General features: G+C 36.5%; 1 protein-coding gene across 1 annotated transcript; it reads right to left on the bottom strand.

Moving 5' to 3' along the window:
• Positions 1-14,993: 14,993 nt before the first annotated feature.
• Positions 14,994-46,257, bottom strand: LOC126945923 (UPF0764 protein C16orf89-like). Its single transcript, XM_050775884.1, has 4 exons — positions 46,204-46,257; positions 32,322-32,425; positions 30,987-31,095; positions 14,994-15,059 (listed from the first exon to the last, which is right to left on the bottom strand). The coding sequence occupies exons 1-4, from the start codon at positions 46,255-46,257 to the stop codon at positions 14,994-14,996; spliced, it is 333 nt and encodes a 110-aa protein (XP_050631841.1).
• Between the last annotated feature and the right edge of the window lie 25,832 nt (positions 46,258-72,089).

Here is a 72,089-nt window from a genome sequence, read left to right as displayed (position 1 = left end):
AACTAGCCGGGCGTGGTGGCGGGCGCCTGTAGTCTCAGCTACTTGGGAGGCTGAGGCGGGAGAATGGCGTGAACCCGGGAGGCGGAGCTTGCAGTGAGCCGAGATCACGCCACTGCACTCCAGCCTGGGAGACACAGCGAGACTCCGTCTCAAAAAAAAAAAAAAAAAAAAAAAAAAAAAAAAAAAAAACAAATATATTTCGAATATACCACTACATTAACAGCAATACAATGAGATACCTAGGAAAACATGAGAAGACATGAATAAGTAAAATACTCATGTTCTAGCATGAAAAGGCTAAATGTTATATACATGCCAATTCTCCTTAAATTAAACCATATATTCAATCTCTAAATCCCACTCAAAAACACACCAGGTTTTCTTACAGACTGAAAAGCCTATCTAATCTTTCACGTGGAAGAGTGGGGTGGACTATTCATGGCATTACTCGCATGTATTCTCAGTTATATCTGCTCCCTTTTCAGCTTTCTCAGTATAGATTAGAAAATCTGTCCTAGTCCATTTGTACTGCTATAACAAATACCCGAGACTGGGTAATTCATAAGCAACAAATTTATTTTTCACAATTCTGGAGAGTGAAAGTCCAAGATTAAGGCAAGGGTAGGACTTATGAGTGGTGAGGGCCCCATCTTTGCTTCTGAGATGGCCCCTGATTGCTGCATCATTCAAAGGAGACAAATGCTGTGTCCTCAGATGGCAGAAAGGATGAAAGAGCAAAAGGACCTAATCAGTTCCCCCCAGACATTTTATAGGGTTACTAATTGCATTCATGAAGACAAAGCCCTTGTGACTTAATTACGTGTGTGTGTGTGTGTGTGTGTGTGTGTGTGTGTGTTTGCATGGCTTATTTATTTTAAAAAAAACTCTTATTTTAAGTTTAGGGGAACAAGTGCAGGGTGTGCAGGTTTGTTACACAGGTAAACCTGTTTTATGGGGTTTGTTGTACAGATTATTTCATCACCCTGGTATTAAGCCTAGTATCCATTAGTTATTTCCCCTGATCCTCTCCCTCTCAAAAGATCCCACTTTTAAATACTACCACACAGGGGATTTAAGTTTCAACATCAATTTTGGAGGAGACACAAACATTCAAACCATAACACATACCTCTTCCTCGACTCTTTTGCCGCAAGATTTAAATATGAGATCCTGTTTTGCCCAGTGATACATGAAAATCTGCCAGGGTCTTCTCATAAGGCCTTCGATTTCCTAAAAAGACACTGCGTAGGCGCCGCCCATTCCCCCTACAATGCGTTCAAAGTGAACATGTTACTTGGAGGTGTGGCAGACAATTTCCACTATTGAGGCAAAGACCAAGTGAATTAAACGGGCACCAGTCCTGACATAAGGAAATGGGATGCTTTCCCAACTGAAATTCGGACTTATTAGAAAGCTATAGTATTTACACAATGAGATACTCATTCACAAATAGGGAAAAGAGATAAATGGTAGGAAATGGTGCATACAGAAATAGATTTACATATATACTTGGAACTTTGTATGTTATTATATCCTTCAAATCAATAGTAAAAGCAAGGGTCATTTGATAATGGGTTTTTGACAATTGGCTATCCAAATTTGAGAAGCAGATATTAGTTGAGTCACTATTCCATATTGTATAGGAAGATAAATTCTGAATGAATTAAAGACAAATATGAAAAAAACCTGTGGAACTTGTGAACCCCCAAAATCTGAGACAGGTCTCAGTCAATTTAGGAAGTTTATTTTGCCAAATTTAAGGATGCACTCCCATAACACAGCCTCCGGAGGTCCTGATGACACGGCCCAAGGTGGTCGGAGCACAGCTTGGTTTTATATATTTTAGGGAGACATGAGACATCAATCGAAATAGGTAAGCTGAACATTGGTTTGGTCCAGAAAAGCAGGACAACTCAAGCGGGGAGGGCCTTCCAGGTTACAGGTAGATAAGAGACAAATGGTTGCATTCTTTTGAGTTTCTGATTAGCTCCTCCAAAGAAGGCAATCAGATATGCATTTATCTTAGTGAGCAGAAGGATGACTTTGGATACAATGGGAGGCAGGCTTGCCCTAAGCAGTTCCCAGCCTGACTTTTCCCTTTAGCTTGGTGATTTGGAGATCCAAAGATTTATTTTCACTTCACAAACTCTTAGATGAAAATATAGGATATATCTTCATCTTCATTGCCTCACAGTACAGAAGAATTTTTTAAACAAGACACTAAGAACACAAATCATAAAAAGAAAAATTAATAAATTATGCTGCATTAAAATATGAGACTTGTTCATACTAAAAATGTCATAGCAAAATAACAAACCACAGATCAAGAGATTATGTTTGCAAATGATTAAAACAACTATTAGAAAAGTAACAGAAAAATTAAGAATAGCCATTAAAAATGAAAACATTTTCAAAGTCTTACTATTCAGAAAAATACCATTGAAACAGTACTAGGATATAATTTAACACCCATCAAGTTGGCAAAAATTAAAGCATCACACAACAACAATTGATGATGGAAATGTGATGAAATGAAAGCTCACATTTTAATAAGGCTGTATATTGATACAATAACTGTAGAGAACAGTTTGCTGAAACCTAGTTATACTTACAGAAGCATGTGCCCTCCTTTCAGCAGTTATATTCTTGGATATATGTCACAGAGAAAGTCTTGAGTTTACATGTAAGACATATTTAAGGATTTCATTCCACATCTACTATAATATCTAAAAATAGGGAGCAATCTAAAATGTCTGTCAATAGAGAAATGGAAAATTAACTGTGATATAGGTATGTATGACAATAAAAATGAATGAACTAGGTTTACTTGAATCAACATCAATAATTCTTAAAACAATAATGTTTAGTGAACCAGAGGTTACAAAATTATCTACAAAGACTAATGTAGTTTTTATTAATATTAGCCTTAAGTTTTTATTAGGCTGTATTAGTCTGTTCTTGCACTACTATAAAGAAATTCCTGAGACTGGGTAATTTATTTAAAAAAAGAAGTTTAATTGGCTCAAAGTTCCACAGGCTGTACAGGAAGCATGGCTGGGGAAGCCTCAGAAAACTTACAGTTATGACAGAAGGCAAAGGGAACGCAGGCATGTCCTACATGGAGAAAGCAGGGGGAAAAGGGAGCGGGGAGGGGCCACACACTTTTAAATAGCCAGACTTGGGATCAGGAGAACAGCACCAAAGGGGAAATCTAATCCCATGATCTAATCACTTCCACTAGGCCCCACTTCCAAATTTGACATGACATTTGGCTGGGGACACAGACCCAAACCATATCATAGACTTACTAGTCTTTATTTCCAGCTCATGTAAGTTTTGAATCACACACAACAATACCATACATTGTATATAAACACAAATAAATATGTAGTAAAATTACAAAAAGTGACATTGGAACAATATACAAATGGGGAAAAGAAAAACTATTTGGGTTAGTGCTTCAATTTCTTTTAAATATTGGCTACAAATCAGGCAACATTTTAATATCTTTTAAATCTGGATGGGTGTCATATTTGTTTTTTATTTTTGTATGCATCTGAAATATTCATGAATGAAAAAAAGACAAAATGAAAATGGATGAGATTTGTATAGTATATAATGACTAAAATGCAGATCCACTGGTAAGTAATCAAATTCATGTCATCGGAGTTTAATTTAGATTACTACTGGCATATTAATGTTTGTGTATACATGACACTAAAACGCTGAGTCAATTCAGTATACAAGGTTGGTCAAGGTAGGAGGACAAAAACCTTAAAACAACGTATTGGCTTGGAGAATTGACTGCTTGTTAAGTTGACCTGTTTATTTAGTCAAAATTATTAAATGACTATTTTCAAATAGGATATTATGGATTATAAGTTATAAATAACATTTCATAAGTAACCACATTAGAATAGCTTTGGAATAATCTTTCATTTTAAATAAGGGGTTTATCAGTGGTCATTTTTATGAGATAAAATAGTAAATAAATGAGCAGATTTCGGCTGGGCACGATTGCTCACGCCTGTAATCCCAGCACTTTGGGAGGCCAATGTTGGCAGATTATTTGAGGTCAGGAGTTCAAGACCAGCCTGGCCAACATGGTGAAACCCTGTCTCTACAAAAAATACAAAAATTAGCCAGGCGTGGTGGCATGTGCCTGTATAATCCCAGCTACTTGTGGAGCTGAGGCAGGAGAACCACTTGAACCCAGGAGGCGGAGGTTGCAGTGAGACGAGATCACACACTGCACTCCAGCCTGGATGACAGGGTGAGACTCCATCTCAAAAATAAACAAATAAATAAATAAGCAAGCACATTTCTCACCACCTAAAATACTGCTTTGTAAAATGGTTAGCGTAGTAAATGAGCCTTCATTGAAAAGAAGAGAAATGCTGGCAAATGCAGTCAGATCTTATGAAATGACCAAGTACCCTTGCAACTCCTAACAAAATTTAGGATCCTAAAAGTTAACTAATCCCAGTAAACTTCAGCCAGTGAAACATCATGGTAATGCAGGAGTAATTAGGAGGTGAATACTATGTTTTCATTTGCATTGATATTAATTGTGGTATGATAGACTGAAAAAAATTAGGAAAGGGTCTTTTTTCCAATGAGTCACATTCCCGGAGGCCAACCAGAGGTGTTTCAGACTGAGGAATTCTTACTATTCTCAAGTCAGAGGGGATACTTATAAGTCACTATTGCTTTTTAGAGATTTTCTACTTCTATTAATTCATTCTATTTATTCTATCTATTCTATCATTCTCTCTATTTAATTCTATCATTCATTTATTCATTCATTAAATAAAAAACATTTATTGGAGGACAGTACTTGCTAAAAAGTCAGACACAATCTCTTATGGATTAGTTATTTTTTGCTGCCTAACAAATAGTACCAAACTTTAGTGGCTTAAAACACCAATATGTTTTCAGTACTTCTTATAGTTTCTCGGGGTCAGGAATCTCAGGAGCACTTGACTGTACAGTTGTGGCTCCATGTTTCTCAACCAGGGGTCAGAGTTGAAGTCATCCGAAGGCTTCGCCCTGTGTGGGGGATATACTTTAAAGGTGGTTTACTCGCATGGCTGGCAAGATCACGCTGCCTGAGAGCAGGAGTCAATTCCTCTCCATGGAGGACTCTACATAAGGCTCCTCCTTGGTCTTCTAACATGGCAATTGGCTTTTCCCAGAATGAATGATAAGAGACTAATGTGGAAGCTGCAATGCTCTTTATGACAGTCTTGGAAGTCAAGATTGCCACTTCTGCCATATTCTACTGGTTATACCAGACCAACCCCAATTCACTATGGGTGAGGACAACATAGAAGCATGAATATAATAGGTAAGGATAATCATGGGGCTATCTTAAAGATTGGTTTTTATAACTTTCTTCCAAATAGCTCACATCATGTTTTTTGTTTTTTGTTTTTTTTTTTTTTTTTGAGACGGAGTCTCACTCTGTCACCCGGGCTGGAGTGCAGTGGCACGATCTCGGCTCACTGCAAGCTCCGCTTCCCAGGTTCACACCATTCTCCTGCCTCTGCCTTCCGAGTAGCTGGGACTACAGGCACCCGCCACCACGCCCGGCTAATTTTTTGTATTTTTTAGTAGAGACGGGGTTTCACTGTGTTAGCCAGGATGGTCTCGATCTCCTGACCTCGTGATCTGCCCGTCTCGGCCTCCCAAAGTGCTGGGATTACAGGCATGAGCCATTGTGCCCGGCCACATCATGTTAATTCTAATACAGTATGATAAGTGCTATGACATATTTTTTTAAATCCTTAGATTTGTTTATCTGGAGAGCAAACTGAACATTTCCAAATAGCCTTCTTCAAAGACAGAAGATGCAACAGAGAGATAAAGCCTAAAATCACTCTGACTTCATAATTTTGTTTTAGTATAAAGCCAACGAATCTTAAAAGTTGTTGTTCACAGATGTTTCTCTCATTTTGGCAAGAAAGAAGTTAAATTTTTAATATCAATCTTAGAAAAACGTCATTTGAGTTTGACGCTGAAAAAGTCAAACAGAATGCTTCAGGCAGGCCTATATATCAAAAGTGGCAGAGAGAAACACGAATGCTGCTTTTGGAAACAGACTGTACACTTCACTTGATTTTCAGCTTTGCTTACTGAAAATAATATTCCGATTTAAAATAGCTTTTATATTTGCTTTTTAGAAGATTAAGCTTATGGCTGTTTAGAAAATAATTATTATCCCCAAATGCTGTCATATGCAAATATCATGTTTAGAGCTCTAAGTATACCCATTTCTCACAGAGGTCTCTTCTAATTGGATAAAACTACTCCAATGGATAAAAAGAAGAAAAGGGGCCATAATGTCACCTGTTTTTTCCCCTTGAAGTTAATAAAAGGGCTTGTGGTGCTGAGAATTGCAGATCTCAAGGACATTACCTAATTAGGTGAAGAAAGTTCAAATGGAAAAACAACGAAGTTATCAAGTGGAAAAGAGCTTGACTATATTTCGAACTCAGAAAGGTAGGCTATGAAATTTAGAAGCCAAAATGGCACGGCTTTGCTACAGATACAGAAAAGACTCTTAATACTTTCATGGTCCTTTATAACAAATGAAATGTTGATATCAGATCCAAGTTAGCCCTACCTAACCTCTTGCTATTCAGTTTTTGTATCTGCTGTGAGCAACTGCTGGAGTCCCAAGAGAGCTATCAAGAGGGTTCCTACCTCTGACTTCCAGTATACAACCATTTATTCTTCTACACAATGCAGAATGGTATTCTGAGATTACAACATTTGCTTTCAAAGCTTTGCCATTTGGTTATAGCCATTGGCCTAATATGCTGTTTAAATGAACCTGCTAATTTGGTATGGGAACTGTATTCCTGTTTGTTTCTTTCGTTCCCATTTGGATTGAGTTCTTATCTTGTGACCTGAATCTGTCACTTTGCGCATATGCTAATGTACAATTAAGTTTGGTTCTCCTGACATTTAACTTTATTTTACTAAAGTAACTCGCATCACTGTTTGAACAATTCCTGTTAACATTACATACTAGGTTTTGTTTTGTTGTGTGTTGTTTTGTTTTCCAAGACGGCAGATTCGAGGCATTGCCAGCATACCTCTAATGTGCTATTGCTGGCATACCTCTTCTAGTCGGAGGGACAAAATCGTGAGTAGAGATTCACACTGTGAACTTTTTAAGTGATGCAGAAACTGAACAGAGAAGTTGAAGGAATCCACAGACCCTTTGAAGGAAGCAGCCAGCTGCCACCTATGCTATGAGTCAGATAAAGGGCTGTGAGTCCCCAGAGTGTAAGAGGAGGAGAGTTTACCTTGAGGATACACACTCAGCAGGGAGCCTGAAAGTCCAGGCCACAGAGGAAAGCCTTAGCCTTACTCAGCACAGGAAGTGAGTTGGGAAGGGTCATAGAATATAAAACTAGAAGTAGCAATGGGAAGATGCTTGTGAGCCCTCCCAATCTCCAGCATGGATTGAGGGAAGACATTACTTATTGTTCCTCATAGGGGACGATGTGGTCAGCCAAACTGTTCAGGCAGTGGTTGCAGGTTGAAGGAAGACCCCAACTGGGTTTCACAATATAACCTCTGGTGAGAACAAACCCCCTTGGTCAGGGGCAGGGGCAGGGCAAGTGAAAAGTGGGCTGCAGCCAGGAGTGTGAGTGCAGGAGTCAGGCACTCAGGTTTGCAGGCAGATGCAGAAGGGGCACAGCCTGAAAGCGGTGGTTGCTATCTCTGCAGGGAAAGCGTATAACCTGGGGCAGCTGTGAGTTCTGAGTGCAGGCTGTCTGCAACTTAGCGCCCTGCTGCCAGTGGAACACTGTAGGTGGGAGTGGGTCTGCCTTGCAAATTGAGTGAGATCTGTGTGGGGCTTACTGGTGCCTGCTACTCCCCACTCTTCTATGCAGCAGAGGCAGCAATACTCCGCTGTAGAACATCAAGCCAGCGGCCTGAGAACTTCCCCTATGCCCCAACGCTCACAGGGGCTGCTGCTTGCCCTACCCATGGAACATCAGAATGCAAACCCACCTGATCTAGCCCCCACCTGGCTTTGCCCTGTCACCTGTCCTGCTAGCTTAACACAAAGGACAGAAACTTTGAGGAGTTACATGACCCTGTCCATTGCCTGAGATACCAGGAGAAACCAGAGTACCCTCCCCGGGCCACATAAGGCAAGCAAAAACCCCACTGCTGTTGCCGCAGCTGGTGCTCTACTGCAAGCGCTACGTCCCGACTGCGTCCACCAACACGGTTCATTACAGCATCTCCTGGAAGAATAGCACTGTATCCAGCAAAGAGAAAATAGCTGTGACCTCAGCTGTCACAACTGCCTGCACCATTCTGGCTAACCAGGAGGCCCTGAGTCTATCCGCATGACCAGTTCATTACTACTATAACTTGTGTTCGAGAAAGCCAACACACTATGGCTATCAATAACCGAGGAGTCTCACAGAATCTACGTCACTCCACTGCTACCCCCATTAGAGCTGGTGCTGCTACCCACTGCTGCGGAGGCTTCAGGACAGGTCACATCACTGCATCCCTTGATCACATTTGCTAGCACCAACCTGGAGTGTGGCAAGTTCACTGGATAGCTAGACCCAGAGGAACAACAATACTCACAGTAGTCTGGCTCCCAGGGATTCTTACTCCTAGAAAAGGAGGAGTGTACCCCAACAAGGGAACACCACCTAGGAAAAAGGATCTGGATGGCAGACCTTGAGCACCAGCTCTTCCTGCTGGTGGGAAGTTTCTTTTAGCAGAGACACAGTTGCAGCGCTGGGCTCAGCAGGGAATGTCTGCAGCCCAAATCCAACAGTTGACAACCCTGATATATGTGAAGGGTCTTGGAGGAGGGGCTGCCTTTTCTTTCTCATTCACCACCACAGGCACAGTTGGGACTTCGCCCACAGGATCTTGGTGTGGGTGCAACTATAAACAGCACTTCTGGAACATGTCAGGGTGACTGCATCCTCACAGGAGGAGCACCACCCCAGGTTCAGACTTTCACAAGAGACAGTCACAATTCCTGTCTACTTGGAATATCAACTTTCCTGCAGATAAAAGGAGGTGCCTGTTTGATCTAAATAGCCAGAGCACAGGGACAGGAGTGTGTCTGATAGGTGGATTGTTTTCCTGATGACCCAGCAGGGGAGCTGAGGTGGCTCCAACCCTTTACCCGATAAGACCTCAGTGCAACTCAGTGAGAGCTCCTCAAGCAACCTCTGTCAAGGCTGGGGCCTCTGCCCAGCATTGGGTATTGCATTTACTGACTTGCTTTAACCAGAACTGGTTTCTTTCCAGGGACATCCCCCATACTGACCTGAAGCCTGAGCCACCAAACCAGTAAATAAAATACTGGGGGAAAGTTAATTAAAAATTGCATGCCATGTGGGAATGAGATAAGCTTCAAGAGGCCTCTACCATTCTAACCCCATAGGAGACAGTGAATTTGCTCATACACCAAGCACATTGCTACTACAACCAACATACAGGAAATCTATCATACAAACACTCTCTATAACCAAGGACCTCTTACAGAATCTTCACTCCTGAAAGCACCAAAACCCAAATTAGGCTATAATTAACTATAAGCATTAAAAGTCACATCCATAAGGGGAAAAAAGAAATTTAAAAAGCACAGTAAAATCAAACAAAAATTCAAGAATAATTAGAAGAAATATTGTACCCAAATGAGAAACATCCAGAAAAGTATCTCTGGTAATATGACAAAATGGGGTTCTATAACAGCCCCCAAAAGAGCACAGTAGTTTGCCAGCAGTTAATTCAAATCAAGATAAAAATCTTTGAAATACCAGAAAGAATTCAGAACATTGATCATTAAGCTACTCAAGGAGATACCAGAGAAAGGTAAAAACCCTCATAAGGAAATTAATAAAAGCAGTTTATGAATGAAAAATTTGCTAGAGAGATAGATATAAAAAAAAGACCAATCAGAACTTCTGGATATTAAAAAATCACACACATTTAGAGAATTGCAAAATGCAGTGGAAAGTTTCAACAATAGACTAGAACAAGTAGAAGAAATACTTTCAGAGCTCAAAGACAGGCCTTTTTAATTAACCCATTCAGGCAACAATAAAGAAAAACAAGTCAAAATAAATGACCAAAGTCTCCAAGAAATATAAAATTATGTAAAATGGCCAACCAAGAATCATTGGTGTTACTGAGAAGAAAAATGAAAAGTCTAGAAAACTAATTTGAGGGTGTAATTGAGGATTTATTTCTAGATTTTCTATTCTGGTCCATTGGCCTATGTGTCTATTTTATACCAATACCATTCTGTTTTGTTTTCTATGGCTTTGTAATATACTTTCCAGTCAGGTATTGTGATGCCTCCAGTTTTGTTCTTTTTCCTCAGGACTGCTTTGGCTATTAAGGCTCTTTTTTGGTTCAATACAATTTTTGAGATTTGTTTTTTCTATTTCTGTGAAAAATGCCATTGGAAATTTTATACGAGTGACATTTGTTCTGTGCGGGAAATGTGCAAGGGGAGAAGAAAAGACACACACACAATACCTTTAAGGGTAAACAACCTTTATCCCATGTAAATGGCAATGCAGATATAATAAGAAAATGATATAAAAATAAGCAAATGATAGAATAAGCAGACTGATATAATAACAAAATTGTAATGGGATGGGGAGAAGGGAAAAGATATTTACACTCACTAGACTATGGAGGATTCACCATGGGCTCCAGAGTCAGACACCGCACAACATTGAATATGTAGATTACTTTTGGATAGTATGGTCATTTTAATAACATTAATTATTCTCACTCATGAGCATGGGATGCTTTTCTATTGGTTCGTGCCCTCTTTAATTTCATCCACCAATGTTTTATAGTTTTCCTGGTAGAGATCTTTCACTGCCTTGGTTAAATTTATTCACAAGTATTTTTTAGCTATTGTAAATGGTACTTCCTTTTTTATTCCTTTTACAAGTATTTCATCATTTTGGTACATAGGAAGTCTAATGAATTTTGTTTGTTTATTTTTGTATCCCGCAACTTCACAGAACTTCTCTCTCAACTCTAATAAATTTTGGTTAAGTCTTTTGGTATTTCTAAATATAAGATTATGTCATCTGCAAAGAGGGACAATTTGACTTCCTCTTTTAAAATTTAGAAGGCTTTTTATTTCTTCCTGTTGTGTAATTGTGCTGGCCAGGAATTCCATTGCTATGTGGAATAGGAATGGTGAAAGTTAACATCTTTGTCTTATCCGTGTTCTTAGAGGAAAGACTTTAAACTTTTCCCCATTCTGTATGATGTTTGTTTGGGTGGGTTTGTCATGTACAGTGTTTATTATTTTTGAGGTATGGTCCTTTTATCCCTAGATTGTTGAGAGTTTTTATCATGAAGAAGTGTTGAACATCATAAAATGATTTTTCTGCATCTGTTGATGTGATTATGCAGCTTTTGTCCTTTATTCAGTTGAAGGACATCTGAATATGATGTCTTATGTTTATTCATTTGTATTTTTTAAACCATCATTACATCCCTGATATAGATCCCACTTGATCATGATGTATTATCTTTTTGATGTGCTGTTGAATCTGGTTTGCTAGTATCTTTCGAGGGTACTTGCATCTATGTTCATCAGAGTTATTGGTCTGTAGTTTTGTGAGATTTGTGACGTATGCTTGTTTGGTTTTGGCATCAGGGTATTGATGGTCTTGTAGAATTATTTATGTAAAATTCCCTTCTCTACCATATTTTTGAATAGTTTTAGGAGGATTTGTATTCATTTTTCTGTATGCGTTTGATAGAATTTGGCTGTGAATCCAAGTCCTGGGGTTTTCTTTGTCATGAGATTTGTTGTTACTGATTCAATCTTGCTACTTGTTATTGGTTTGTTTTGCTTTTTTGTTTCTTCCTGACTCAACCTTGGTAGGTTGTATGTTTCCAAGAATTCATCCATTTCCTGTAGGTTTTCCAGTTTGCTCGCAAATAGTTGTTCACAAGTCTCTGATGATCTCTTGTATTTCTGTGATATCAGTTCTTTTTTTTTTTTTTTTTTTCTGAGATGGAGTTTCACTCTTGTTGCCCAGACTGGAGTGCAATGGCAGGATCTCAGCTCACTGCAACCTCTGCCTCACAGGTTCAAGTGATTGTCCTGCCTCAGTCTCCCAAGTAGCTGGGATTACAGGCGTGTGCCACCACACCAGGCTAATTTTGTATTTTCAGCAGATACGGGGTTTCACCATGTTGGGCAGGCTGGTCTCAAACTCCTGACCTCAAGTGATCCACCTACCTCGGCCTCCCAAACTGCTAGAATTACAGGCATGAGCCACCGAACTCAGCCTGTGATATCAGTTCTAATGTCTCCTTATTAATTTCTAATTTTGTTTAATTGGGACTTCTCTATTCTTTATGGGTTTTTTTATCTTTTCAAAAAAACCCGCTTTTCATTTTTGTTAATCCTTTGTATTTTAAGTTTATATTTAATTTAGTTATGCTCTTAAGTCTATATTTAATTTAGTTCTGCTTTGATTTTTTTTTTCCTTTTTTGAGACAGAGTCTCACTGTGTTGCCCAGGCTGGAGTGCCATGGCACCATATCTACTCACGGCAACCTCCACCTCCCAGGTTCAAGCAATTCTTATGCCTCAGTCTCCAAAGTAACGTGGATTATAGTCATGTGCCACCATGACTAGCTAATTTTTTTTTTCTTTTTTTTGTATTTTTAGTAGAGACAGGATTTCGCAAAGTTTGCCAGGCTCATCACGAACTCCTGCCCTCAAGTGATCCACCCACCTAGGCCTCCCAAATTGCTGGGATTATAGGCTTGAGCCAGCACCTTTGGCCTGCTTTGATCTTTATTATTTCTTTTCTTTTGCCAGTTTTAGGTTTAGTTCATTCTTGCTTTTCTCAGTCCTTGAGGTACATTGTGAATTATTGATTTGAAATCTCTCTGCTTTTTGATGGTGGTAATTATTAGTATAAACTTCCCTCTTAGTATTGATCTTGCTGAGTCCTATAGGCTTTGGTATGCTGTGTTTCCATTTTAATTTTTTTCAATAATTTTTTTGATTTGCATATGAATTTGTTCAATGACTTTGTGGCATGTTGTTTAATTTCCATGTAATCGTATAGTTTCCAAAGTTCCTCTTGGTATTGATTTCTAGTTTATTCCATTGTAGTCTGTAAACATACTTGATATGATTTTGATTTTTTAAAACATATTTAGAACATATTTGTGAACTAATATGATCTATCCTGGAGAATATTACATGTGCTTATGAGAAGAATGCCTATTCTGCAGTTGTTGGATAAAATGCTATGTAAATGTCTGTTAGGTTTATTTGTTCTAAAATCCAGTTTAAATCCACTGTTTCTGTGTTGATTTTCTATACACATGATCTTTCTATGCTGAGAGTAGTGTGAAAGGAAAATAAATCTTGGGCCCCCAAAATCACTAAGTTAAAAAGAAAAGTCAAGCTGGGAACTGCTTAGGGCAAACCTGCCTCCTATTCTATTCAAAGTCACCCCTCTGCTCACTGAGATAAATACATATCTGATTGCCTTCTTTGGAAAGGCTAATTAGAAACTCAAAATCATGCAACCATTGCTACCTATGACCTGGAAGCCCCCTGCCTGATTTGAGTTGCTCCACCTTTCCAGAATGAACCAATGTTCATCTTACACATATTGCTTGATGTCTCCTGCCTTTTTAAAATGTATAAAACCAAGCTGTGTCCCGAACACCTCAGGCACATGTCATCATGACCTCCTGAGGCAGTGTGGGTCACAGGCGCACGTCCTTAACCTTGGGAAAACAAACTTTATAAATGGACTGGGACCTGTCTCAGATATTTGAAGTTCACAGTAGGTTGTTAAAATCTCACATTCTTATTGTATTGCAGTTTATCTCTCTTTATATCGAGTAATATTTGTGTTATTTAGCTTTGTGCTCCAGTGTTGCGTGCACACATATTTAGAATTATTATATCCTCTCATAAGATTGATCCCTATATTATTATATGAGATTCTTTATCTTTTCTTTTACCATTTTTAACTCAAAGTCTCTTTTATCTAATAAGTGTAGTTACTCCCGCTTGCTTTTGGTTTCCATTTGCCTGGAATATCTTTTTCAGATCCCTTTCAATCTTAGGTGCCTTTACAGGTAAATTGTGTTTCTTGTAGACAGCACAGAGTTGGATCATGTTATATTTTAATCCACTTAACTAGTGTATCTGTTTTAACCAGAGGGTTTAATCCATTTACATTAAAGGATATTATTCATATGCAAAGTTTTGTCCCTATCATAGTGTGAATTGTGTTCTAATTGTTTGGTATATTCTATTTTTCCTTTCTTTTTCTGTTATTATTTATCATTGCACTTTAGTGGTTTCTTGTAGTGGTACCACTTAAGACCTTTCTCTTTCTCATTTGCGTGTTGGTTTTTCTTGTGAGTTTGATACTTGTTTGTGTTTTCATCATGGTAAATGCATCCTTTTGCTTCCAGGTTTAGAGCTCCCTTGAGTGTTCTTTGTAGGGCCAGTGTAGTGATGAGGAATTTCTGCAGCTTTTGCTTATCTGGCTGTGAAAAGTAAAGTAGAGGTTCTTCTTCAAAGGCTTTCCTCTCCATCTAATTAGGAATAAATAGTAACTTCTCTTAGAAGCAAAATGTATTCAAAGACCTGTGCTAACCTTAAATATCTGCCAGAGGTAATAAAGAAATCAATGTACTTTATGTTTTTGGCTCCCACAGTTTAGCCTAAATATTTGCCCTGACATGCTTATACTGGTCCAAGCAAGCATTAGGTCATAGTCTGTGCCTCTTCCTTATTTGAAGGTGTTTTTACCTTTCTCAGCACTCCACAAGTTACTTCCTCTTTCTTTTGTTCTCCTCTGCCTTTGCCGCTTTTAAAAAGTTCTAAGTTGCTAGCCAGTGGGGACAAATACAGAATGTGAGGTCCTGTTCCAGCCAACGGAAACCGGACACAGCAGTAGGGTGCACATGTCAGGTTATAAACGACCATCTCCTTTGTTCGGTGTACTCTCTTGGCAAAACTGCTGGCGAATGTACCCTTTCTGCAAAAAGTAAAAATGGCCTTGCTGAAGAAATTAAATTTATGTTCAAGAGCTATTTCTTCTTTCTCTTTTTTTTTCTGTTGTTGTTTTTGAGACAGTCTCATTCTGTTGCCCAGGCTGGAGTACGACGGTGTGATCTTGGTTCACTGCAACCTCCGCCTCCTGGGTTCAAGCGATTCTCCTGCCTCAGCATCCTGAGTAGCTGGGATTACAGGCATGCACCACCATGCCCAGCTAATTTTTGTATTTTTAGTAGAGACGGGGTTTCACCATGTTGGTCAGGCTGGTCTTGAACTTAGTGCTGAAAGTAAAACACTGAGAGCCAAAGATACTCTGTCCAGAAAAATTATCCTTCATAAATGAAGGGAAAATAAAGCATTTTCCATGTTTGAAATGCTTGTTCCCTGGTGCCGTCAAGTGCTATTTCTTTATGGCCCCAGGGAACAAGCATTTCAAACATGGAAAATACTTTATTTTCCCTTCATTTATGAAGGATAATTTTTCTGGACAGAGTATCTTTGGCTCTCAGCGTTTTACTTTCAGCACTTTTAAAATATCATCCCATTCTCCTCTTGGCCTGTAATGTTTCTGCAGAGAAATCTGCTTTAGTCTGATGGGAATTTCTTCATAGCTAAAAAGATATATACATATTACTGTTTTTAGTGTAATCTCTTTGTCTTTGACTGTTGGCAGATTGACTATTATGTACTGTGAAGAAAACCTTTTTGCATTTTATCTGTTTGTGGATCTCAGAGCTTCTTTTATCTAGATGTATAAATCTCTTGCCAGACTTGAGAAGTTTTCACCTATTCCTTTTCTAAAAATTGGTTTTCTAACCATATTGTTTGCTCATTGCCTTCTGGGATCTTGATAATTTGAATATTTGGTCACTTTTGGGTGTCCCATATGTCACAAAAACTTTACTCATTCTTTTAAAATTATTTTTTCTTTATTTTTTTCTGACTGGCTTATTGCAAAAGACCTATCTTCAATTTCTAAGGTTCCTTCTTCTGTTTGATTTGATCTATTGTTGAAGCTTTCAAACATACTTTGCATTTCATTCAATGAATTCTGTGGCTCCAGAATTTCTGTTTTGCCCTTTTTGATAATCTGTATCTCCTTGGTAAATTTTTTTAAAAATTATTTATTTATTTATTTTATTATACTTTAAGTTCTAGGGTACATGTGCACAACGTGCAGGTTTGTTACATATGTATACATGTGCCATGTTGGTGTGCTGCACCCATTAACTCATTATTTACATTAGGTATATCTCCTAATGCTATCCCTCCCCCCTCCCATCCCACAACAGGCCCCGGAGTGTGATGTTCCCCTTCCTGTTAGAATGGCAATCGTTAAAAAGTCAGGAAACAATAGGTGCTGGAGAGGATGTGGAGAAATAGGAACACTTTTACACTGTTGGTGGGACTGTAAACTAGTTCAACTATTGTGGAAGACAGTGTGGCAATTCCTCAAGGACCTAGAAGTGGAAATACCATTTGACCCAGCCATCCCATTACTGGGTATATACCCAAAGGATTATAAATCATGCTGCTGTAAAGACACATGCACATGTATGTTTATTACAACATTATTCACAATAGCAAAGACTTGGAACCAACCCAAATGTCCATCAATGGTAAATTTCTTATTCATATCCTGAATTGTTTCTCTGATCCCTTTGTACCAATTTTTAGAACTAACCTGTATTTCACTGAGCTTATTTAGAACGAATAATATGAATTCTGTTTTGAGGATTTCATGAATTTATTTTTTATCAGGATCTGTTACTAGAGAATTATTGTGTTTCTTTGGAGGTGCCACATTTCTTTCCTTTTTCATGTTTCCTGTGTTCTTCTGTTGATATCTGCACAACTGGTGTCACAGTTTCCTAGGAGGGCAGAATCCCAGGGGCCAGTGTCACCCTGGGACTATCTCCCAGAGCAAATGTTCTGTATTGTTTATGATTGTCTCTGATTGGGACACTAATATAGGCTCCATGCAGGATTAAAATACTGGGCAGAAATAACAAGTAAAATGTTATTGAGATGATTAGAATTAAAGCACTCTAAGGTGTTTCTATTGCTTGAGAAAAGAATTTGTGATTATTTTAGAATCTTATACTTTATTAGAAGCTGTATTTAATAGAAAAAAAAATAGAAGATGGTTTTTTATTCTCTTAGAGTTTCTCAGATGGAGTGTCTGAGTCTGGATTCTCTTAGAGTACAGAGGAAGGCCATTGAGGACCATACTATGGATGTGCAAATTCACCAGTAACACAGAGTTTGTTTTACTTCCTTCACTGTCAAATGTAGAGTGTGGTAGTCTGTCTCATGCTTACAAGATGACTGTTCTGCCTGATATTCTGGGTAGGAAGAAGAGTCAAGAGTAAAAGTTAAAAGGCAAACACCAGCCAGATAACTTCCCCACCCCGCCACCCTTTTTTTAAAATCAGGAAGACAGTTGCTTTAGGAAAGCCCCACACAGTAGACTGTAGCTTAAAACTTGCTAACCCAAACTGGGTGGCATTACCACTCCTACTTGTCTGAGATCCTGAGTAAACTAGACTTTTTAGTTGGACACAGAATAGAATTAATTTAGCCACTAGAAATGTCTATCATATGTATACATTTTAAGATGGCAAGATTAGCTATAATAGAAAATAAATTTATATATCCTTCAAATCGGCAAAAATAAAACAACGATTTAAAAAATGATCAGTTCATAAAAAGCTAAAAAGGAGAGAACAAATGAAACACATATTAATCAAAGTAAACAGAAAGAATAACTTTTGGTAGCAAAAATAAATCAAAATATATCCATAATCAAATGTAATGTTAATTGATTCGATTTAAAAGTTAAAAGACAGAAATTATCAGATTGAATTTAAAAATTAAATCCTAAAACATAAAGATACATAAAGATAGAAAATAGATACATGGAAAATATGTATTAAATGAGTACTAAATTAAAATAAAGTAGCTCTATTAATATTAGACAAAATAAACCACAGGACAAAAATGTTATTATTGATAATTAGTGTCTCTATACAATGATAAGGGCACAAATTACAATATTATAAATGTTATAATAATTCAAAATTTGTTTGAACTTAAAAAGGCCTCACAATACATAAAGAACAGATTGTATATGTAAATACAAATATTGGCAAATCTACAAAGACAGTGGTAGATGTCAACACATCCCTCTTAATTATTGAGCAGTCAAAGAGAGAAAGACAAAATTAGTACACATTTAGCAGAATTTAAAATAAAAAACATTTAAAAACTTGATTTAATGTATTAACAGCACTCTTTACTTGACAATTGGAGAGAACACACCTTTCTGCTAAGCATGTGAGATATTTCCAATAACTGATAATGTGATAGGTCATGAAGCAAATTTCAATAAATATTAAATGTCATAAAACATAAGCTATCTTCTAACCAGCATTACTTTTACTAAAAATCAATCACTAAAAAATAACTTAAAAATGAAAACTTCAAACTATGAACTAAAACACTTGCTTCTAAATAACTCAAACACTTATAAAATACTTAGATAAAAGATAATTAAAATGGATACAAAACTTGTGCAATGCCTCTAACATTGTACTTCATGGGAAAAAGTAATATTGAATGTGTATATTAGAAAATAATAATGAAAACACATGTGCTAAATCTCAAGTTGATTTAAAAGTTTGAAAAGAATTATAAAGATCTGAGCTAAAATTAACAAAATATCAAAATATGAAACAACGAAGAGAATCAACAAAGCTGGAAGTGTATCCTTTGGAAAGATAAAATTGACATACTTTGGCAATACTGAATATGAAGTTAAAAAAAAAAAAAAGAGGAGGCTTGTAAGGTGGCTCACACCTGTAATCCCAGCACTTTGGGAGGCTGAGGTGGAAGGATCACTTCAGCACACAGCAGCTGGGATCACTGTTTTGCTCTTTAGCCTACCAGTTGCTAATTTCTGCTGGTTCTTTGAATGCTTTACCTGCTTTTATGAGGTTTCAGAGTGAGTCAACTATATCTTTTATGAGAAACACCGATTGGGAGTTGCCTATTCTGTGGTTCTCCTCTCTAGAAAAATTTCCTCTTTAGTATCCATTCATTTTGACAGTCCCAAGTTCTGAATTATATCTCCCTTAGTTCAGTAAGACTGCCACTTGTTTTCGGCAAACTAGGAAGCATTTCCTAGTTTGAAAACTGCAAAGGGTAAGCTGAGTAACAATGGAACTGTTTTTGTGCATTTCCCTTCTTTCTGGGACCATATTCCTTAAGAGCCTTTACTCTTCTTTTTCTGGTTCAGGACAATTCAATTGTAAAGACATTAGATGAGCCAAGTAAGGCAGGGCGCCATGCCTAAAGTCTGGGAGAAGCTATGGTGGTGCAGGTAAGATTGTCAGAGCCTGAGTAACATCAGGTGAGCACCACCATAAAAAGTAGGTATCAAAAACTAAATGGGATAATGGGAATGTCTGTAAAATAGGGATGCTTAGTGCAGACAGTCAGAGCCCAAGCAAAGTGAGGACAGCATCCATAGTGCATTTTCAGGGTGGTGTAGTAGAATATCTTTGAGACAAGAGATCAGGATCTTATTTTTGCTTTGTTGCTTCACCTGTGACCTTGGCAACATCATGTCATTTCTTGGCTATTTTGTGGTAACATTGGTATCTACTGGTAACATTGGTATCTATCTCTGAGGCTTGATATGATTTTCAAATGAAATTGAAGTAGTGTAAGGATAATGTAAAATAAGTAAAAGGACTTGGAGAATGGTAAAGCAGTATATAAATATAAGTTGTTATAAACTTATAATAAGGATTTATTCAGATCAGAAAACTTCTTGCATAATACATCACTAATCAGTATTGTATTTTTTTTTGAAAGGCTGTACGTAACTTCACAGTGGATAGATCACAGGTTTTGGAGTTTGTATCCCAGCTCTACTAGCTAAATGATGCTGAACAAGTCAATATCTTTCTGATATTTAGTTTCTAGATTCAAAATAATTTCAAGGCTTCATTATGAGAAACAGACTGTATCATATATACACTCTGGAATAAAGAGAAATTATTATTATTAACCTGATGAAGATAACGTCAATTTCTAAAATCCTTAGTGCCACTGGGAAATGTAGGTACTAACCCAATGTTATTGAAGTTCTTAACTTTCTAATTAATATTTTAATATTGCCTTATGCAATTTATTTTCTGATGTTTGTGAATGAGCACTTTTTTAGCATTTAAGAAACTAAAATATTATGTTATCTCATGTATTTTAAAGATGAAGAATTTGCAGGAGGTCATTCTAAAAAGAATGTCTAGTAACTAATTAATACCAATATAAATTAAGTAAAGAACATGAGCAAAGCCAAACTAATAGCAAGTAAATAATGTTTTTATATCTGTTTGTTTAAAAAATGCCATTTGTGGAAACTGACAAGAAACCAAACCCAATCTGCTTAGGTATCTCACCATTTTGGTGCCTCATCATTTTGGTAAGTATGAGTCTATTCATCTGAAATGTGAAAGGCTGACACTTTTAGTCAATAGCTTGAAATGCTAAGGTTGTGTTAATCTGGGAACAAATCATTTTCTATTTAAATAAATCAATTTTGTCCGGGAGTAAAGTATAATCTCTAATGATCTGGTAAGTCATTTAGAAATAATTTGAATTGCTATGGAACCAAATGTTCTGTTGCCGAAAAAGATTAGCCAATAGTTTTTTTTTCAAAAAGGTTTAATATAAAATATGTGCAGGTAAGTGAACATTTACTGTCCTGGGTCATAATAATTATGCTAATTATGTGATTTTAAATAATTACAAACAACCATGGCAAGGAAAATGGTAAAGATGACTTTACCATTTACCATGATGACAGTACGCTTGACTGACCTCCAACAATGTTTCTTCTGTTCACAGAAATTGTAACTATTATTGACAAGAAGCTCTTGAATTATTAGACTATTAGAAAGAGAAACAAGAAACAGTTCTTATAAAAGATGCATATTTAGTCTGCATACTTAATCTGATGGGATCATAGGCTCATTCTTACTCTGATGAGCTTTTAAACAAATACTTTACCCATCACTAAATTTATTTGGCTTCTCTGATTTTCTGTTATAATTGCCTGCAACTCTCGTAAAGTACTATGCATAAGTACCAAGAAAACACAGCCATTTTTCTTAGGGTATAACAACATTCTCCGAACACATGAATGCACACATTACTTATACAGCTAGGTTACCCGGCCCCATTGGATAGGGGCAGAGACAACAAGTGAACTGACTTAATCAGGACAGGGTTGAAAACACATGATTTTTTAGTATATTTCATGGCAATATTTGAGACATACTAATACTAAACTAAAACTTCGATGTTTATCTGAAATTAAAGTTTAACCATTCTGTTTTCTTTTTGTTTATTTTTATTGCTACTGCTGTGGTTTTTGTTTCATTTAATTTTGTTTATTGGTTAAATCTACCAACTTTAATTCAGAAACTCTAGTTATATTTCATTTTTGGCTGTGCTAATGATTAACATTATAATCTTGGGTGAATCATTTTCCCAGATTTTCACGTTCTTCTGGTAATAAAATGAATTCCAGTTTCTATTTTCACATTTCTACTTTGAAGATTCTCCTCATATTTAATGAACTACAGGTAAATCAGAGATGACTGCTGAACAATCTACTAATTATCTCAACAAATGTTATAATTTGGTAACTGAGATTATAATTAACCAGAGTGACTTTAGTAATTTAAAAGAAGATAATCATAGCAGATTAATAGTCAATATTCTCTCTTTGTAATATACTTTAAAATGGCCAAGTATCTCCCAAATATTTATAAAATATTTTAATTATATGTTCCTTTTTCATATTTCAACCTTTTTGCTTTGAATATTATATTATGAAACTAAATCACTCTGTCTTACCCTGTTGTTACCATTTGGAGACTCTGGTGTCACTCTTCATTATTTCTAAAAGATTTTATCTTGACACAACATCACTGTCTCTAGGACCATTTTAGCCATAGTTATTGATACTCGGATTATTCACATGGACGATGCTTCAAGTACCCTAAAATTTCACTTTTAAAATGTCCTCTTCTCAAATGATTTGGGCTTCCACCAAGTCTTATCCACACTCCCATGGGTATATCCTAGTCCTTGTCATAACCAAAGATGTAACTACCTTATAACTTCAATTTCCAGAATCCCATTCTGACTATCGTATCCTATAATTTCAGTGTACTTCTTCTAGTACCACAATTCCAATTATCTTCTCCCCACCAAGGCCCATTTCTCCTGGTAACTTTTTACTATACTTTGCCCTGTTGCATCCTCATTTCCCCCTAGATTGAATTCCATAGTCTGTCAGTGGAATAGTCTTTACATCTGCTTACTAGTATCTGGTTTTCCTTCACTTCTGGAAACCTAGGAGGATTACCATTCTACACCTCATGAAGTTAGTCAAGGACCTTAATGATACTAGGCAATTGTAATACGTTTCTGCAGTTCACCCCTTTCCCCACTGTCAGAGAAATCTATTTTGTGCATTCTCCTCCTATTTCAAATGTCCAACACTTCCTTCCCCATCTTCACTCTTAGCTAATGGCATTGATTGGAATAGGAGGAGGAAAGAAGAGAGAGAGTAAAGCAGAATTTCACAAACAAACCTTAAATTATAACATATCTTATATATCTTTTGGCAAATATGCATGCATGTTCTACCTTTCTTCTATTAATATTGATATATTGTCTGTGCTCCATTCTAGGATCATCTGTTCCACTTTTGTGTAAGACCCTAACCTAGAAAAAAACACCACTTTCTCAATTCTTCCCTCTTTCTAGAATCTTTATAATTTTTCTCTCTGTTGGATTTTTCACATCAATACAGAGACATACTACAGTTTCTCTTATCTTAAAACACTTCTGAATCTACACTTACTTGAAGCTCCAGCCCTGTTTCTCTGTTCCTTGTAATCTCAAAGTTCTTCAAATGAATTCCTTGCACTCAAGGTTTCCAATTCCGCATCTCTCGTACTTTCTTGGGCCCACTCCAATGAGACTTTCAACTCTAATGTTCCATCAGAAATGTACTAGACAATGTCACAAATAGCTTCCATGTATTTAAATTATTTTCTTACCCCCTATTTTGTTTATTTCTACCAGCAGTGTTTGACACAGTTAACCATCCTTTCTTGTATGGTCTCTTCACTTTGTTTCCATGGAACTATGCCCTCCTGGCATTCATTTTTATGGCACTTGCCGTTTCTAATCAGTCTCCTTAGTGAATTCCTTCTCATTTCACTAAACTTCCAGAGATTGGAGTACTGCAGGGCTCATTCTTTGAATGCTTTTTTTGATAGATTTTATTATTCTGTCCAGTATTGATGTTTTAAATGTAGCAATAGGTTGATTATTCCCAAATACATATCTCCATCTTGTAACTCTCCTTAAGTCAAAATTTATATAAACTCTTGTATAATTAATGACATCTGAAATATAAACCGCACCACACAATGCTCCTTATCTTCCCTCAAGTCAGTTCATTACACAGGCTTCTCCATTTCACAACCATCTGATACAGTTTGGATCTGTGTCCCTGCCAAGTCTCATATCAAATTGTAATCACCAGTTTTGGAGGTGGGGTCTGCTTGAAGGTGATTCTATTGTGAGGGTGGTTTCTCATGAATGGCTTAACACCATGCCTCTTGGTACTGTCCTTGTTATCGTGAGTTCTTGTGAGATCTAGTCATTTAAAAGCATGTAGGACCTCCCTCTGACCTCCTGTTCCCGCTCCTGCCATGTGATATGGCTGTTCCCCCTTTGCCTTCTTCCATGATTGGAAGCTTTCTGAGGCCTTTCCAAAAGCAGAAGCCCCTAGGCTTCCCATACAGCCTGCATAACAATGAGCCAGATAAACCTCTTTCCTTTATAAATTACCCAGTCTCAAATATTTCCTTGTAGAAATATGGGAAAAGACAAACACGTCATCTTTAAAATTTCTCAGGTCAAAATGTGGAGCTGTCTTTAACTCTCTCACACCCAAAATGAAATACAATGGAATACTCTTTGGCCTTAAAAATGAAGGGAATCTAAATTTGGTTAGATAGGAAGAATACATTCATGGGATCTATTATATGATATGGTGACTATGATAATAATAATGTATACTTGAAAATTGTCAAGAAAATAGATCTTAAATATTCTCTCCACAAAAATATAAGTGTGAGGTGATGAATAAGTTAATTAGTTTGATTTAACTATTTCACAATGTGTATGTATATACTTTAAAATATCACATTGTACATATTAAATATATATATATGTTTGTTTTATCTTAATAAAGATGAGGAAATTAAGTAAAATAAAAACAAAATAAAACAAAATCACGCACACAAGCAGATGCACAATGGATCAATCTGCCAAACTAAATAGAGTAAATTTTAAGCAGCCAACAGCCCCTATGTGTCCGGGAATGGGTCAGTGCTTTCCTCTCCGAATCCGTGTGCAATATCCAGTGGTAGAGAATCCTAAAAGAAAGCTCAGGAGAACACCTGAAGGCCCCAAGGGAGCACTGAGAGGCTTCTGCATTCAGAATGACCAAAATCCACTCTGAAGATTACACACTCACAGGGACACTCAAGGCCCTGGGAGAAGAAGGACACGAAATGTAACTTCGTTAAGAGATGAGCCTACCTTAATGAGACCTGGATTAGAAGATTCTGGCTTCTAGCTTGCCTTGGTTTCTGAATAACCACATGCACTTTTCTGCACATTTCTAATATTTTAATATCTTCCATTAGAATCTTCTTGCTGCTTGCCCCAGAATCCAATCCTCAGAATGCCTTGCTTCTTTATTCTCTCCCTTTCTTTCTCTCTCTCTCTCCCTCCTCCCTGATATCTATTCCTACCCAACATATCAATTAGCATGTAAGACAGGGTGACTGAGCAAGAATACCACCATAGGAAGAGTCAGTAGGCCTGGACTTCATTTCTAACTCAGCCACTATCATGTCGTGTGACTTAGGCCAGTGGTTCTCAATTAAGGAATTTTCTCCCCGGGTCGTTTGGCATATCTGGAGACTTTTTTTGTAGTTATGACTCGGGCTGGGGAGTTGCTACTGGAATCTAATGAGTAGAGGCCAGAGATGCTGCTCAACATTCTACAATGTGCAGGGCACCTCACTCACATGGCAAGAAATTATGCAGATCAAACTGTCAATAGTGCCAAGGCTGAAAAATACATCTATAAGAAAATCATTTCTCTGGATTTTAGTTTTCTCATCTGTGAAAGATTTTAATCATGTCTCAGGGACTCTCTTACTAATAAGCTCAATGATATAATGAATTGCACTCATGAAATAGTATCAAAGAATTCCGTGCAGTTCAAAATGATTTAGAAACAGCATTTATTTTCAAATATATTTCAGAAGAACCTCATATAAACAAGGTAAATGACTTGCTTGAGAAAATCTGGAATGGGAATAGAATGCTGGTCTGTGGAGTCTCCAGTCAACTGGACTGTCAACCTCATCACACTGCTTCCAACAGACAATGTGACATTGTAAGAAATGCCTGACTGAAAATATTTGCTGAAGTTTTGGTCACAAACTACAAGAAATTCTGTTTTCATTCTTTTATCTGTATAGAATGGGTGCAGTTTCTCTTCTCGTTTTGGGTTACTTTCAAAGACTTCAGGCACTTGAGTTCATCAAACAATCGATTTGATTTTTTCTATGTTGCTAACTCGAGTGTTTCTGTGTAAATCCTAAGACACAATACAATTGAGTAATTGATTGCATAGGTCTACCTTTTGAATTTTACAAATCAGTATCAAAACTTTCATGTCACATGGCGATCTTGTCAGGTAAATAAGATTATCATATTTTATTAATCTAATACTGACTTGATTCATTTCTTATCAGGGAATTAACCACATATACAGGGTCCTATATATTGTAGCCATTTGGAAAGTACTTTAAGAAGGATAAATTCAAATATACTGGCTCCTAGCACCATACTATCAGAAGTCCAGTGACCACACAATTTACAATGCTTAGCTGTTTCTACCATTTATGTGTGTTTCTGCTGTGAGAGACAGATGAAAAAGATTTAGAAGCATGTCGTAACTAAGTAACCAACTTTCTCTGACAGTTTCACAGGAAGCACAACTTACCAATTATCTCTATATTGGAGCTAAATTACCCTTATCAAAGGTTAAAGCAACCTTGAGAAGAATCAAGACTGATCATGAGCTAGCTGTGCCAGACATTTGGTTTCAATTTGAAAGTCACTTGTTTTTTGACAGAAAGTGTCACTGGAACAGGTAGTTAAGACATCACTATATCTCTTCTGCATTTTTAGTGAAGGTTAATTTGACGGGTTGTGAAAAGCAAAGAGAAAATCAAGTCTTTCAGTTTAAACACCTTTAATGAGTGAGAAAAGCCAATTTTGTATCAAGTAAGCACCTATGGTAGCCAAAGAAATGAGAGCCAAATGGCAGCCAAGGATATGGCAGTCAAAGGACAGCCAAGGATATGGATCTGAAAAGGGTGATTTTAAGTCAGGTTTTGATATCTCATCTTGAAAGCAGGACAGTCTACCGAGTGAATAGATTATTGGACTAAAAAGAAGATATTGCTCTAAACCACAACTGTCCCTTGGAAAGACTCATTTTTGCTTAAGGAGAATGACAGAAAAACAAATATTGAGTTTATGATCAAAGATTTCTCCAAGTGAAATTAAGCAATTAATTAACTTCTAAATTCTGATAATATATTTTGCAAAAGTAGCATTGACTTAGGCTAAAAAAGTAATATTGTTTAAATACTTTCAAGGCTAGCAAAATAGGAGAAGCAATATTGTCCACCAATATTAGAAATACTTCCATTAAAAGGCAAGGTATAAAAATGAAATATATAAAATATATATCCAGAAAGCCACAGAATATAATAGATGTTTATCTTACTAATATCTCAAAGTTATTTTCTATAATTAAACAGTTAATAAATGTTTATTTCATACTCAGGGATCAGGACTTCTAAAGCATTATTTTATCCCAAGGCTACAACAACAACAACAACAACATTTATGCATATTTGTGACAGTGAAAACCGTAGAGATGATCGTGAAAAACTTTAAGAACAATTTTTCTTATAATGATGAGGGAAATTTGATGAAGCTCATAAACCATGTGGATCCATCATTTACTTAAATTAAGTATCGTTATTCAACATAAAACAAGCAAACACGTTATAGACATCAAATACATTTCAGTTTCAGCATCAAGATCATCTCATCTGAGAAACACAGTTCTATTTATCAGTGGAAAAATAGTTAAATATTCTTCATATGTTATATACTTTGGATGGGAGTAATAATGTCACAAGACTCCAGATTCTTACTACATATGGATCTAGTCCACCTAGAAATAATCATTTGTCATCAATTAAATTACTAAATACCTTTTTAATTCAGTAAATATACTGAAAGGCTCTGGAACGGAAACACGTGTATGGCTTGATTTTTGTTAGGAAGACATCAGGGATCCTTATATGGTCTGAGATTCCCATAGTTCTCTATGTTTACGCTGTTCTGTGGAAAGCTAAACTTAAGTAATTTTCCTCCTTGACTTCTCTGCATCATTTGAAACTGTGGATCACCTTTTTACCTGGCTCCTAGCCATTGAAGTCTCCATTCTCCTTCTCTGGCCATTCTTCTGCTACTTTCTGTTCCTCCTCTTATACCTAAATGTTGCTACCTTCCCTAAGATAGGACAGACTATTGGCTCTTTTCTCTATATTGTCTTCTTCAGGAATTACATATTCTCATATCATATCCTTAATTACCACTACTAGTAGTGATATATCCCTTGTACCACCTCACACAGATAATGCATCTATACTAGCTCTTCTGTCCAATGTGGTCAGCACTACCTTATCAGATCAACATATCTCTATTAAATGGCTCACTTGAGAAAAGTAAGCAAAAGAAGAGAATACTGGTCCCCGAGTCACTATTCAACTTGACGGTCAACTTTATCATACTACTTCTCAGAGGAGATGTGACACTGTAGTAAAATGCCTGGCTGGTACACTTTGTTTAGGTTTTGATCATGAACTAGAAAGAAAAATCTGTTTTTATTCTTTTATCTGTATATACTAGGAGAAGCTTTCCTCCACAAATTTAGTTTTACTTCCTAAACCTCATGCACTTGAGCTCATCAAACAATTCACTTGACATGTTTTCCATGTTTCTAACTAAAGTGTTTCTCTATGGATCCCAAGACACAGTAAATATCCCTTGTTCTTCAGATAACTTTTTAAGCCAATTTGACCACTAGTCTGTAATACACACTTGGCCAATTTTGTTGCCCACATCTAACAGGGAAAAGTAATCATAACAAAATCAATTTTATTTTATTGACTACTTAGCTTGCAATAACCCTGTGATGTATTATTATCATGAAAATATAGATAAGCCAATCCTCAGAACTATCCTGGAACTTGTTGAAAATTGCATCAAGTGGCAGTCATGATTCAACGAATTCAGCTGTGAATACAAAACCTAGTCTCTTGTCACAATGCTCTAGAAGGCTACAATTCCTGCTTTCTGTATATTTTGATTATCTGCTCAATTGAAATCTCTATCAGTAACATGCTTAGTTGGACTTTCTCACTTAGGTGTTTTAAATTAAATGGAATTGAGTTAGAATTTCTAGGTCTTATTACCTATTCCTAAAACTTCAGTCAAAATACTATAATTTTACAAGCCATAATTTTCTCCTCTGTAAGTTGGTACAATGATATCTATCTCACTGCAAAGGACTATTAATTAAATCAGACAGTTACTGTATAGAACTTAGCATAGTAGCTGAAGGTACTCCATGAAAGGCAACCCCTACAATTATTGTTCTCTACCTTTGCCCTCCAGCATTCTCAGCTCCTCCCTTATCATAACAGTATATTTTATTACTTCTTTATTTACGCTATTAAATATCCCTGAAGTCAGAGACTGTATTACATTTATTTTTTATTTTGTTGTGACAGGTCTTGTTCTGTTTCCCAGACTGGAGCACAGTGGCATGATTATCATTCACTGTAGCCTTGACCTCACTGGTTTGAGTCATCCTCCCACCTCAGCCACACAAGTAGCTAGGTCTACAGGTGTGTACCACCATGCCTGATGCATTAAAAAAAAAAAATCATAGAGACAGTGTCTCACTACGTTGCCCAGGCTGGTCTCGAACTGCTGGGCCCAAGTGATCCTCCCGCATCGGTCTCCCAAAGTGCTGGGATTACAGGCATGGGTCATTACACCTGGCCTCGGAACCACATTATTACCCCATCTTCCCAAGCATCCAACCCTGCTTGGTACTCAATACATTTAGGTAGTTTTTCCTCCAACTGCCATAGAACACCTTGACTAGAAATGAAGTTTCTACCTGCATTTATTCAGGATTTCGGGCTGTTCCCACCCCTTCAGGTGTTTGTTAGCTTCCTGGTCTTTTAGCTAATGAAATTTTTAATGTTGTTAAACACCAACTGCTCCAATCCATCCCTCCTGGCAGGAATTTCCTGACCAGTCATATTCCTTGAAATCCAGTGCAGACAGATAAGCCTCACTAGGAGGCAAGACATCTTCTAGGTGAGGAAACCCAGGTAGCTATGAAATAAGAGACGCCTGTAGAAATGGCAGAGGTCCTGCACTTTTGGGTGCAGCTTCTTGAGCTGAATTTGTAAAGCTTGAATGGGATCAAACTAAAATTTCGTCTTGGATAAAGAAGATCAAGGCATATGTTTTGTGAAGCAAAATAAACTACCTTGACTTTTCAGAAATAGCAGAGGTTTTGTGAAGCATATAAGATACTTTTTAAGGTCACTTCTAGGGAATATAAATATAAATGCTAATGAGTGAATATGTAGCCCAGAGGAATTCTTATGACATTTGATACATAAAATGATCCAGAAGGATATTATTTTTAAAATGGAATCATTCAGTAAATGAAAATATTATTTTCATTCTAAAGGTGAGGTGGAGTTTTAACCTATCAGTCATATGCTAATCAAGATTTTGTGATATTGCTTTATACTGGTTTAAAGAAGAACACTGCGTCAAAAATTGTACATTTTCAAAGATTATCTCATGTAATAAGTTTTGAGGTCTTATTTGAGAGACATTCTGACTATGTAGAAATCAATATGTACACGCATGTATTGTCCTGAAGAATTTTATAAAAAATAAACTTCTTTCTTGTTCATATACAGTATTAGATGTGAGGCCCTAATGAACTGTATTAAAAGAGGGAATAGTAAAAAGTGACTGCCTGAGAAGAATTATTTCTAAATTTTTTGTTTTTTGTCCTACTCTCCACTATACAACTGAAGATATTTCTGAGTTTCTTAAGGGTGGTGATAGCTGTTGCGGATAGACTCTAAGATAATCCCCACAGACCCCACCTCCTGGCATTCATCTTTGTGTGATTACCTCCCTTTGAGTATAGGTAACAGCATTTGTGGCTTTCTTCTAACAAACAGTATGTAGCCAAAAGTGATAGGATGTCATTTTCATACTTATGCTACATAAGATTGTAATTTCCATCTTGCTAGCAGAGTCTATCCCTTGATAGCTTTAATGATGTCAGCTGCCATGTTGTGAGCGGCCCCATGGAGATTCCCTCATGAAAAAGAACTGAAGCTTATATCCAGCCAACAGCTTGGATGCAACTGAGGTTCCAGTCCAAAGATCAAAAGGAACTGAATCTTGTCAGAAATCCCACAAGTGAGCTCGGAAGTGAATTCTTTCCTTATTGAACCTAAGATGAGAACACAGCCCTCACCAACATCTTAAAGGTAGCTTAAGGCCGGGTGCGGTGGCTCATACCTGTAATCCCAGCACTTTGGGAGACCGAGGTGGGTGTATCTCCCGAGGTTACAAGTTCGAGACCAGCCTGACCAACATGGAGAAACCCCGTCTCCACTAAAAATACAAAATTAACTGGGTGTGGTGGCGCGTGCCTACAATCCCAGCTACTTGTGAGGCTGAGGTACTATAACCGCTTGAACCCTGTAGGCAGTGGTTGCGCTGAGCCGAGATAGGGCCATTGCACTCCAACCTGGGCAACAAGAGCAAAACTCCGTCTTAAATAAATAAATAAATAAATAAGTAGTATAATGAGAAATCCTGAAGCAGAGGAACAACCTAAGCTGTGGCCGGGTTTCTGACCCTCACAATCGGAGATAATTAGTCATTTTGAGCTTCTATGTTTGTAATAATGTTACATAGCAAAAAGTAAATAATACCATAAAAATAATAGTAATGGCTATATTTGTCTTTCAATGAGTATCCGTTGTGCATCAGGAACTCTCCTAAGTGATAATATGGCTAGATAAATTGACAGCTATATAGCTAGATCATAGATGCATAATAGTTGATAGGTAGATAAATAGATAGATACTTGCTAAATTGTCATAATAACTATGAGTTAAGGCCTATTATTGTCCCCATAGATGAAAAATGTAAAATAGAAATTTAACTTTTTTATCTGAAGTAGCATAACTGCTTAGATATAAAGTCCTTACTGAGTACCACTTTTCTATGCTATAGTAGTTGATATCTAGCATTAAAAGAATAAGTTGAAATAATTAAAGAACATGGTAGAAAAGAATGAACAAATAAACAAATTGGAACAAAGCCAAGAATTCTATAAATTAGGTAAAATTATAACTATCAATTTTCCTGTACAGAATATAATATTTCTTCATATAGGTATTAGGCTTTATTATTATAATCCTATTTCAGAGTAATATGCTTTGTGTTTCAAAAATTGTGAGTATGAGAATAATTGAAATATAATTAGTAAATCAGTGATTTTAAATACTGTTTATTTGGTATGATATTATCTATTGACATTTTGCAGTTGCACCTTTATTCCAACACCTTCACTTCCCATTTCAAGTCTGTACACCTCTAGTCTAACTTACTACAATATTGTGTATAAAGAAGCAATTTTCTCTGACCAAACACGTGACATATTACCGAGAAAAAAGATGAGAGCTTGACTATAGGCCAGTCGAAAATCTAAAGACTGAAACATAAAGAGAAAAAAAGAATAGAAAATATACAGATTATCATAAAAGACAGAGAAATTGGAGAGAAAATTTTTTAAATGGAAAAGTCTCTACTAAAAAATCCAAAAAAAAAACAAAAAACAAAACAACTAGCCGGGCGAGGTGGCGGGCGCCTGTAGTCCCAGCTACTCCGGAGGCTGAGGCAGGAGAATGGCATGAACCCAGGAGGCGGAGCTTGCAGTGAGCTGAGATCCAGCCACTGCACTCCAGCCTGGGCGACAGAGCGAGACTCCGTCTCAAAAAAAAAAAAAAAAAAAAAAAAAAAAAAGTATAAATACAATGGAAAAGAAGCAATATTTACAGAGATTTTAGCAGATAATTTTCCAAGCCTAGTGGATTGCATCAAACTATAGTTTCAAGAAGCATTCTGCATCCAAGCAAGATAAATAACAGACATCACAACTGCACGCATCTTAATAGTACTACTAAACACCAAAAACATGGAGAACATCCTAAAAAGGCTATAGCCTTTACTAGACACATTACTATGAAAGGAGAAACAATAAAATCAATAGCTAATTATTCATCAAAAATGAAAAATGGAATTATATTCTTATACTGCCAAAAGAAATAACCACCAACTTAGAATTATATATCTAGTAAATATGTCCTTCAAAAAATCAATTAAATACATATGCATACTAAAAAACTAAGAAATTTGCTGCCAGCAGACCCACATAAAAGAATAAAGGGAGCTATTCAAGGAGAAAGAAAATTATCTCAGTAGGAAATAAGAAAACAAAGAAGGGCCTGAAAAACAATGAGAAATGCATATAAATTTGACCATTAAAAACAAGAATAATAAATACTCTTGGGGTATGAAATAGACTTAAAAATATGAAAGTATGAGCACACATATTGCAAAAGGGTAAACATGCAAAAAAAATCAGAGCAACATTGTAATAACAAAAAATGCAAAATAACCCAATCTCTAACAATAAGAGAATGAATAACTAAATTATGCTACAGTCACCATATATAAGAGAAAAATGAATAAACTATAGCTATACACATCAGTTTAATAAATAAATCCTAAAGCATAAAGTTTGTTGAGGAAAGCTACAGATGACTATATGCTGTGTAACATCATTTTCATAATGATAAGAAACTGAACAATATATTATTTAAGTATGTTTATAAAAAATTGTATGAAAAGCAAACAGCAATGGAGAAATAAACATAAATGTGGGAAATAGTTGCCACTATGAGGAGGCAGGGGCACAGGTTAGATGAAAGAAATACAAAGATTGGAAATGCTCTAATTCTTCAGTTGCGTGGTAAGTGTACAAGTATTCGTTTTATAATTAGGCTTTCTACTGTGTGTAACTGTTACTTATATTCTTTGATATATACCAATTATCTTTTAGATGATGGAGATAAATATTTTCTAAAGACAACAAGCAAATTTTGGGAAGCATTTCAAATCTCAGATTTGTAAACATGATGCTTCCCATTTCAAATGGCAATGCTTTGAAAAAACAACACAATTTGAATCATTAGTTGGAATTCTTTGCATAGCTTGTGTTCTCTCAAGATAAAAACAAGTGACAGTTTCATTCAAAGACAACAAATAAATATAACAAAATGAAAATGTTTATTGTTTGCAGAATCTTATTATTTTGTGGAAATTTCTAAATTTCTATGTTAAGGATGAGTTTGCATTAAGAATGCTTTATCTCACAGCTTCTATAGTTATAAAAAAAATGGTCCAAAGAAAGGCTAGGTTTAACTAAAAACATTGCACCTTACTCACTATAGGTTTTTTTTAATGTATACAATTTTGATTCACAGACATTGGATCCTCAATATTTTTTAGAAAGAACTGGAAACACAAATTTTGAGAGTAAAAAGCAAGAGATGAAATGGCTTGAAAAGTGCATAAAAATTAAGATAAAATGAAATGAAAATTAAGTGATAATAAACAATAAATAAAAATAAACAAACATAAATATCAAAATTTTAAATTAAAATAAACATAAGAAAGAAGAAAAATTAAAACAAAAATAATAATACTGAAAGTTTCTACAGGAAAAGAAGTTTCATCCCTTAAGAACCTTACAGGAAGGGCCAGGTGTGGTAGCTTATACCTGTAATACTAGTACTTTGAGAGGCCAAGGCAGGAGAATTGCTTGAGCCCAGGAGTTCAACACCAGCCTGGGCAACATAGCGAGACGCTGTCTCTATAAAAAAATTAGCTGGGTATAGTGGCATGCACCTGTACTCCCAGCTATGAGCGATGCTGAGACAGGAAGTTTGCTTGAGCCCAGGAACTGGAGGTTACAGTGAACTTTGATGGCACCATGGCACTACAATCTGGACAACAGAGTGAAACTCTGTCTTAAATACAAAGAACCTTATGGGAAGTAAATTGGATTTTTTTTTTTTAATTTTACTTTAAGTTCTGGAATACATGTGCAGAACGTGCAGGTTTGCTGCATAGGTATGTATGGTGGTTTGTTGCACCTATCAACCCATCATCTAGGTTTTAAGCCCTGCATGCATTAGATATTTGTCCTAATGCTCTCCTTCCCCTTGCTCCCCACACCCGGACAGGCCCCAGTGTGTGATGTCCCCCTCCCTGAGTCCATGTGTTCTCATTATTCAATTCCCACTTATTAGTGAGAGCATGCATGGATTTTTAAATAAATAAGCTTACGGTTTTTTCTGATCCAAGCATTGCACTAGTGCCATGGATCTACTTGCTTTTAATGTGAACCAACTTGTTATAAAGATACAGGCATCTATATTTCTCTGCATAAAAATGTGATTAATCTATTTCATCTTTTGATATTAAGGGAGATTTTAAAAATTAATATCATTATACTCTTTTGAACCTGGAGAAAGGAGATTTCTTTGTGAATCTAGGTTAATAATTGTGCTAGATAACGTCAGCATTTTGGCATACAAGACCTGATATTAATCATATTCTGCTATAAATTCCAGCTCATAATGCCAACATTGCTCAGAGGAAACTATAGTGAAATACTTAGTAAATAATCTGGGAGCCAAGATGTTGGACAGGTCTCCACAAATGCAGTGCAAACCATTTTATCTCTTTTACTGGAGTTTGGCTTTGCATCTTCATCTTGTCTTTTATGATCTGTCTTCTGTTTCTGCATCATCTCAGTATTGTACTTTTGGCTTTGCTCTACATTCTATAAATTCATATTTAAAATTCTGGTCAAGCATCAAATGTTTTCTCTCCATGAGTTTCAGATACTTCATTTGAAATAAAATAGAGGCTAACATTTCCAAATAAGTGTGTTTATTCTTCTGGGTCTCAAAGATGCTACTGTTTTGACTAAAAGTGTGTATTAGTCTGTTTTCATGCTGCTGATAAAGACAAACCCAAGACTGGGAAGAAAAAGAGGTTTAATTGGACCTATAGTTCCACCTGGCTCAGAATCATGGCGGGAAGTAAAAAGCACTTCTTACATGGAGGCAGCAAGAGCAAATAAGGAAGAAGCAAAAGCGGAAACCCCTGGTAAACCCATCAGATCTCATAAGACTTATTCACTATCACGAGAATAGCATGGGAAAGACCAGCCCCCATGATTCCATTACCTCCCCCTGGGTCCCTTCTCACAACATGTGGAATTCTGGGAGATACAATCCAAGTTGAGATTTTGATGGGGTTACAGCCAAACCATATCAAACTGTCAACATATGGATATTGAAACCCAGGTCTTTCTACAAGAATGGCAATTGGAATTTACAGGCAGGGGATGCTTTGAAATGGGAAGGTGGGCTACAGGCAGTGGTGAAGAGGGGGTTGGCATTAGCTGAAGAGGGTGGTAGAACACCTGCAGAAGATTTTTCACTGGTATTATTCAAATGACCATTTGATGCTGACTGTACTATAATTTTCAAGAGAGATATTCTAACTTATTATTTATTTAAGGGATCAATAAAAGCTGAATTGAAAAGCCCTTTCTGAGAACATGATGTGTCATCTGTACTAGAACCTCCAGATGGTTCTGGGTGATTGATATTAGCAGCATTCTGAAATAGATCTACTTTTCTGAAAAGTACCAACTCCGATGTCTGCCTGTCTAGCCCATTGTGTCTAGGCTAGCCTCTTTGAAGCTCTTTGAAAACATAATTTTTTAAGATACATTAAATATTCTTGGTATTCAGATTGACTACCTGGTGCAGAATTTTTTCCAAGGGAGTTCTTGTTGTTTTTTGAATGCTATCTTTCTGCATTCAAACAAGCAAGTCAGGTTTTATAGTCCTTCAATTCTAGTAAGTGAATCACCCTGTGTCTATACGGCCCCATGAGAACACCATCGGCAACCCTCGACTTTCGAGTTGTATATGCAAGATTAAATGGAGGCTGTTCCTTTTCCCCTTGGGCACTGGATCTGGAATGGCTTGAGGTGCTTTCCAAATTGGCACTCCACATATGGTTTTCTAATTGTTTTCTATTCATTGCAGGATTCCTCTTCTGTCTAGGCCGTTCTTACTTGTGTTACCTGATAAGACTCATTTGTTCTACACACTATCTTTTTATCTTGTATCAAGTGTACAAGTATCAGCTTTAGAAAGCTTGTTGTGTATGGTCACCTCTGTCTTGATAGTTATTCATATTTGACAAATGAAAGGTAAAGTTGTGTGTATCAGTAGATGAACTGTTTGGGGGAGATTCTAATAAGCCCTTGGAGTCCCTGGAATGAAAGAGAAGCTTGAGGAAGTACTGATTTCTCATGGTTCTGCTAAGAGTCAATTGCCTAGATGACTGCCTGGTAAGCCCCGTGGGCAGCACAGTGACATTTCCTGCTCTGGCTCTATGCTGTCTGCCTGCTCCACTGCCACCTCTCCTTCCTGGTGTACCACTTCCCCTACTTGTCTGTCTCCAGAGGCTGTCAAATGGTTATATCTGTAGAGATTAAATTTGAAACAGTAAAATGTGTTAGAAAACAATGACTCTTCTTAGCAATAATTGTCTGTTATTACTATTGTTTGTAAAACTGTAATTTGAAAATATTTTATACCACCAGAGCAAAGAAGATGAGTATCTGATGGAGACAATATGAAAAGGTAAAGTTGATTGTAATCATCTAATCACTTTTTAACCTTTTAAGTTTCTCATCAGGAGAACTGTTAACCCAAACTGGAAAATACTAAATTATTCTTTGATCTCAGTGAATAGAACTCATTTCCCAATAAATTCAACATCAAGTAAAGGTACCTGGTGGGGGGATCAACAGGATCCACAAGCTTTCAGAAAGTGGAGAAGGGTTCCACCCGATGTGATTAGTATCATGTCCTCCTTACATTTACCGTGACATCCCAGTGGGTTGTTGAACCATTTTGCAGGATGGAGCCTTGCCTATCCACAGAGGCTCTCATTTCATAGCTAAATACAGTATTTGAATTAATAATAGATAAAAACAAATATTTTAGAGATGCCTATTCCTCAACTTTCTAACTATCACCAATAAGTGGAAACAATCTTCACATCCTTAGCTTGCCACTGAAGTCCATGATTCTGCTTCTTTGCACAATCCCTCCAGAGGAGCCGCAGCAAATCACAAGCTTATCCGGGTTCTTAAGGGTAACCTTATTCACACTGAAAGAAATCTTACAGTAAGCATGTTAAACATGTACAAGTTAGGCACAAAATGTACAGAGATAACTGGGAATCATTTCCAATCAATTTCACCTCTAAAGTATTAAGGCACATTTCTCCTTCTTTGCCTGCCTTCACATTCCCTTTTCATATTCTTTTCAGATTTCCCTACCTTAACTGATGGTATTATCTTCCACCTAGACACACAACTAGAAAACCTAGTGATACGGTTTGGATTTGAGTCCCCACTCAAATTTCATGTCAAATTGTAATCCCCAGTGTTGGAGGAAGGGCCTGCTGAGAGGTGACTGGTTCATGGGGGCAGATTTTCCCCTTGCTGTTCTCATGATAGTGAGTGAGTTCTCACGAGATATGTTTGTTTAAAAGTGTCTAGCACCTCCCCCTTTGATCTCTTCCTCCTTCTCTAGCCATGTAAGACATGCCAGCTTCCTTGCCTTCTGCATTAATTTTATGTTTCCTGAGGCATCCCCAGCTGTGTTTCCTGTGTAGCCTGTGGAACCGTGAGTCAATTAAACCTCTATTCTTTATAAATTACCCAGTCACAGGTAGTTCTTTATAGCAGTACAAGAATGGACTAATACAGAAAATTGGTACTGGGAAGTGGGGCATTGCTATAAAGATACCTGAAAGTGTGGAAACAACTGATATGGTTTGGCTCTGCGTTTCCATGAAAATATCATGTTGAATTGTAATCCCTTGTGTTGGGGGGAGGGATCTGATGGGATGTGATTGAGTCATGGGAGCAGATTTCTCCCTTGCTGTTCTCATGATGAGTGAGAGTTCTCATGAGGTCTAGTTGTTTGAAAGTGTGTAGCACTTCCCCCTTTACTCTCTCTTCCTCCTGCTCCAGTGATATAGGACATGTCAACCTCCCCGTGCCTTCCACCATGATTGTAAGTTTCCTGAGGCCTCTGCCAACCATGCTTTTTGTACAGCCTGCAGAACCCTGAGCCAATTAAACCTCTTTTCTTTATAAATTACCCAGTCTTGGGTAGTTTTTTATAGCAGTGTGAGAATAGACTAATACAGTGACTTTGGAACTGGGTAACAGGCAGAGGTTAGAACAGTTTGGAGGACTCAAAAGAAGACAGAAAGATGAGGGAAAGTTTGTTACTTCCTAGACACTTGTTAAATAGTTGTGATCAAAATGCTGATAGCAATATGTACAATGAACTCCAGGCTGAGATGGACTCAGATGGAGATGAAGAACTTATTGGGAACTGGAGCAAAGGTCACTTTTGTCACACGTTAGCAAAGAGATTGGAGGCATTGTGACCCTGCCCTAGAGATCAGTGGAACATGAAACTTGAGAGTCATGATTTAGGGTATCTGGTAGAATACATTTCTAAGTAGCAAAAAGTTCAAGATATGGCACGGCTGCTACAGCAGCCGAAGCTTATATGCATGAGCAAAGAAATGACATGGAACAAGAACTAACATTGAAAAAAGAAGGAGAGTGTAAAAGTTTGGAAAATTTGCAGCCTGGACATGTAAGTAGAAAAGAAAAAAAACAATTTTCTGGGGAGGAATTCAAGCTGGCTACAGAAATTTGCATAAATAAAGAGGAGCCAAATGTTAATAGCCAAGGCAATGAGGAAAATGCCTCAAAGGAATTTCAGAGACCTTCACTGGCAGCCCCTCTCATCATAGGCCTGGAGGCATAGAAGGGAAGAATAGTTTGCAGGCTGGGCCCAGAGCCCTGCTGCCACATGTAACCTTAGGTCACTGCTCCCTGCATCCTAGTCATTCCATCTCCAGCCATGGCTAAAAGGGTCCCAGATATGTCTCAGGCCACTGCTCCAGAGGGTGCAAGCCATAAGCCTTAAAGGCTTCAAAGTGGTGTTAAGCTTGCAAATGCTCAGAGGAAAAGAATTGAAGCTTGGGAGCTTCTGTCTAGATTTCAGAGGATGTATGGAACCACCTGGATGTCCAGTCAGAAGTCTGCTGCAGGGGCAAAGTCCTCATGGAGAACCTCTAGTAGGACAGTGCAGATGGGAAATATGGGATTGGAACCCCCACACAGAGCTCCCACTCAAGCACTGCCTAGTGGAGCTGTGAGAAGAGGACCCCCATCCTCCAGACCACAAAATGGTAGGTCCACCAACAATCTTCACTGTGCTCCTGGAAGAGCCACAAGTACTCAATGCCAGCCCATGAAAGCAGCCGAGGGGGCTGTACCCTGCAAAGTCACAGGGCAGAGCTACCCAAGTCTTTGGGAGACCCCCTCTTGCATCAGTGTGGCCTGGATGTGAGACACGGAATCAAAGGGGAGTATTTTGAAGCATTAAAATGTAATGATTGCCCTGGTATTTCTTGGACTTGTGTGGGGCCTGTAGCCTTTTTCTTTTGGCCAATTTCTCCCTTTTGGAATGGGAATGTTTATCCAATGTCCATACCTCTTTGTTTTGGCTGTTTTCTCCCTCTTGGAATGGGTGTATTTACCCTATGCCTATACCCCCATTGTATCTTAGAATTAACTAACTTGCTTTAGATTTAGAGGCTCATAGGCAGACACAACTTGCCTTGTTTCAGATGAGACTTTGGTCTTTGGAATCCTGAATTAATGCTGAAATGAGTTAAGACTTGAAGGACTATTGACAAAGGATTGTATTTTGTAATGTGAGAAGGACATGAGATTTGGGAGGGGCTAAGGGCAGAATAATATAGTTTGGATTTGTGTTCCTGCTCAAGTGTTATGTCAAATTGTAATCCCCAGTGTTAACAGAAGGGCCTGGTGGGAGGTGATTGGATCATGGGGATGGATTTCCCCCTTGCTATTCTCATGATAGTAAGTTCTCATGAGATCTGGTTGTTTAAAAGTGTGTAGGACCTTCCCCTTCACTCTCTTCCTTCTTCTCTGGTCATGTAAGACACACCTGCTTCCCCTTCCCCATATGCCATGATTGTAAGTTTCCTGTGGCCTCCCCAGCCATGTACAGCCTATGAAACTATGAGTCAATTAAACTTTTTGTTTATAAATTACCCAGTCTCGGGTAGTTCTTTATAGCAATGCAAGAACAAACTAATATACCTGATCATCCTTATCCCCTGAAACATGCTTCTCATTAATTTTCCTTGAAAACATCTAGTCAGCCACAAAATTTTCTACTCATCCAATAAATAGTTAATGTGCACCTATTACATTCTTGTGTTCTTGATGCTTAGGTAAGCTGCAATGAACAAAACAGAAACAAACAAATATAAATCTCTGCTTTCATGATTACTAGATTCCTGTCAAGTTTCTGAAATGTCCAACATCACTAATCTTTAGAGAAATGCAAATCAAAACCACAGTAAGATATCATCTCACACCAGTCAGAATAGTTATTACTAAGAAGTCAAAAAAATAACAGATGCTGCCAAGGTTGTAGAGAAAAGGAAATACTTATACACTGCTGGGGGGAGTATAAATTAGTTCAGCCATTGTGGATAGCAGTATGGAAACTTCTCAAATAACTTAAAACAGTATTACCATTTGACCCAGCAATGCCATTATTGGGTTGGATACAAAGGAATATAAATTGTTTTACCCATAAATACACATGCACATGTATGTTCACTGCAGTATTATTCAAAATAGCAAAGACATGGAATAAACATGAATGCCTATCAATGGTAGACTGCATAAAGAAAATGTGGTACATATACACCACGGAATACTATTCAGCCATAACAAAGAACAAGATCATGTCCTTTACAGCAACATGGATGGATCTGGAGGCCATTATCCTAAGCAAGCTAATGCAGGAACAGAAAAACAAATATCACTTTTTCTGATTTATAAGTAGGAGCTAAACAACAAGAACACAAGGGCAAAAAAAAGGGGGAACAACAGACACTGGGGCTTAACCGAGGGTGGAAAGTGGGAGGAAGGAAAATATCAGAAAAAAAATACCTATCTGGTATTATATTTAGTACCTGGGTGACCAAATAACCTATATACAAAACCCCCATGACCCACGGTTTACCTATATAACAAACCTGCACATGTACCCCTGAACCTAAAATAAAAGTTAAAGAAAAGTTTCTGCATAACATCTCAAATTTACCCTGTCCTCTCCCATGTCATGGCCATTGTCCTAAAATAGGTTGAGAATATCTTAGCCTATGCTATGCACTCTCCTCCTAACTTGATTGCTTGCCTTCAGTCTTTTACTCTGATAAATCATCTTCTAAATTGCCAACAATGATTCCAGTCAACTTTGCTTTAATCCAAGTGATGATCCCAATTACTTAAAAAATAAAATAAAAATTGTTTGGTGTGGCATATAAAACTCTTCTTATTTATTTCCTAACTTATCATAAAGCCTGTGCCATATATCTAAAAGCTACATTGATTTATTTGCTCTTCTCTGAATATGCCCCCAAGCATTTTCCTGTTTCAGTCTTTCATTTGATATTTCTTCTGATCCCCAGTATTCTTGCTCCTTATCTTCGCTTGCACTGATGCTTCATTTATGAGATTATCATTTTGTTTAAAACAGTGCTCTAGACACCCACTCCAGGACTCTCATTTCATTATCCTGTTTTACTTTTCTTCAGACCATATATTATTACCTGAAATTGTATTACATATATTGATTCGTTTAATGTAAATCTCCTCCACTAGAATATGAGCTTAATAGGAATTTGGATTCTGTCAGTCTTTGTATTGTTTTATCTCCAGTGGCTTGAACAGTAGTTCCTGGCATACATAGTAACCACTCAGTACATATTTGTTGAGCAAATGAATATATCAATCGTGTCTACTGTTAAATCCTATGTGTAATGGATCCAGCCTGCTAAATTTGTACTCAATATTAGAACGCTAGCTCAAATATCACTGCATATATAAGACATACCTCTAGTCAAAATTAATATTTCCCTTCATTATAATCCCAGAACATTTTATACAACCTGTATGAAAATATTCACACACTCGTCATCACTCCACTACAGTCTAGTGGAGGAGACAAACATATGTGTTTGTCTACACCATAGCAACTACATTCTGTTCAAATTTGTCTGATCCTTCCTTTTAGTCCCTAGTATCTCCCTCTAGAAGTAGCAAATACATAGCAGAAGGCATTCTCTGAATGTTTGTCAAAAGAATGAATAATCATAATAAGCTCTATAGTTTCCAACCATACTGACCTTTATTTGATCTCTAAAATGTGTTTCTCATTTTTGCCTTGAAGCCTTTGCATATGCAGGTCCCACTCTGACAATATTCTCCTTTCCCAATCTGCTTCTTATGCCTCCACGCAAATTTTTCTTCCTATCAAGCCTCTACTCATCTTACTAGGGTCAGCTTTACTACCCTTAACAAAGCCTCTACTAATCAGGGACACAGCAAATTAGGATAAAAAAGGGCTTAACTGTGAGACTATTTACAAAGATGTGGGCACATTTTAGAGAAACTACAAGAGACACTGAAGTATTTTAGGGCTATTAACACCCCTAGGCCAGGAGATAAGAAGGAGGGAGAGAATCCTGTAGAAAGTATGGAATAGACATATGTAGTGGCTGATGGTCAAGGGACAAAAACAGCCTAAGGCAGCCATGCAGGGGGAAGAAAACAGAGGGAATAAATATATCTTTATTTTTTCCTTTCTTCCTTTCTTCCTCTCATCTGCTAGAGTACCTCCATTTGCCAAACCCTTCCAAAAGTCATAAAAGAATGAATATTTTATATGCCATCTTCCTAAAACATAGAGATCTTCAGTGATAACCCAGAATAAGTCAATTTTCCACATTAAACACTCTTAATCTGTATTTATTATTTATTTGGAGAACTAAAGCTGTAACTGCTTCCCTTAGTTACAATCCCCTTCCTTGGATATTAAATTTTTAAGTTGAGATATTACGACTTATCTATGTTTCATAATAAACTTGCCAATGTTGTAGTTCACAAGTACACATTTCTGAAAATATTCACATTACTTTCAGTGTACATATCCCATTAGTCACTGAGTCTTCCACAGCAATGCATACTAACAATGTTAATGACTTGGACAAGCAGTATTTCCACTATTTGAAAACACAGATTTGCATGGATTATGCTCATGCTTCTGGTCCATGCTTATGTGTATCTATATGCATTGATTATCATGAACCCAATTCTTCAAGTGAGTTCATAACGTTTTTAGTTATTTTATTCAGAGTTTTACAGCCTTATGAAATAATTTCTTCCACATACTCAGACTTATTTTCCCAAATTGTTTCCAATAATCTACAGCAAAACTTCAATCTGTTTCCCTGAGAATACAATAAAATGAAATGTAAATCCAGAAAGGCGTTTGAAAATGCGCTCATTTTAAATCAGCATATGCAGTGTGATTAATTTAGTATTTGTCTTTTATAAAAATTATTTCAAGGAAAATTCTGTATCTACCTTTCTTCCTTCCTGAAATCCCCTTTTACTTAATGTGGTGGTCCTTGCTACTTCTAAAGCAGTTTTGTAACTTGTTTTCTGCCTGACTCAATAGATAATAAGAAAAGTTGTCTAATCTCAATATCTCTGGGAAACCTGAGATAGTAACCATTCTGTCACCTGATTGATAACCTCAACAATGCTGGTCTTTTAACTGTTGTGTGTGTGTGTGTGTGTGTGTGTGTGTGTTTTGAATAGTCTTGTTTTCTACTTAGAACAAAGAATGCTAAATATAAATAAATCTCAAGGCACTGATTAGTGTTCTAAAAATGTGTCCCTGCTAAGTAAAATGCCATTAAAACTGAAATTTTCACAATCAGGCCATAATGGTACATGTGTTAATGGGCTTGCTTGCTCATTATCAGATGGCCCAGAATAAGAACATTTTAGTCAACTGCTGGCACTCTTTGGGCTGTCCACTAAAGCCCTGCATGCCTGGGGCCAATTAGGGTGTTTAGTGGATCAGTGTAGTAACAATGTATTCTATCATTGTTTCCAGCAGCCAAGATTGCACCTGGAAAAAGGACAATATTCTAAATAGTGACTCAATTTGGTGAGTATCACCTTTGAATACAATTTAACCTGTTTTGGCCTTTTGCTTTACAGGACTTTAATATCATCATATTTTTCTATACTGTAATTAATTTTTAAAGTTTTCATCCATTTTTAAAAAAATAGCTTTTAATAAATGTTTTCATGCTCTCTCTTATTATTGAGGCTTTTGAGATTATATCTTTACCAGGCTAGCATCAAATTAACAAAGAAAAATGTATCCAAATAATTTTGGAGGGTAGCCATATGTTTTAAATTAATGTTGAGCCAATGTTTTCATCCACTGAACTGACACTTTATGTTGGTGATGTTTTAGACACAGTTAGTTAGATTCAATGTATATGAATGCTATATGAGCATCCTCAAAGGATGAAGATCTCTATGACTTTATCAGAGCTTATAGTTATATTTGGATTAGAGTGTTCAGTATAGAAGGAAGTCTATACAGTTTCAGTTGATCACTCCACCTCTTCAACCTGCATCTCAAGCCCACATTGCCATAATGAAATATTCATCTTGATATGCACTAGCCTGTTTGCATAGATCCATGAGTAATGAATCTTATTAATACTGACTCCCCCACAAGTGCTACTTTTGTGGGGACATCAAAAAGAATCACAAATCATAAGATCAATCGAACTTTTATGTCATATCCAATTCTGCCAGTATCAGAAGGACATGGCCATAATTACCCAGAGATGAACTGGATTTATGGAAAATTGTGCCTCAATATGTCTCTAAAGAATGTAATTTTGTTCCAACTCAGTTTTTAACTTTAATAAAATTCTCTTTTGGGGAAATCTCAAACATAATTTCACTACTAGCAATTTCCATACACTAAACAAATTAAAAGTAAATTGCTTAGAAATCACTGGAAAGATAAAGGATAGAACAGTGACAAGAATGAATTAATCAAATTTGACTTCCCTAATTTATGACCGGTTAAAATGACAATTGTTAGAAGCCTCCGGTTTCAAACCGAACAAGATATCATAAGATAAATTTGAAGTAACATCCATGGAAAAGCTCATCGAGGCTAAGCCTCATATAAAATGTAAAATTCAATATTTTATAAATGAAAGGAATAGAAATATATTCATATGTGCATGTCATTATTGACTTCTATTATTATTCCCACTTTATTGCCAGAGTTACTATTTATATTGTAGGAGGGCAGCATGCTATAGCGGAAAGAGCCCAGCTATTCAATTCTGAAATTCAGACCTGGCTTTGAATCTTAACTCCTGATATAGCTTGGATATTTGTCTCTGCCAAAAAATCTCATGTTGAATTGTATTTCCCAATTTTGCAGGTGGGACCTAGTAGAAGGTATTTGGCTCCTGAGAGCTTATCCCTCATGGCTTGGTGCTGTCCTCCCAATAGCAAGTGAGTCCTTGTGAGATCTGGTTGTTTAAGAGTATGTAGCACCTCCCCTCACCTTGCTCTCATTCTGGCCCTGTGATGTGCTGCTTCCGCCTTCACGTTCTCCCATGATTGACAGCTTCCTGAGGCCTCCCCAGAAGACAGGAGGATGCTGGTATCATGATTCCTATACAACCTGCAGAACTATAAGCCAATTAAATGTCTTTTTAAAATAAATTACCCAGCCTCAGGTATTTCTTTATAACAATGCCAGAATGGCCTAATACATAAAATTGGTACCTAAGAGTGGAACATTGTTATAAAGATTCCTGAGAATGTGGAAACCACTTTAAAATTGGTACCTAGGAGTGGAACATTGTTATAAAGATTCCTGAGAATGTGGAAACCACTTCGAAACTGGGTAACAGGCAGAGGTTGGAAGAGTATGGAGGGCACAGAATAAGATAGGAAGATGAGAAAAAGTTTGGAACTTCCTGGAAACTAGTTGAATGGTTGTCACCAAAATGCTGATAGTGATATGGACAGTGAAATCTAGGCTGAAGAGGTCTCAGATGGAAATGAGGAGTTTATTTTGAACTGGAGCAAAGAGTATGCGTGTTGCACCTTAGCAAAGAGATTTGCTGCATTGTGCCCCTGCCCTGGGGATCTGTGGAAGTTTGAACTTCAGAATGCTGATTTAGGGTATCTAACAGAATACATTTCTAAGCAGCAAAGCATTCAAGATTTGACCTCGCTGCTTCTAACAACCTACGCTCAGATTCAGTACCAAATAAATGACTCAAAGTTGGAATTGAAATTTAAAAGGAAAGCATTAGATAAAAGTCTGGAAAATTTGCAGCCTACCTATGTGGTAAAGAAATGAAAAGCTTTCTCTGGAGAGAGGAATTCAAGCAGGCTGTAGAACAACCACTTGCCAGATATATTTGCATAACTAACAAGGAGCCAAGTGCTAATATCCAAGACAATGGGAAAAAGGCTTTGAAGGCATTTCAAAGACCTTCCTGGCAGCCCTTCCCATCATAAGCCCAGAGGCCTAGGAGTTAAGAATAGTTTTATTGGTGAGGGCCCACTGCCCCCCTGCACAGCCTCAGGACAGGGCTTCTCACATTCTGACCATCCCAGCTCCAGCCATGGCTCAAAGAAGCCCAATCAAGAGTTCAGACTGCCATTCTGTAGAATACAAGCCATAAGCCTTCACAGTTTCCACATGGCGTTAAACCTGCAGGGTTTCAGAGTGCAAGAATGAAGGCAGCTTGGCAGCCTTTGCCTAGATTCTCATACATCTCATACAGAGGTTGTATGAGAAAACCTGAGTGCCTAGGCAGAAGCCTGCTGCAGGGGCAGGGCCCTCACAGAGGACCTCTACCAGAGTAGTGACAAGGGGAAATGAGGGTTTAGAGCCCCCACACAGAGTGCTCAATGGGGAACTGCCTAGTGGAACTATGAGAAGGCGGCCACCATTCTCCAGACCCCAGAAAGGTAGAACCACTGGAAGCTTGCACCCTGCACCTGGAAAAGCTATAGGCACTCAACTACAACCGATGAGAGCAGCCAAGGGGGATGAGCCCTGAAAAGCCACAGAGGCAGAGCTGCCCAAAGGCTTGGAAGCCCACTCTTCACAGCAGTGTGCCCTGGATGTTGGACAGAGAGTCAAAGGAGATTATTTGGGAGCTTTAAGGTTTAATGACTGCCCTGCTTGGTTTCAAACTTGTGTGGGCTCTGTAGCCTTTTTTTTTTTTTTTTTACCAATTTCTCCCTTTTGGAATGAGAATGTTTATCCAATGCCTGTACCTCCATTTTATCTTGAAAGTAAATACCTTGTTTTTATTTTTCAGGCTTATACACAGAAGGGACTTGCCTCATGTCAGATGAAACTTTGGACTTTGTATTTTTGACGTAATGCTGGAATGAGTTACGATATTGAGGGACTATTGGGAAGGCATGATTGTATTTTGCAATGTGAGAAGGACATGAGATTTTTGGGGAGCCAGAGGTGGAATAATATAGTTTGGATATTTGTCCCTACCCAAATCTCATGTTGGATTGTAACCTCTAATGTTGGAGGTGGGACCTTGTAGGAGGTGTTTTGGTCATGGGAGTGCGTCCCTCATAGCTTGGTTCTGTCATCATGATACAGAGGCAGTTTTCATGAGATCTGGTTCTTTAAGAATATGTGGTACCACCCCACTCCCCCTGCTCCCATTCTGGTCATGTAACCTGCTGGCTTCCCCTTCACCTTCTCTCATGATTAAAAGCTTCCTGAGGCCTCCTCAGATGGCAGGATGATGCTAGCAACATGTTTTCTGTTCAGTCTATAGAACCATGAGTCAATTAAACCTCTTTTCTTTACAAATTACCCAGTCTCAGGTATTTCTTTATAGCAATGGAGGAAGGAACTAATACAACCACATATTATAAAATTAATTAACTTCCCTTAAGCAGAAATTCCTCATGTGTAAGATAGGAATATTAACCTTACCTCACAGATAGCATTTATACATTCTGTTGTTCAATACACAGAACACAGAAACTTAATTACGTTTACAGGCTAGCATAAAGCAACTCTAGCCTCAGCTCAGTAACTAAAATTTTAAAAAAGATATTGGAAATGTCATACATGTAACATGCAGATTATATATTTTTAGTCCTTTGGTATTTATATATAGTTGCCAATAAGAGTATTTTATTACTTTATAAAAGAGATCCTCTGCCTTTCAGGAGTCTATGGACAATGATTTATCAGGAGCAGCCATTCTCAAAGTGTGGGAGTCTTTAACATCCTTTCAGGGGGTCCATGAGGTCAAAACTACGTTCTTGATAATAATAAAGCACTATTTGTCCTCTCTGTTGTACGAAGCAATGGTGATGTAAAGTTAATGTTGGACAAACTGCTGAGTCTGAGCACGAATCAAAGCAGTTACACACACAAAAAATCAGTTTCACTTATGAATATTCTTGAAGAAAGGAAATTATTAATTAATCTTGACCATGAGGACCGAACTTTTTAATATTCTGTGTACCACATGATGAGTACTCATAAAGCACTTCTCCTGCATATGGAAGTAGGATAGTTCATACTTAAGTACCTGCAGGAGAAGCAGGATGGTCATATTAGGAAAAAGCACTTGTGTGATTGTTTTAGTTGTAAACTGAATTTGCCATTTTTGTCGTGGCACAGAAAATTTACGTGATAATCACAACTGTCAAGCAAACTATATCTTTGTCAGATTTGGTAGTTTGGCAAGTAGTTTCTGGAAAGTGACCAAAATGAGCCTATAACTTCAAGGACAATAATGACCAATGATAAAATTCAAAGTCTTTAGCAAAAAGCAGTATTTTAAAAACCTTGTATCTACCACAGTAAGCTTGAAAGCTTTCCAAAACTTAAACTCTCTTCTGATATTAGTAATATTAAATAATTATGCAGGTATTATCAAGGTATTTGCCCAATGTTAGCAAAAACATAGATCCATAGAATGTACACAGAAGCTTTACTGATTATCACCAAAAACTGCCAACAACTCAAATGTCCATCAACTGGCAGTGGTCTAAATAAATTTTGATACATCAATACAATGGAATCCTCATAAATGAAGAGAAACTTGTAGTAGGCATAAAAAACATGCTTCCTAAATATGACCACGTTTGAATTCCGAGAATGTGTGAGTATATTACTTGCCATCATAATGGGAACTTGGACATAGGAATAAGGTTATGGACCATGAGATTGGGAAGTTATCCAGGATTGTTCAGGTGGGCCAATCTAACCTTATAAATTTGTAAAGGTAGAGAGTGTTTCCTGGTTATATTCAGAGAGAACAATATAATCTAAGAATGTTCAGAAACGTATGATGTTGCCGGCGTTGAAGATAGATGAACAGGGCAACAGTTCAAAGAATGGAGGTAGTTTCTAGAAGCTGGAAAAGTCATGGAAACAGATTGTCCCCTGGAACATCTAGAAAGAAGTATAACCTTGGTGACAGCTAACCAAGTGAGACCTGTGTCAGACTTTTCCTACAGATCTTTAAGATAATAAATGTATGTGTTGTACAGCAATATGGATGGGTATTAAATGTATTATGGTGACAAAAACCAGTGTGTGATTCCATTTACATGACATTCTGAAAAAGAAAAATTATAAAGATTGGCCATTTGTAGATCTTCTTTGGAAAACGTTTATTCAAATCATTTGCACGTATAATAATTAGATTTTTATCATTGAGTTGTAGAATTGTTTATACAGTCTGTATTCAAGTCTCATATCCGATATAAGATTTACAAAAATTTCATCCTATTCTTTAGGTGGAGTTTTTTAAGGTACGGTGGTGACCAAGTTATTTCTTAATAAAAATAATGTACCATATCAATCAATTTTTACAACAAATTCTTAAAATAATTTTAAATATATTGGATTTTCTAATTGTTAAACAATATATTCATGTGGTAGACAAAGATAAAAGACAAGTATTAGAAATAAAAAGTCTGAAAATATTTCAATTTCTACAATAAGAAATTTTGAAATAGTAATATAAATTAATGTTGTTTCTTAGAAGATATTTGTTACTTTTAATTTCAAATTTATTTTTTAATATTTGACATAATTTAATGCCTAAAAATACTCTGGATAAATTATTTGATATTATTTATAGAGTATTATTCTCTAGAGAGACATATTTTCACACAACAGTTGTCAATTAGCTCTGAAAAGATCACTTGATAATTTTAATCACAATTGACTAATTACCAAATTAACAATTTACTCAGTAATGTGGTTGGCATAAGGACTAATGAAGGAAATAATCTGATACTTGCCTACTGTGCAATTTTACCTCTTAGTAATACTAATTCAATATTTTCATGTATATTCTACTCATCTGCATTACATGCTTCTGTGTGTGTCATTTACCAAAAATATGTATACAATATCAAGCTTTTTTTTCTCTCTTTATTATTTTTTTCCACACCATCTATTACTTTCTCCCTTCCTTTCTTAATTTTTTTTGTTTGTTTTTCGTTTTTGAGACAGGGTCTCACTCTGTCACCCAGGTTGGAATGCTATGGCACAATCTTGGCTCACTACAGCCTCAACCTCTCTGGGTTCAGGTGACCCTCCCACCTCCGCCTCCAGAGTAGCCAAAACTTCAGGCACGTGCCACCATGCCTGACTAATATTTGTGTTTCTTGTAGAGCCTTCTTTCTTTTAAAGAGCAGTTCAATGGTTTGGGTTTTGGTTGGTATAATACAGAGAACATAATGGGAAAAATACAAAATGTCACTTAACATCAATGGTGGTATTTACCTCATTATGGTTATAGCTAAGTATATTATTAATGCATTATTCACTTTTCTTTAGAACATAAATCAAAGACATCAACTTGAACTTGATTTATATACACTACCTTATGCAAAATACTTTTCATAAGTTATATTGTTTTAGAAGATTGGAAATTGAATAGCTAAGTTGATTTACATTTTGTCTTGATGTGACAAGAAGAGGAAAAAAATCTTCAGTTAAGAAGGATTAAGAAGTTTATAAGAAAGGTTATACTGATAATAAATATTTTGAAGTTAAAATTATCTTCCCCTCCCTTTGTATTTAGCATAGGTGATGTAATGTCCTGAAAGGATTCATTTTGAAAAAAAAAATGTCAAGCACAGCTTTAAGACCTTACTTTGGAATTAACTGATGAGAAGACAAATGGGAAAGTGAGACTTTATCTTGTTTTCAAATAAATGAACTTAATCTTTCTTTATATAGAAAACACTTTAAATCAGTTTATTGTAAATATATATAAACCATTAATTTTTGCTGCTTTCAGGTAAAGTCCAGCATTTCTTTATATACAGGCAATGAGAAGGAATCGGTGGAAATAATATAATTTTAAATTGTAACATTATACATTTAAGTTAGCCTAATCCCTCTCAGTAACAACACAATATTCCTGTATATGCTTGGTCATCTTTAATACAAGTTAGCTAGAAAACTTGAGAGATTTCAGGTATAGTCAGGCATGTGTTAATTAGCACCTTGTTTATTAGCAAAAATCAGCATTCCAACTTTACTTGGGTACACAAGAGCTAACTTTTTATAAAGTTCTTCTCTAGTTACAGAAATCCTTTCTCTCTCTGTGCCGTCCATGACTTTTACAAATCCAGTTAGCATAGTAAGATTCCAGGAAAAATGAAGACATTCTTGGACACCAGTATCTCACGTGAGGAAATATGTATCACTGAATCACTGTCTCTTCAACATTACTTCCTATTGTGGGAAATGGATGTGAATCTTCATTCATAAAAAGCTGGTAAAGACTGGTAGATTATCTTGAATTATCCAGCCCAACAATGATAACTTTGTGTTGAGAGTGACTGAACAGTCTCCATATTCTGAAGAGAATTCCCATTCTTGGACAGTAGAACTCCTTCCAGCCATTTGGGCTGCATGGCATCTCACACCTCCGGTTGAGGGAGAGCACGTAAACACTCCAGAGCTTATACTTCTGCTGCTGTTGCTTCCACACTTGCTGCCAGTCAACTTTTTGCAACCTAAGGGGAGACTGAAGCCCAGGCTACCCCATCCCCAAGGTCCCTCCACTGCCAAGGAGCCATTTGCCTAATTTTCGAACATTGGCATTGTGTGTTTGCCATAAGCCTCATGGACCACTGTCCTATTTCAGCTTTTCTCTGGGAAGGAAGGCCGCCTGTGCATTTTGTTTGTTTATCGTCTTTACTTTCCTGGATAGTGTCCTTTGAAGCACAAAAGTTTTAAATGTTGATACACTTTAGTTATTTTCTCTTTATTTGTTTGCACTTTGAGGGTCATGTCTAAAAATGCTTTGCCTAATACAAGGTCACAAGTACTTACTTCTATGTTTTCTTCTAAGAATTTTATTATTTTAGTTTTTACATTTTGATTCTTGATCTAGTTCGAATCAATTTTTGTACAAGGTATGTTTGTAGGGTCCCAACTTCATTCTTTGCATACGGATATCCACCTGTCCCAACACCATTTGTTGAAGAAAGTACCATTTCCCCATTAAATTGTCTATGCTCTCTCGTTGAAAATCAGTTAACCATAGGCATGTGGGTATATTTCTACCATTTCAACTGTATCTCACTGATCTACACGTGTGTCTTTATGCCAGTACCTCACTGCTTTGATTACTGCACATACGGCTTTGTAATAGGTTTTAAATCAGTAAGTAGTTCTCCAACTTTGATTTTCATTTTCAAATTTATTTTGGCTATTTGGGGTTCATTAACATACCACAAAAATTAAGGATCAACTTGTCAATTTCTGAAAAATAAGCAGTTGGGATTAAATAAAGATTAATTTGTATCTGTAGATCAATATGAGGTGTATTGTCATTTTATCAATATTGTCTTCTATTCCATGAATCCGGGAAAACAGTACCTTTATCCACTTCTTTAAGTCTTTCTTAATTTCCAAAAGTATTTTGTAATTATCAGAGTCTAAGATTTGCTCTCCTTTGATTAAAACAGTCCTAAATATTGTATGCTTTGTGATGCAATTGTACGTGTAATTGTTTCCCTAATTTCATTTTTAAACTGTTCCTTAGGCCTGCCACGGTGGCTCATGCCTGTAATCCTAGCACTTTGGGAGGCCCAGGCGGGCGGATCACCTGAGGTCAGGGGTTTGAAACCAGTCTGACCAATATGGCGAGACCTAGTCTCTACTAAAAATACAAAAAATTAGCTAGGTGTGGTGGCAGGTGCCTGTAATCCCAGCTACTCGGGAGATTGAGGCAGGAGAATCACTTGAACCTGTGAGGTGGAGGTTGCGGTGAGCCGAGGTCACGCAATTGTACTCTGGCCTGGGCAACAAGAACGAAATTCTTCCTCAAAAAAAAAAAAAAAAAAAAAAAAAAAAAAGTATTTTTGAATTTTTTCTTGAGGGAGTTTTGCTCTTGTTGCCCAGGCCAGAGTACAATGGCTCAACCTCAGCTCCCTGCAACCTTGGCCTCCCAGGTTCAAGCGATTCTCCTGCCACAGCCTCCCGAGTAGCTGGGATTACAGACATGTGCTGCCACACCCAGCTAATTTTGCATTTTTAGTAGAGATGGGGTTTCTCCTTGTTGGTCAGGCTGGTCTTGAACTTTTGACCTCAGGTGATCGGCCCGCCTCGGCCTCCCAAAGTGCTGAGATTACAGGTGTGAGCCACCGCGCCTGGCTGGATATTCATCTTGCATGCTGGTAATTTACTGAACTCATTTATTAGATGTAACTTTTTTTGTATATTCCTTAAGATTTTCTATAGACAAGATCATATTATTTGTAAATGGAATTAAATTGACTTCTTTTCCAATCTTTATTTATTTTTTCTTGACAAATTGTCCTGGATATTCCTTCAAGTACAATATGAAAAAGAAGCAATGAAAGCAAACTCTTGTCTTATTCCTGAACTTAACGGGAAAAGCATTCAATCTTTCACCACAAAGTATGATGTTACCTGGGGAATTCTCATAGATGTTCTTTATCAAGAAAGGACTTTACATCTTTATTGTTTTGTCGAGTGCTCTTTTTCATGAAGAGGTATTGAATTTTGTCAAATTATTTTTCTTTGTCAATATAGATAATAATATGTGACCTTTGTCCTTCATTCTATCAATACAGTATATTACATTAACTGATTTTTATATGTTGAATGAAACTTGGGATGCTTCCCAATTAGTAATGGTATGTAATCTTTTTATATGTACTGAATCTGGTTTACTAGTGTTTTCTTTAGTGCTTTTAAATCTATAGTCATAAGAAATATCTGTCTGTAGTTTTCTTTCCTACTAAAGTCTTTGATATCAAGGCATCATTCAGTGAGTTGGGAAACTTACCCTCTTCCTCTAATTTTGGAAAAGTTTTTAAAGAATTGGTGTTATGTATTTCCTTTCAAATATTGTTTTGTTAGCATGTGGTATCCTTAATTCTCTTTATTGCGAAAGTTTTTTCTAATTTCGATTGTGATTATTTACTATTTGAATCATTGGGTTTTTAGATGTGTATTATTTTCTACATTTTTGTGAAGTACCCAAATTTGTTTATCTTATTAATTTATAATTGTACTCTTTTGTGGTCTGAAAACATACTTTGTATGGTTTAAATCATTTTAAATTTATTAGGGCTTGTTTTAGGGATTCAGATATTTCTTTTTTTTTTGAGACGGAGTCTGGCTCTGTCGCCCAGGCTGGAGTGCAGTGGCCGGATCTCAGCTCACTGCAAGCTCCGCCTCCCGGGTTCACGCCATTCTCCTGCCTCAGCCTCCCGAGTAGCTGGTACTACAGGTGCCGCCACCTCGCCCGGCTAGTTTTTTTGTACTTTTTAGTAGAGACGGGGTTTCACCGTGTTAGCCAGGATGGTCTCGATCTCCTGACCTCGTGATCTGCCCGCCTCGGCCTCCCAAAGTGCTGGGATTACAGGCTTGAGCCACCGCGCCCGGCCCGGATATTTCTTTTTTGAGATGGAGTCTCCCTCTGTCACCCAGGCTGGAGTATAGTGACACGATCTTGGCTCACTGCAACCTCCACTTCCTGAGTTCAAGCGATTCTCCTGCCTCAGCCTCCCAAGTGGCTGGGACTACAGGCACTTGCCACCACATCCAGCTAATTTTTTTTTTTTTCGTATTTTTATTTGAGACAAGGTTTCACCATATTGACCCGGGTTGTCTCGAACTCTTGACCTCAGGAGATCCGCCCGCCTCAGCCTCCCAAGGATTAGCATATTTTTATCCTAAAGAATATTTGATGTGTACTCAAGAAGAATGTGTACATTATGCTGTTTTGAGGTGCAGTGTTCCAAGGTCTGTTAGCTTCAGCTGTTCTGTAGTATTGTTCTCATCTTCTATTTCCCTGTTGATTTCTTTCTAGTTGTCCTATTCATTAAGCAGAATATTAAAATCTTCAATTATTTTGGAAAATTTTCAGCCATTATTTTTCTAATTTTTTTTTCTTCTGTATCTCTTCCCTCTTCTTCTGGTGCTCACACTATGTATGTTTTGGTGTGCTTAATGGTGTTACACATTTCTGTGATGCTATATTTATTTGTTTTCATTCTTTATTCACTCAGTTCTTAAGACTGCATAATATCAACTGACCTGTCTTCATGTTCACTGATTCTTCTGCCAGGTTAAATATATATCATAAAATTATTATTTCAGTTAGTATTCTTGTTACGTCTAGAATACCTATTTGGTTATTTTTTCTTGTAATTTCTATTTCTTTAATGATACTCTGCATTTGATGAGACATTGTCATTATAGCTTTCTTTGCATCTTTAAGCATAATCTTTTTTTCTTTCTTTGAAGTATATTTGTTCTCATTATTTGCAGTAATGATGTTCTGTGAAGTTGCTGTGAACACTGAAGTAGCAAATACTGAAACACTGATGCTATGGGAAATAGAGATTTTGTCTCTTGTGAGTCTCTGGTCATGACTAATCAATACAGAAGCTTGTTTTATATGTGTTATTGTTCAAATACTCCTTATTTAATATGTGTTTTTGATTAACATTGAGCTCACAGTCAATGACCCTATAACTTATGCCAGAATAAAGCTTATCTAATGCATGCCTTTTCTTTGTAGAGAATATCACAACCTTCTTGTGCCTAGGAACACCAGACATCAAATCAGCTATATGATTAGGGACCATTGATGGTTTTTTTAAATTTTTTTAATTTTTTTTTATTTTGAGACAGAGCCTCGCACTGTCGCCTGGGCCGGAGTGCAGTGGTGCAATCTCGGCTCACTGCAACCTCTGCCTCCCGGGTTCAAGTGATTCTCCTGCTTCAGCCTCCTAAGTAACTGGGATTACAGGCAACTGCCACCATGCTAATTTTTTTTTTTTTTTTTTTTTTTTTTAGTGGAGACAGGGTTTTACTATGTTGACCAGGCTGGTCTTGAACTCCTGACCTCGTGATGTGCCCACCTTGGCCTCCCAAAGTGCTGGGATTACAGGCATGAGCCACCACACCCGGCCATTTAGGAACCATTTTAAACAGCAAAATCACCAATGAAATGAACAAAAATTATTAAAAATGTGTTCCAAACTACACAGTAAGAAGGACCCTTGTTTATATGAGAGTTGACACAAAAAGACAGTGTCTCCCTGTTTAACCTCAGCTGGGAATGCACATGCTTGTCAGATGAGTCAAATTTTTGCTACTCTGCACATGTCTGTAAATGACAATAAAATTGTCACCAGTCTTGATTTATAAGTTACAAATAAATTTTAGTAAATTGGTAAATTTACCAATGTGGAATCCACAATTAATGATAATCAGCTATTTATAATGGCTGCCATGATGTCTTTGTTAAATTTAACATCTGGGTTTTTTCACAAGTAATTACTGTTGCCCTTTTCTTTTTCTCTCTTTATAAGGGTAACCTTTTCTTGTTGCTTTGCATGTCCCATAATATTTTGTTTTAAATTGAATATTTTAGGTAATATATTGTAGTAAATAGGAATACCAATTCATCTTCCCCTTTCTTGGCCTCGCCCTTATTATTGTTTGTTTATGTATTTGTTTAGTTCCTTTGCTATATTATTTGAATAAAGTCTTTTTCTTTTATAGTGTGACGCTTCCAATATTTCTCCACAGAAAACACAGGCTTAGGTATGTTTACAGTAATGATGAGATGACAGTGGTTTGGGTTGCCACTTTTCTATTACCTCTGTTAAACTTTCTACCTACCTTGGTGTCACACCTAGCGGTTATGCTCTACTAATTGCCAACTGATTGCTCCATAGGCTTCAACCATGCCCTGGTGCGTAAATTGCTCCACAGTCTAATCCAATTAAGCTCAGACAGGAGCAGTTTTTCAGGTCTGTCTTTGAGGCTGTTTCAACCTCAGAAAGACTCTTTAACTTTTTCTTCTTTTCTGTGGTAAGCTAGCTTGCCTATGGTTTAACTTTTTGCTCTGACAGAGCTACTAGCTTGCTCTTAATTGCTTACCACCTAAATACTTGTTTCTGAGAGTGTCATTAAGCTTAAACTGCCTTGAACTGTGTGAAAAATAAAATGAATTCATTTAGGAAGAGCTTTTGACCTATTGTTCTTATGGCCTGCCGCTCCTCTTGGGTAAAATCTGTGAGCCACTGTTCCAGGTGCTGAGCAGAGGCAACAGATTTTATTCATTTGGAATTACCTCTCCTGGTGTGGAACCTTTGGCCTGTGGATGAACTGGGATTAAGGTAAGAGAGGCCTTTGTAGTTGCAGCCTGCCACACCTGTGGTGAAGAATCCCTTCCATGAGTGGAGACGGGGTGAAGAAAATGAGCCCCCAACCTCTTATCTGAACTCACCAGTTGTTTAGCCTTTGCAAATTAGAGTTAAATAGGATAAGAATGATAGCATCCTGCCTCTTCCATTAAGGCCGTGTATTCCTTACTTTGTAGCTAAGGAGACAAGTGCCCTCTTCCTGGCCGTGCCCTCTTCCTGGCCGTGCCTACACAAATTGGAGCTCTCAAGACGAGCTGGGTGAATAAGGGATGGTCATGTCTCAAGTGCCACAGATACTGTTTTTATTGAGAAATATTTTTGAGTAAGTTACTGTTTATTCCCTATATGCCCTTAGCACAATTTCCAAAGGCTTTATATTGTTATTGCATACATTTTCATCGATTAGAATTGTTTCACTGGAAAACCTGTCTAGAGGACTCCTTATACCATTATTCTGGAAGTCAATAAATAATTTTAAATGAGCTTGCTTAGTATTGCATTCAAATCTTAAGTGATATAAACGTCACAATATTTTATAAATAGGGCCCTATTATTTTAGATAGATCAAATCATGTTTAGTTAATATAATAAATATATAGGAGACCATAAGAGAATATCACAAGACACTATGAAATTAAAGTGTTTGCTCTGTCTACCGATCCTCAATCTTATATCATGATCCTTAACCTAATCAAGGTCCTATTTTGAAGATCTACAGTTAAACAAGGCTGCAAAACCTTGTAACTATGCTGACTTTATTCTCTTCCCTTAGAGAGGTAACTAACTCTGTCCAGGTAATAACCTTTCTGACTGCAGTGAGAATACACTTGGGTTTGGCATGTCAACAGGTTGTTCTGGTGGTACATGCTGGAAGCTATCATTGAATGATCCTACAGTTCTACCAAAATCCACTTGAGACCTCCTTACTGCTATAGCCCAAGACCTTTAACTTGGTATAATAATGGCTTTTGCTTCTCTGAGGCCTCTTGATTCTCTCACTTGGGAGTCACATTGACAGCCACAGGTAACTCAGTCTTAGGTCCAACTCATTTCTTTAAATTTTTTTTTTCCTTTTATTGAACTCGTTGAATGCTGTTTAGTTGGTTTCCTAGGAGTGAGGAACCAATTTGAGGAATGCTTTCATATTATCTTATTTAAAAATATTGTATCCTTTGTTGAATTATTCTTTAATTACTAACAACAGTGCTTTTTCTCTTTGTTTTTCTCATTATTTGCTGTAAAGTCAGAAAAGAAAATATTCTAGGGGAAGAGGAAAGGCATATGGGCCTGGATGCCATTTAACAAGCCAGTCCCTGAGTCTAAGTTCAGAAAGCTTCTGATATGAGCAATCTTGGGAAAACTTTGCTTCAGATTATGAATAAAAACCTTTTAAGAACAGTGATCAAGCTTGTTTTGCCTGTTGAGTGTCTGCTTCTTAGAAGTCTCCTCTCCAGACCTTTGACTGATGCACACTACAGTTTTATTATGTTTGTAGTTGGACATCAACTGCAAACATAAGTTGGCAGCCATACACTAAGTAAAAGAACCTGAGATATTAAACAAACAAACAAACAAACAAAAAAAAACCACAATAAGACTTTATACAACTCTTCCCAAACTCAGTTTGTTTCTGTCTGAATATAATTTCATACCCTCTCCAGGCTTAATTCCTGCTTCTTACAAATATTTATGCTATAAATCAAATGTGTGTACTTTATTTTGTAAAGGTAATAATATAACCAAGGAATATTTAGAATTATAGTGGCCAATTTAGGGACTTTTATATGAACGTAATTGTTTATTTGAAAATCAGAACAAAAAAGGTAAAATTACTAAATGTTCAATAGTCTGTCTTTTTCATTGGCAAAAGGAAGCATCCAAAATAAATTCAGATATTGGAATGCTTTTTTAAAGTTATGCTTTGGACAATTCAAAAGTAAAGTGTAAAAATACCCACAAAACTCTCTTTTATATCCATTTAATCATAGCTCAAAACTAATAGTTTTTATCTTACTATTCTTCTTATTCATTCTACATTTTCTTTATCCTTATCTTTTCCTTTGATCTGCTCTCCTTTACCCCAGGCGAGTAGAAAAATTCACAAAGCTCAATTACCTCTAAAATAAGTGCCCTTTCAGAATAGGTAAAAAGGAAAAATCCTTTTTTAAATTTTAAGCTCTGGTTTTCCTTCTAAGCTGAGAGCCATTGTCAAAGACTTGGCAAAATCTAGACAAAATAGAAAAAAATTTGCAGGGGAATTTGGAATTATTTTTAACCATATAATATAGAATGGAAGAATCTATACCAATTTATTCATATGATGTACCTCATACAGAGAATAAAACAGATTTAAATGCTAGAATAGGAAGATTCCAAACATGCCTTTAGAATTCCCCCAGATTGCACGGGAAACCAGAAAAGCTTAGAAAAGTCTTAAATATTGAACAAGGTTGTTTGTAGCTGTTATGGTTTGGATATTATTTGTTTGCCTCCACCAAAACTTATGTTGAAAATCGATCCCAAATATGGCAGTATTGAAAGATGGAGCCGAGTGTGAGGTGTTTGGATCATGGAAGTGGATCTCTTATCAATAGCTTGGTGCCATTGTCTCAAGAGTGAGTGAGTTTGCCCACTCATAAGAATGGATTAGTTCCCAAGAGAGTGAACTTTTGAGAGTTGAGCTCCCCTGGTTTTGCTTTCTTGCTTCTTCCCTTACCATATGATCTCTTGTCATGTGATCTTGCACACAACAATCCCCTTCCACTTTCCGCCATGAGTAGAAGCAGCCTGAGGCCATTACCAGGCACAGTTGCCCAATCCTGGATTTTGCAGCCACCAGATTTATGAGCCAAATAAACATTTTTCTTTACAAATTACCCACTCTCAGGTATTCCATTACAGCAACATAGAATGGACTAAGACAGTAGCCAAACCCCCAAATCCTTCTTATGAAAATATATTGGGCTTGGATTCAGTAGTGTAAGCAAAAAAAAAAAAAAAAAAAAAAAAAGTACTTTGGAGACTTCAAAGATAGTCATCGTAACTTCTTTATATATTCAGAATAAACTCCAAAGCATACGTGGTCTCTTTTCTCACTCACATATTGTGAAGGATCTTAAATCCCTTCCCAGAGATTGGGAAGGCATTTAAATGCAAGCAACACTAGAATGAAACAGAGCCTCATTTACACACTTTCAACATCTCTCTGAACATTTTCAAATAGCCTTAGAATAGAGACAGTATAATACTCAAATTGTTGGCCTTATTAAAAAAAAAAATGTTCCCACTCCAGTCATTACAGACTAGAAGAGGTAGTCTTGAAAAAGACACTTGTAATACTCTCAAATGAAAAGATACTGGAAAAATATTGTCCTGTGTTAACTAAAAATTCCAAGGGAAAAATATGTGAGTAATTACCAAAGGTGCTCCAAAGGAGAAAAAAACAAAAACGAACAAAAAAACCCCAAATGTTCTGTTTTCCCCCTAAACCTCATAAGACAAAATTTCTCAAAATTAAAGGCTATTCATAAACCAGTTTTATCTTGATGCCAGAAATATAACATGAAGCTTAAGCTTCACACTGTTATACAACATATCCCTCAGAATCAAGGAATTGCAGGTGGTTGGCCTGGTTAATAACTCACAAACATCCCCCCATGCTTCAGTGAATCATTATCATCCTCGGATCTTTAGCCAAGGAACATTATTTTCTCCCTTATTATATCACATTCCATAATTCAATAGGGACTGATTTACCATGCAATGTAAATTGCCAGGTAAACTGCTCTCCTTAAAATCTCAAAATTTTTGAGGAATTTCATATTTATAAAATAAGAGCTAATTTAGGCATTAATTTACTGCTACCCTTATGTCAAAATCAAGCCAAGTGGAAGATTTCAGTGAGGTACCTGATAGTTTTGTGTGCTAAAATATAGGAAGAAAGCTCCTTGATATTGGTCTTGGCAATGATTTTTTTGTATATGACACCAAAAGCACAGGGAACAAAGGCAAAAATAAATAAGTGGGACTATATTAAACTAAAAAGCTTTGACATAACAAAAGAAGCAATCAATGGGAGAAAACATTTAAAAACCATGTATCTGATAAGGGTTTAACACTCAAAATATATAAAGAAAGTGTACAACTCCATAGCAAAAAAGAAAATAAAATCTAACCTAATTAGAGAAAATGGGAAGAGGACCTAAATAGACATTTTTCAAAAATGACATACAAATGGCCAAAAGATATATGAAAAGTTGCTCAACACATTAATCTTTAGAGAAATGCAAAATCAAAACCAAAATAAGGTATCACCTAACAATTCTTACAATGGCTATTATCAAAAAGTCAAGCCATAACAGATGGAGAAAGTGGAACTCTTGTTCAGTGTTGGTGGAAATGTAAATTGGTATAGCCATTATGGACAATAGTACAGAGTTTCCTCAATAAATTAAAAATAGAACGATCACACAATACAATAATCCTTCTTCTGGGTATTTGTCCAAATGAAATAAAATCAGTGTCTCAGAGACACCACCTCATGATCACTGCAACATTCTTCACAATTACCAAGATGTGGAAAACACTTGTTTGTGAATGGATAAATGGATAAAGAACATTTGGTGTATACATATATACAGTGTAATGTTGTTAAGCCATAAAAAGAAGAGAATCCTGCTACTTGCGACAACATGGACAAACTTGGAGGGCATTATGCTAAGTGAAATAAGCCAGACATAGAAAGAAAAATACTGTACGATTTCATTTATATGTGGAATTTTAAAAAGCTGAACTTATGAAGCAGGGAGTAAAATGAAGTTTGCCATGGCCTAGGTGGGTGAGAGATGTGAATGTGTTGGTCACATGATACAAACTATTAGTTATAAGATGAATAAGTTCTAGAGATGTATTGTATAACGTGGTGACAGAGTTAATAATTCTGTATCATTTAGTTGCAATTTAATAAGAGAGGAAATGTTAGATAGCCCCTTGATACACACTCACAATGGAAACTATGGGTGGTCAATGAATGTTTTAATGAATTTGGTTGTGGTAATAATTATACAATATATATGTATATCAAATAGTCACATTGTACACCTTGAATATATAAAATTAATATTTCTTAAACATTTAACATTTTTAAAAATGTTATTTTGCTTGAATTTTTAGAGAGTCAGAATTCAATAACACTTTAACCACCTGAAAAATTGAAAAAAAAAAAAAAAAAAAGAAAAAGAAAACAAAGAAATAACCACTATCCGGTCATAGATCATTAGTTCTTGAAATTATCTGACGAATAGGTGCTTTAGTTCTCATTTCACAGAGACAGACAGTGGTTTGGTGCAACTCAGGCAATATAAACTTTTCTCTGCTTCAGTAATGTATGGACACAATTCAAACCTCGATTTGTAAAATACAGGAATTTTATGACAACGAGATGTAAATGGAGATGCTAATTATAAGAAGAAAAAAACAACAAAAGCACTTTATTCCATGGGATATTTGAAAAAGATATCAACATAGGTGGTGACTGTGGAACTACAGAGTGGGGGAATACATGATACTCTAGCAGCAGAATTAGCAGGACCTCTTACATTCTCTTTTTCCTGGTGCCATCGTTTGAATGTGTGTGTCCCTTCAAAGTTTATATGTTGAAACCAAATACTCCATGTTATAGTATCAAGTAGTAGAGCCATTTTGGAGACGATTAAGTCATGAGCACACTGTCCCCATGAATAAGGTTAGTGTTCTTACAAAAGAGATTGAAGGGAATGCCCTACCCCACTTCACATCTTCAGTCATGTGAGGATGCTGTAAAAGCTGTCTATGAGAAATGGGTCCTCACTAGACATCAAATCCGCTGGTGCCTTCATTTTGGATTTCTTAGCCTCTAGAATTATAAGACATACATTCTGTCATTTAAAAATAATTACCCAGTCTAAGGTGTTTTTTTATGGCAGCAGGAACAGATTCACGCACTCAGTTCTCTGATTGATTGTCAAGTTGTTTCTTTTTTTCTTTTTTCTTTCTTTTTTTTTTTTTTTGGAGACAGAGTGTCACTGTGTCGCCCAGGCTGGAGTGCAGTGGCTCGATCTCGGCTCACTGCAAGCTCTGCCTCCCAGGTTCACACCACTCTCCTGCCTCAGCCTCACGGGTAGCTGGGACTACAGGTGCCCGCCACCACACCCGGCTAATTTTTTTGTATTTTTAGTAGAGACGGGGTTTCACTATGTTGGCCAGGCTGGTCTCAAACTCCTGACCTCGTGATCCGCCAGCCTCGGCCTCCCAAAGTGCTGGGATTACAGACGTGAGCCACCGCATCGGGCCGATTGTCAAGTTATTTCTATCCAAATTTAACTTGCATCTTCCTGAAACCACTCCTCTATAAATATCATTATACTGTAATAGATTAGCATCACTTCTGATACACAATTACTACTCAAAAATATTTACTGAAATAATAAATTCTATATATGTCCCCTTCTCCCCAAATCCAAGGTTCAGTTCTAAGGAACTCTACTACCAACCTTTAACACCTCCTTTCTTTCCCCCAGTATTTCTAAAAATAAGTTAATTAGAATTATTCTCCCTAGTTTTAAATCAGGCAATTTTTTTTTTTTCTCTTGCACAGGGTATCACTCACCATGAATCACACATTTTCCTGGAAATAATAATACATGTTTAAAAACACACAATGTGATACTTTTAAATTTTTTAACTAGGGGAAAATATTAACACAAAATCATGCTCATATACATACACATATAATTTTACATAGGTAGTAAAAGTGGGAGACTATATTTTTCTGAAGTGATATGAGCTCCTATTTATTGATACTTTTCAATTATTTTCATAAAATTAAGGGGGAAGATTATAAAATTTTGACTTGAGTGCCATTCAGCCAATTGAAAAACTATATTCTTTGGGACTTTGATTCACTGGTTAGAAGAATATTAGTAGTGTGACATCTTAAGTACAATACTTTCCCCTCAAGGTGTGGAAGAAACAAAAAGCTTTTTGTTAAAGATAAAAAAAAAATGGACAGTGTTAAAAGTCCTGGGATTGGGTTCTAAATCAGAATATCTAAATGTGTGAATGCAGGAAAGGTTGTTTTATTATTATTATTATTATTTTACCTCATTTACACACAGTTTCAAATTCAAAATACTGGATGGCTGGACTAGAAGGTCTATATGGAAACTTACTTCTGCAATACAATGAATGGTTATAAATAATTAATTTCAGTTTCTGAGTCATCTGTAAAAATAGTTTCAAAAATGAGCTTGGCAGCAAGAAACCTTTCTTTACCATAGCAACTACCAGGATCATGTTATTAATACTTTGTGACACAGCAGAGCTAGAAGTTTTGCAGCACAGATGAAGATGCTTATTATGTTACTACTACTATCTACCATCACAAATGCCGGAAGATGGTATTCCTGAATCAGAGGCAGTAAAAGAAAATGCTTATAAACAAAGTGGGAGAGAATGATGGGATCCCTTTGTTCTACCTGACCAGGAATCTCTGCTTCAGCCGGTCAACAAGCACAGATTATATGCATAATCAATAGGTTTTAAGTGTTGGATATGCAAAGATCGACAAGAAATGTTCGCTGTTTTTGAATATCTGAAAAGCAATGTGTGAGGAAAGGAAAACTTGAATTCAACTAAATATAATACAGGAGAGTGTTAGAAATGAGATCATAGAGTTAAAACACAGCTTATACAGATACTAAATAATAGAACAAAACCTCCTTACCTGGTATGCAAGGGGATGACAATGAGGAGTAAACCTCTTTCTGGTTTCAAATCCAACCATACCAATCACTTTACCTATTTGTACCCTATCCTCATGATACACTAATATTTATCCTATTCTCAAATATGTTCTGCCCTTTAACTCTGTGCCATTATCCATGTCATTCCCTCTGTTTTTAAAGTCACTGCCCATTTCCACTATTTGCCAACTAAAATTCAACCATCAATGTACAGAAACACATTCTGATTTTTATAGGCAGTAAGTCACCCTCTCTGGCTTCTCTTCTTATACATAACTCTGTTAGAACCTTCACCAGATCGCATTGTAATTTAATTGTTAACAGATCTGTCTGAAGCACTTCCAGCAAAAATTATAGTAAAAGTCATCACATTTGGAAACCACCTTTTATTATCAGAGTTCTGAAGTCAACTCACTTTATATATTAGTTTTATCCTTACTAGTATTACTGTTCTAATCAAATGGTTCATTTGTTACAACTACAATATTTTGATATTTTTTCAATACATGCATTTATATAACTGCTACAGGATCCTTTGTGCAATGGAGCAGATTATAAGTAAGTTTTAAAATATAAAAAAATTCATTTGACTTAGAGAACATATGTGTTTTACTATTTCTAGACTATAGAACGGCACCTAGTATATACTCATTTTTATGTACTGAATGAAGAAATGCATAAATTAAATGAAAATTTGTAAATAAAATTAAAATTAGTGTAACCAAGGAAGGCATTATGGAGAATGACATATTTAAGCCAGAAAATGAAATCTGGATAGATTTTCAGCATGTCTGTGAGAGAAAAAGTAGGACAATCCACGCAAAGGAGATAATCTGAGCAAATGTGGGCTATTAACATGAAAGGCTGATGAGGCTGGTATGGTAGTAATTAAGGAACCTTTGTGCAGTGGAGTGGGAAATCAGGCTTAAAAGGCAGCTGTGAGACACCTTAAAAGCCATACTAAGGAAATGACACTTTATTCTGTAGACGATGAGGAACCGGAAAGATTTATGAAGACGTGAGTATGCCATGACAATATACATATTTGTTGAATACCAATTCAAAAGAATGAAAATTGGTTTGGAGAGGGGACTTGGATGGAAGCCTGGAGCCCAATTAGAAAGTTATGGTAATAATTCAGGAAAGAAATTATGGTAGCCTGTATTGAGGTGGTAGCAGTGGGGATGGAGAAAAAAATACATACAAATAATGGACATCAATAAGGTTTGGTAATTAAACATCAGTGATGGAAAGGTTGATGGAGGAATCGATGGTGATTATCAGGGATTTTTTAACCTTTTATTTTGAAATTATTATAGAGTCACAGGAAGTTGCAAAGATACTACGGTAGTACAGAGAAGTCCTGTTCAACCTTCAAACAATTTCCCTCAATGGTTACATCATACATAATTATAGTACGATATAAAAATTTGGAAATTAACATTTGTGTGCTGTGTGAACATTGGTACTTTGTCATTTTATCACATGCAGAGATCTGTATAATGTCCATGACAACATCAAAATATAGAACTATTCAGTCACCACAAAAATCTACCTCACGCTGACAATTTATAGTCACAACCATGCCTATCCTCACCATTCCTAAACCCTGCCAACCACTAGTGTTTTCCCATCTCCATATATTTTTCATTCGAGAATGTTATGTCAATGGAATAAAGCAGTATGAGATATACGTAATTCTCAAAAACTGGATATCAAGCAATTCAATTCTGATACTATTTCCCTGGAATTAGTGTCATATGTCACAAATGAAAGGGCTCAGTCCAACAAGACTGCACTCAATTCAGATGCCAGCCCTGAAAGGAGTGCCCAGACTCCCCACACTTCTACCAAGAAGAAGTTTGGAGGTTCTCTTATCCTCCCTCAGTGATTCAGTGACTTGTCACATCAGCTCACAGAATTCAGCAAACCACTTCTTATGTTTACCAGCTTATTATAAAGAATACAACCCAGGAATAACCAAATCTAAGAGATACATAGAGCAGGATAGGTGGTGGGGGACAGAACTCCCGTGTCATCCTACCAACCTGGAAGTTTTCTGAATCTCATTGTTCAAGAGTTTTTATAGAGCTCAATCTCCAGCTTCCCCTTTCCTCCCAGGAGAGCCCTGTCTGTGGCTCAAAATCCCACCCCTATAATCACTTGGTCTGTCTGGTGACCAGCCCCCTCCTAAGCCTATTCAGAGGCCCCACACAAGTCACCTCATTATCCTGAACTAAGGTGTGATAGAAAAGGGCTCATTCTGAATGACAAAAGACACTCCTATTATTCAGGAAATTCCAAGGGTTTTGGAGGCTTTTTGCCAGGAATCTGAGACAAAAGTGAATTACTGTATACATTTTTATCATACCACAGACCTTTTGAGGTTGGCTTCTTTTCATTCAGGAAGTTGTCCTTGGGATTCATCCTAGTGGGTGTATCAATAATCTGCTTCTTTTTGCTGATTTTATTCCATGGTATGGTTGTACCACAGTGTGTTTAACCATTCACTCATTGATGGATATTTGCATTTTTCCTGATTGGAGACTACCATAAATAAAGATGCTAAGAACATTTATCTACATATTTTTTGTGTGGACAAAATTTATTTCTTCAGGATGTCTTGAGTGTGTAACGACATAGTAACTATATGTTTAATGGTTTTGAGAAACTGCCTAATTATTTTTCAGAATGGCTATAGCATTTTATGTTATATAAGTTGATTGAAAGTGAACAGTGGAGAAAATCTACATCTTTCAAATATTAATCAAAAGAAAAAAATGTGGCTACATTAGTGTCAGATTAAATAGGTTTCATAGCAAAGAAAACTATCAGGAATGGAGAGATTCTTTAATGTTAAAAGTGGCAATTCACCACAACGACATAAAACTGTTAAACATACACCCATAAAGGAACAAAACTTCAAAATGTATAAAATCAAACTGATAGAATTGAAAGAAAAAGTACACATTAGAAATTAGAAAGAAAATTAGAAAGAAAAGGATGTTAATGTGCAATGAGTAATTATCTGACACTACAAAACTCACTAAGAATAGTAAGTACACAGAAAAACACTGCGTAGTATGAAACTGTAACTGTGGTGTGTAAACGACACTTATCCTGAGTAGAAAGACTAATAAATCAAAAATAATAAGTACAACAACTTTGCAAAACATGGACAATCCTATAAGATATAAATAGGAGCAACAAAAAGTTAAAATGCAGGGAGATACAGTAAAGGTATATAGAATTTAATAGTTTCATTTTTGCTTGTTTTTTGATTATGTAAATAGTGTTAAGTTGTTATCAGTTTTAAGTAATGGGTTATAAGGTAGTATTTGCAAGTCTCATAGTAACTCAAAATAAAAAACATACAAAGGATGCACAAAAAATAAAAAGCAATAAAGTAAATCATATTACCTGAGAAAATCACCTTCTCTCCAGGAAGACAGGGAGAAACATTGAGGAAAGAAAAGACCACAAAAAATACCAGAAAACAAATAACAACATGGCAGGAGTAATTCTATAGTTATCAATAATAATATTGAATATAAAGGGAATGGACTATACAATCAAAAGCCTTAACGTTTCTGAACAAATGGAAAAACAAGACCCACTGATCTTTTCCCTATAAGAAACACACTTCAACTACAAAGACACAGATTTACTGAAAATAAATGGATAAAAAAAGATATTCCATCCCAATGGAAACCAAAAAAAATCAGGTGTAGCTATCCTTATAGCAGAAAAATTAGATTTCAAGACAAAAAAGTATAAGAAGAGACAAAGTAGGTCATTATATATTAATAAAGAAGTCAATTTATCTAAAGGATATGCCAATTTTAAATATACATGCACCTAACACTGGAGCATCAAGCTATACATAGCAAATATTATTAGAGCTAAAGAGAGAAACAGGCCCTGATACAATAATAGTGTGAGACTTTAACACCCCACTTTCAGCGCCAGACTTATCTCTGGGACAGAAAATCAACAAACATTGAACTTGATATGTACTATAAAACAAATGGACCTGATAGATATTTACAGAATATTTCATCCAATGGCTGAAAAGCACAGATTTTTTTCCTCAGCACATGGATCATTCTCAAGAATAGACCACATATTAGGTCACAAAAAAGTCATAAATCATTCAAAATAATTATATAATATCAAGTATCTTCCCCGACCAGAATGGAATAAAACTAAAAATCAATAATGGCAGGAATTTTTGAAACTATACAAACACATGGAAATTAAACATCATGCTCCTGAATTATCACTGGACCAATGAAAAAATTAAGAAGAATTTGAAAAGTTTATTGAAGCAAAGGATAATGAAAACACAACATACCATAACCTATGGTATACAGCAAAAGCAGTAGTAAGAGGGAAGTTTATAGCTGTAAGTGCCTACATAAAACAGAGGGAAAACTTTAAATAAACAATCAAATGATGCATTTTTAAAACCTAGAAAAGCAAGAACAAAGCAACCCAAAAATTATTAGAAGAAAAGAAATTATAAAGATTAGTGAAGAAATAAATGAATTTGACATGAAGAAAACGATACCAAAGATCAATGAAACAAAAAAAGGTTTTTTTTTTCCTGAAAAAATAAAATTGACAAACAGCCACACTAAGAAAAAAAGAGAGAAGATACAAATACATAAAATCAGAAATGGAAAAGAAGACATTGCAACTTATACAACAGAAAATGAAAGGATTATTAGTGGCTACTATTAGAAACTATATTGTCAGTTAATTCAAAAAATCTAAAAGCAATGGACAAAGTCCTAGACACATGCAACATACCAAGATTGAACTAGGAAAAAATTAAAAACTGAAAGAGACCAATAACAAGTAATGATATTGAAGCCATAAGAAAAATCCCCCAGTAAAGAAAAGCCTGAAGGTTACACTGCTGAACACCACCAAACATAAAAAAAACTAATACCGATCTTACTCGCACTGTTCCAAAAAAACAGAGAAGCAGGGAATACTTCCAAACTCATTCTGTGAGAACAGTATTACCCTGATACCGAAAACTGACAAAAACACATCAAAAAAAGAAAACTTCAGGCCAGTATTTCTGATTAATATTGATGCAAAAATTATCAGCAAAATGATAGCAAATCAAATTGAACAATATATTAGAAAGCTAATTCATCATGACAGTGGGATTTCCCCTTGGGAGGCAAAGATGGTTCAATATATGCAAATAAATCCAGTGTGATACAACATATTAACAGAATGAAGGACATAAACCATATAATTATTTCAACTGATGCTGAAAAAGAATTTGAAAAAATTCAATGTTACTTCCTGACAAAAACCATCAGAAAAGTGGGTATAGCAGGAACATACTTCAACATAATCAAAGCCATATATGATACACCCACAGCTGGCATCACACTGAATGGAGAAAATCTGAAAACTTTTCTTGTAAGATCTGAAACAAGACAAGTATGCCCACTTTAATCACTATTATTCAGCACAGGACTGGAAGTCCTAGCTAGAGCAGTCAGAAAAGAAAAGGAAATACAGGGCATCCAAATTGTAGAGAAAAAGTCAAATTATTTTGTTTGCCAATGATATGATCTTATATTGGAAAAGCCTAACGACTCCACAAAAAACTATTAGAACTCATAAGCAAAGTTCAGTGTCAGGTTACAAAATAAACATACCAAAAATCGGTAGTATTTCTATATGCCAACAGTGAACAATCTGAAAAAGAAATAAACTGTAATCCCATTTATAGAAGCCACAATTAAAATTAAATTCTCAGGAATTAACCAGAGATATTACATGTTCATGGATTGGAAGAATCACTATTGTCAAAATTTCCATATTACCTAAAGCACTCTACAAGTTCAATGCAATCCCTATCAAAATATCAACTACATTCTTCAAAGAAATTTAAAAAAAAATCCCATAA

The sequence above is a fragment of the Macaca thibetana genome, chromosome X (assembly GCF_024542745.1).
Source record: "Macaca thibetana thibetana isolate TM-01 chromosome X, ASM2454274v1, whole genome shotgun sequence".
NCBI classification, from domain to species: Eukaryota; Metazoa; Chordata; class Mammalia; order Primates; family Cercopithecidae; genus Macaca; species Macaca thibetana.
Note: the sequence above shows the minus strand (reverse complement) of the source record. Positions and strands in the feature narration are given on the sequence as shown.

Excerpts from the sequence above, each read along its gene's own strand:
- LOC126945923 (XM_050775884.1), bottom strand. The coding sequence starts at position 46,257 with ATGGGAGAACGTGAAGGCGGAAGCAGCACATCACAGGGCCAGAATGAG. Across the intron at positions 32,426-46,203 it reads AGGGCCAGAATGAGAGCAAG|GCCCAGGCTGGAGTGCAGTG; the intron begins GTGAGGGGAGGT and ends TCTCGCTCTGTC. Across the intron at positions 15,060-30,986 it reads CGGGAGATACACCCACCTCG|AAAGGGTACATTCGCCAGCA; the intron begins GTCTCCCAAAGT and ends TACTTTTTGCAG.